The sequence below is a fragment of the Anarhichas minor genome, unplaced genomic scaffold, assembly GCF_050575085.1.
Source record: "Anarhichas minor isolate MPS153535 unplaced genomic scaffold, ASM5057508v1 ptg000027l, whole genome shotgun sequence".
In the NCBI taxonomy this organism is placed as follows: domain Eukaryota; kingdom Metazoa; phylum Chordata; class Actinopteri; order Perciformes; family Anarhichadidae; genus Anarhichas; species Anarhichas minor.
Window position 1 is genome coordinate 23,751,280 of NW_027466473.1, and position 71,140 is coordinate 23,822,419.

The 71,140-nt window shown below is 42.5% G+C and overlaps 5 protein-coding genes across 6 annotated transcripts; 2 read left to right on the forward strand and 3 right to left on the reverse strand.

Annotated features, from left to right (window-relative positions):
* Positions 1-7,358: 7,358 nt before the first annotated feature.
* On the reverse strand, positions 7,359-29,070 carry pof1b (POF1B actin binding protein). The gene is made up of 13 exons (XM_076101511.1): positions 28,315-29,070; positions 24,888-24,968; positions 14,075-14,340; positions 12,927-12,960; positions 12,520-12,600; positions 12,324-12,416; positions 11,375-11,488; positions 11,038-11,190; positions 10,391-10,510; positions 9,422-9,562; positions 9,116-9,189; positions 8,629-8,750; positions 7,359-7,418 (listed from the first exon to the last, which is right to left on the reverse strand). The coding sequence occupies exons 1-12, from the start codon at positions 28,924-28,926 to the stop codon at positions 8,633-8,635; spliced, it is 1,887 nt and encodes a 628-aa protein (XP_075957626.1). The 5' UTR covers positions 28,927-29,070; the 3' UTR covers positions 7,359-7,418; positions 8,629-8,632.
* Positions 29,071-29,768: 698 nt separating this feature from the next.
* Positions 29,769-37,667, forward strand: kiaa1191 (KIAA1191 ortholog). 2 transcript variants are annotated; one of them, XM_076101744.1, is made up of 9 exons: positions 29,769-29,948; positions 31,314-31,443; positions 31,532-31,592; positions 31,979-32,154; positions 33,920-34,034; positions 34,253-34,380; positions 34,518-34,621; positions 34,872-35,029; positions 35,420-37,667. In XM_076101744.1, exons 3-9 carry the CDS (start codon positions 31,568-31,570, stop codon positions 35,632-35,634), a joined length of 921 nt encoding a protein of 306 aa, XP_075957859.1. In that variant the 5' UTR covers positions 29,769-29,948; positions 31,314-31,443; positions 31,532-31,567; the 3' UTR covers positions 35,635-37,667. The 2 variants fall into 2 exon arrangements, with proteins under 2 accessions (XP_075957859.1, XP_075957860.1); XM_076101745.1 differs by having other exon boundaries at positions 35,423-37,667.
* A 1,920-nt stretch (positions 37,668-39,587) lies between these two features.
* Positions 39,588-46,674, reverse strand: LOC142960012 (rho GTPase-activating protein 24). The gene is made up of 9 exons (XM_076101580.1): positions 46,623-46,674; positions 46,035-46,148; positions 44,748-44,955; positions 44,528-44,660; positions 43,691-43,764; positions 43,239-43,360; positions 42,456-42,690; positions 39,956-40,906; positions 39,588-39,828 (listed from the first exon to the last, which is right to left on the reverse strand). Exons 1-9 carry the CDS (start codon positions 46,672-46,674, stop codon positions 39,588-39,590), a joined length of 2,130 nt encoding a protein of 709 aa, XP_075957695.1.
* An 11,664-nt stretch (positions 46,675-58,338) lies between these two features.
* On the forward strand, positions 58,339-62,447 carry LOC142959975 (dual specificity protein kinase CLK4-like). The gene is made up of 12 exons (XM_076101512.1): positions 58,339-58,375; positions 58,948-59,036; positions 59,791-59,965; positions 60,307-60,373; positions 60,525-60,638; positions 60,862-61,028; positions 61,227-61,321; positions 61,425-61,554; positions 61,676-61,758; positions 61,847-61,926; positions 62,117-62,207; positions 62,298-62,447. Exons 1-12 carry the CDS (start codon positions 58,339-58,341, stop codon positions 62,445-62,447), a joined length of 1,278 nt encoding a protein of 425 aa, XP_075957627.1.
* A 3,682-nt stretch (positions 62,448-66,129) lies between these two features.
* Positions 66,130-68,102, reverse strand: gpr119 (G protein-coupled receptor 119). The gene is made up of 2 exons (XM_076101460.1): positions 67,622-68,102; positions 66,130-66,812 (listed from the first exon to the last, which is right to left on the reverse strand). The coding sequence occupies exons 1-2, from the start codon at positions 68,082-68,084 to the stop codon at positions 66,130-66,132; spliced, it is 1,146 nt and encodes a 381-aa protein (XP_075957575.1). The 5' UTR covers positions 68,085-68,102.
* Between the last annotated feature and the right edge of the window lie 3,038 nt (positions 68,103-71,140).

Sequence of the window (71,140 nt, forward strand, 5' to 3'; positions counted from 1 at the left end):
GCTGGTATGACAAGTATTTATGAAACATATTTTTGGTTCAGAAAGAAATTGTACCTTTCTGATTGCAGAAAGGTACAATGCCAACCTTTCATTCTGTCGACTTGGTCGTCAAGTGAGAACTTGTAGAAACAGTGACTGCTGCCTCCTTTGAAAATGACACTACATTCATTTGGATGATGCTTTTATCCAGAGCAGCTAACCTGCCGTTGGGTTCGTGTCACAGTGAGCTGCAGCCCTTTCAGCTCCACAAACGCCCGGCTGTGCCCCAGTGTGGAGGTGGGGGGTTGGTGACACACGCACACTTCCCGACCCCACAGCGAGGCAGGGGGCTTCAGCGGGTTGCTGACCCCAGGCATGGGGCCTGGTTTCTGGGAGAGAGGGGTCGATAGGCCTGGCTGTGTGGGGCAGAGGGTGTCAATAAGGGCAAAAGGCAGAGAAAATGCAAATTTGTATTTGCTTTAGTGTTGTATTTAACCTACTTTTACTTACTTATCACAGTTTTATCATTGCATTCTTAGTGTGTAGTCTTATCAGTTTTAATGTTTTTTGTTAGTTTGTCATTCAGTTTGTTGCGACAATATCTACCATGTCTAAGAATAACTCAGATATGATCTTTCTCCAGGAGAAATCGGGTTTCTATAATCCCCGGCACCGTTTGCAGAAAGTGATTTTCTTGTTCACACAATGCTTCCTGTGCAGTGTGCACAGCACAAGGTATCTTAAGAACATGCAAATGCATGAGGGGGAATGTTTTCATACATGTAGTTTAAACATGTAAATACTTGTTTTTCTGATACCGATTCCAGTTTGAGAAATGCTTCTGATTCAGCCTAAAATGATGGATCGGGAATCGGCAAGTATATGATTCTGTGCACCGATCCAATATCACATTCTCATATCATTTATCAGCTCATTTACGCCACACAGGAACAACAACACGGTGTCACTCACTACCGGATCTGTACATCCTGACTGATCGCTGCTGAACAAGTGCAAATGAGAAAGAGGCGAGATGGCTCGATCGTTGGCTGCTTCCATCACGAGCACCTGAAATATTAATCGTATGACATCCATAGCTTAAGAAACGTAAGAAACGTACTTATCTTAAGCCAAAACATCATCTTTGTTCTAACCCTAACGCAGTAGTTTTGTTGCCTAAACCAATCGTTTCACAACGTTAACCACATGTTACAACGTTAACCACATGTTACAACGTTAACCACATGTTACAATGTTAACCACATGTTACAATGTTAACCACATGTTACAACGTTAACCACATGTTACAACGTTAACCACGTGACAACGTTAACCACATGTCACAACGTTAACCACATGTCACAACGTTAACCACATGTCACAACGTTAACCACATGTCACAACTTTAACCACATGTCACAACGTGAACCACATGTCACAACGTTAACCACATGTTACGTTAACCACATGTCACAACGTTAACCACATGTCACAACGTGAACCACATGTCACAACGTGAACCACATGTGACAACGTTAACCACATGTGACAACGTTAACCACATGTCACAACGTTAACATGTTACAATGTTAACCACATGTTACAACGTTAACCACATGTTACAACGTTAACCACATGTGACAACGTTAACCACATGTCACAACGTTAACCACATGTCACAACGTTAACCACATGTCACAACGTTAACCACATGTCACAACGTTAACCACATGTTACAACGTTAACCACATGTCACGTTAACCACAATAGTTTCACAACGTTAACCACATGTTACAACGTTAACCACAATAGTTTCACAACGTAAATACTTGTTACCACATTAATCGTGACAGTTTCAGACTTTTAACCACATGTTAAGACGTTAACCACAACCGTTTCATGAAGTTAACTGCAACAGTTTCACAATTTAACAACGCTGACTGTGACCGTTTCACAATGCTAACTGCGACAGTACAAGCTCTTTTGGCATTTTATATCATTTCATGCTTTGAGGCCTAATGCAAATAAATTAATACATATATCACGATGAACATATTAGTTGTATATTTTATCAGAATATATTGTTTGTTCAGATTTTTTTCCCTTTCAACTTTCAAAAAGTCTCAAAATAAATTCTAAACTACTGTTTCGATTCATTAACCAGCTTCTTTCTGTGTTGCCACCTATTGTTGATGAATTCCAATGTTTTTTGCCAATATTAATATCATACTTCCATTCATGCCAATAAAGCATATTGATCTGATTAGAGCGAGAGAGAGAAGCAGACTGGAGTGCGTAATGGGGAAGCATTGATTATGGCTGTTAACTCTGGCTCTTTGATGTGGATAATGCAGTCTCTCTCTTCCTGCCTCTGCACTGGCTTTACACTCTAAAACCCCCGGGCCTCAGAGGATATTGGGTTTACAGAGAGGGAGAGGATACGTCAGACTTGGTGCATAAGCTTGAATGTGACAGACAGAAGTTGTAGAGAGAGCATGTGGTTGTGTGAGAGATTAAATGTTCAAAAAGATACAAAAAAGGATGTGTACGTGCAAAATGAAAAGAGTTTATGTCTGTCAAAGAAAAAGGTTCATGAGAGAAAGTTGTTTCAACAAAATGCACACAGAAAAAATAGGATACTTGTCCATCGGGAGCAGAAGAGGAAGTATTTAGTGCAGAGCCAAAAGGTCTGCAGAGAGGTCAGGATGGATGTTGGACTTTGTCACAGATTGTTTCTGTTTGTGTCCTGTTTCTTACTGACACTCATCGTTGTTTTCTTCTAACCATGACCATAATTCTCCATCTTTGTTTTTTGCAACCAGTGAACAGGAAGTGACCATATCTGGGCTGAGGAGGAGTGACGTAGAGACGCCGTATACGTCTCTGGTAGAGACCTGTCAATCACCGTGTAGCCCCGCCCTAAAGCATCCCCTGCTTTATGGTCTGTTTGACTCTAAATGGACCATAATGTACTAAATGAACATCATGCTGTATTGAAGAAGACTTGAAACTAGAGATTGAGACCATAAACTCATGTTTACAATGTTTACTGAGGTAATAAATCAAGAGAGAAGTAGAGTCATTTTCTCATAGACTTCTATACAACCAGAGGAGTCGCCCCCTGGTGGACACTAGAGAGAATGCAGCTTTAACACACGAAGCATCGGCTTCACTAGTCAGAACCGGATGTTGCCGCTGGTTCCAGAGACACAACAGGCATCTGTTTCCATACATATAGTTCTGATGAATCCACTGTAACGAGCTGCCCAGCACCACACAGCAGATACTTTATATGTTGTTTACCCTTTCAAATAGTTTTCTGCAATCCTCAAAGGTCACCTTTTTGTTATCCTCTGCAAACAAGTAACAGAAATATCCTGTAGGGTTTTGGGGGGGGGGGGGCTCCCACTTTTGGATATTTCTCCAAAACATTAATCTCCCGTGACGTCTTTCAATCTCAAATCAGATGAGTTAGTTCGATCATGGCCACTAATTATTGATAGTCTGGTCACTACAGTGTCTCTGTGTGATCTGTTACTTCCTGGGTCTGGCTGCAGAGCCCAGTGATGGTTTGAGAACAGACACTGGAGTCAAAATGGTTGACGAGCAGCCAACTGAGCCGAGCCCTACAGAGCTGCCATGACCTCATTCTCCGTCTCGCTCTGCTCCATCAGCTCCGCTCGTCCAGCTGCTGAGGAGAGCCGGCTCCCTCTGCTGGACACTCTCACGATTACAACTTCATCCAGGGTCCCATGAACATCACAACTACTGAATGGGATGCACTCGCTTATCACCAGATGCATGCTGGGATTGACTACCGCGGCCGATGGACACTTGAAGGAAAAACATGAGGGGAGAAAAGTGCATGTGACTTCTGAAAGACCATGTTTTCTTTAAACAATTGCCAAAACTGGATGTGAAAAACCCTCATTATCGTCAGATTATCAGCTTTCCAACGGCCCATGAACACATCATGTGTGACAAAGGCTTCCATCAGAAAAAGCAACAATAACAAAGCTTAAAATTGTGATATTTCATCAAAAACATTGTTCTTCATGTCTCTTTTAAAATCTATCCCTGAAAAGAACCTTCGACTTTAACCAGATTCTGTAAAAAACATTAAATTCTGAGTTCCTCAGCGAAGCCATGATTGATTCATCTGAGATCAACAGTCTGTGAATCTTGGACTAACCTGCAGGCTGCTAAATTCATCCAGCAAATGGAAAGATGTGCTTCAAATCTCATTTTAACATAAATAGGAAATAAAGACAGAAAACAAGATCCATACATTAAGACAAGTGAAGGAGGACGAGTCCAAAACAAAGAGAGACAATGATGAGAAAATTGTGTGCTTATTTCTTTCTTAATTATTGTCTGCACCGTGTGTAATATATTATTTAAAATGCCCATCCAATAAACTCATATTTGTTTGTTTGTTTGTTTTTTTACTGTTCTGATATTGTAAAAACTGTCATAATTAAAAAAGTAAAGGAGGGAAGTTAAGTACGTTTTCTTTTTATAATTTGACATATTCTTTAACATGACCGTATTGACTGTGTGACTGTGTGATTGTGTGATTGTGCAGTTAACAGAACACAAAACAAGTGCACTTTTGCATAGAAACATTAGTGATTTTAATCACAATCTATCACAGCTGGACATTAGTCAGGACCGAGGCCCAGATCCTCTTCAACTGGAAAAATAAAACAGTTTGCATACAAAAATAGACACATCTATGAGCAGATTAGCTGCAGCCAAGTTAATTTAGCTCTGTGTACAAGTTATTCTCAGCCAGCAGGATTTGGTCTCCTCAGAGATTATACAGACAGCAAGCAAATTCTTTAGGCAACCGTTGCTGCCAAAACTGTTTGACAATGTTGATAGTTGCCAGATTTGGACCACCTGACCAGATGATGATGATGATATTCTGTCAAACAGTGACGCAGGCCCAACGTTAGCTTGCTAACAAGCTTATGCACTTGAGGTCCCGTGATAGTTGATACATTTTTACAGGCTTTCTACAGAAATTCAGCTCAGTGTCCACCGGGCAGCGCGTTTCTGTCGGCAGTGTCGGTCACATGTTTGGAGGGAAATGTTCAGTAAGTATTTTACTTACTGAACATTTCAGTAAGTTTCATTAAGTAAGTTTCATTTCAGTATTGTACTAACTGGTGCTGCAGTGCATGTGTAAAGACAATCTGCACGGCACCCGTTGTCTTTCTTTCTGAGCGGTTCTTACGTTTGGTGCAATAGAAATGCTGCGTGTGTTCGTGGCTTCACCAAACGTTGTCCCTGTTGTTTGTGTCAGTTACACGTGTTTGTCTCCGTCCTGGACATCTGCAGCTATTGTAAAACGAGGGTAAAGCTGGTTTGGGAGACGGATCACAGCCAGACGCTCGGGGGAGGTGTAAACATTGTTTTGGTGTTAGAGGAGCGATTCGTTTCAGAGTTGTGGTTTGTGCCGTCGAGCACCTTAAGGACGAGCACCCAGTGGACACAAAGCCGTCAACATGCTTCGTTTATGTAAAAAGCCTAAACAGAAAAAAACCTCAAAAAACAGTTAACAAAATATTATGCTTTACCATTTTCTTCCACCATCATCAAACCCCATAGAATCATGCTCCACGTCCACCCACCACGATGCACCAGCCCCATGAATGTCCTTCCCCTCTCAGGGATGTGAGACATCGCTCAGTCGTACACAAACACATCTACAGCTACGTGTGAACAGCAAATACCCATCCTACCAATACCTCCGAGCCGAAGACATACCAGCATCAAAATACAACAAAACCCAGTCGAGAGATAAAAAACTACCGTTTAGCACAAAACAAAACCCCAAACAAGAACATTGTTTCAAAATGTTCGTTAAAGCAGGAGGGCTGCTCTACAGTCACACAGGAGAAGACTGAGCGTGCCCATCTTACAATAGTTATATATATAAATATACATATTTACATGCAGGGTAAACTTCCTCACATTGTGGGCGAGCATGGCTGTGGTGCTTTAAGGAGGATCTCATGCTACTGAGGCGGCGTTCTTTTGGTAACTTGGACATCAGCACTTTGTCTTCATCTCAGGGAGCCCCGTAGAGAGGACATGTAAACGCAAGGATCAACTGATGATGAAACCAGACAACAAATGTTTCAGGTTTCTCTTCCTTCTGACCACAAGTTCTTCACAGTGAGGCATTGATCGGATAAGATCAGATAAAACAAGTGTTCTTAACTAACGCTAAGTCACGTAACAAGCATATTTATTTTAACTCAAATAACCGTGTTTTCCTAAACCTTACCACCAAGTTGTGTTGCTTAAACCTAAAGTACTTTTGTTGCCTAAACCTAACCAATTAGTTTGTTGCCTAAACTTAATAAGTTGTTTTGTTGCCTTAACCTCACGTTGTCTTGTTGTGTAACAAGTTGTTTAGTTGCCTAAACCTTAATAAGTAACTTTGATGCCTAAAGCTGAAGTTGTTTTGTTTGTTTCAACACAACGTTAAATTTGACTTGTGTTAGAGAAGCGTAAACTTGTATTTAAAAACAACCTTGTACACATTCTGTATTCTATTATTTCTCACATGATATTTAGTTTCTACTGCAGCCAATCAACAGCCAGTTTGGGACAAAAGACACTTGGTTATTTGTGATGTTCGTTGAGATGTTTTCAACCTCAAACCTTTAGTTAAAGGGCTGGTGTGTAGACTCTGGAGCCATCTAGTGGTGCGGTTGCTTATTGCAGCTAACTGAGACCTCTCCATTGTGCCAAGCGAATTCCGGTGGCCGATGTGAAAACATGAATGTCCCTCTTGAGAGGCTGTGTTTTGGTTTGTCCCTTCTGGGCTACTGTAGAAATGTTAGAGGACCCACTCACTTAAACTTTAAACTTAAAAACTTTAAATTAAAACACTTTTTATTTTTACTTAAAAGAATATCTCCATATGTAGATACAACCCGCTCACTCTAAGGTTACAAAAACACAACAGTTCTTATTTTCAGACTAAAATAAACTTACTTAATAACTTTATATTCCATTTCTGCCGATAGTTCCCTCTCAATGCGACACACTGGCCCTTTAGTCAAGCAGAGTCATGAAGGTGAGAAAGGAGAAGAGGTGTCCGCCCCTAAAGCATCTCAGCTCGGATTTCTGCACAAAACTTCTAAAATCTCGCCCAGTTCTCAGTTGTCATGATTGCTGCCACCTTAGTCCACTGCACAACCACCTGGCTCCAGCATTGATGAGGTCTTAACTATTTGTTTTCATGTCATAAAAAGCCCAAATAAAAAACAGTCACCAGCCCAATTTGGTCAAACCAAAAAGACAAATTTAAGGGGGGGGATTTTACCCACCACCAACCCTGGGAGCCCTGAGGATGAAGGGGGGGGGGGGGGGGGGGGGGAGGAGCCGGCTGACGTCTGGGTCTTCTCATCGTTCAATCGTTCCTGTCGGAGAGAAGCAGTGTGTCTTTAAAGGTTGTAATGACTTCCTGTTTCGAAAATAAACAAAACACAGGTACAGTTGTTACGTTTTTTTACACGTTTAGTTCAAACGTTTAAAAAGAACAGAATGAAGCTGTCTGGATGACAGACCAGTTTCCACCATTTGACCAAAAGAATCTACACGATACATAAAAGCAAGACAGAGAATTAACAAGAAAAGTGCCGAGAAAACAAAAACTTCTGTCCAAAAACTTTGACTGTTTTTTGTGTATTTTTCTCCTCGTTCTTCTTCTCTGAGTTTGTGTTATCTTTGAGCTCTTTACACAGACTCATAGATTGTATATTGTATATATATATATATATATGTATGTGTATACATATATATATATACATATATATATATATATATATATATGTATGTGTATATATATATATATATATACATATATATATATATATATATGTATATATGTATATATATATATATATATATATACATATATATATATATATATATATATGTATGTGTATATATATATATATATATACATATATATATATATATATATGTATGTATGTATGTTGTGGTTGAAGCCCTCTGGCTCTCTCCTTTCTTTATGTCGGTGTTGAATGTGGTGACGGTTGGTCTGTTGTATCAGTCAGCACGGACAGAATTTAGCACGATGCCTCGATGCCAGCAGCTTCCTCAGAATCAGTCTGCTCATCATCATCATCATCATCATCATCATCATCATCATCACAAACTGTTAATGCTTTCAGGATGATTTCTTTCTTTCTAAGAAGCTTTGAAAAGATTTAAAGTGATGTTCTAGTTTGATTCTTTCTGGAGAAACTCTGACAATTAAATCAACATATCAATTAGTCGACAAAATCCTACGAGTGTTTGTCGAAAAACTAATAATATCTTTTCTATTTTTGACGTGTTTAGTGAAGCGTGATCTGCAGACAGATGTTTAAATCACACGAATGTTCTGCTTTATATGCGTTTTGAACTTATTAACTGTATCCATAATGATTGATCACTACGGCGGGCGGCAAAATAAAATCAATTAGTAAATCGATTGTTTCTTCCCACGGAGCCGACATAAAGAAGTGTTTTGGTTCAGTAAATATCTGCTGTTTCACTTCAAACTTTATTAGTAAGGAGGAGTCGCCCTTGAGTCCAGAGATTTGAACAAAACTCTGTTTCTACCTGTTCATTTCCTGACCATCTCTGCAGTTCTCTTGATGACGATGGTGTTGGCTTTTTTGACGGGCGAGGTGTTGACGTAGTCGTCGCCCAGCAGACCAAGGAGCGGGTACCTGTTCCTGTAGCTGCACACACACACATACACACACACACACACACACACACACACACAGATGTGTTCAGGTATGGTTTGGTGGATGATTAGCATTAGCAAGAATTAATATGGTAATAAAGACAATTCAATCTAAATCTCTGTCCGTGTGTCCTTCACATATCTCGCGAAGCGTTGATCCGATCTACTTCACACTCGGTGGGCGCTTTGCTGGCGACCCCGTGGAGTGCCGTGTCGAATTTGACATGCGACGTGTTCAAAATGAATACGCTCTGACTAAAGAAGCGGACGGCGCTCTGTGTAGCAGCAGCGGGGTTTCTGTCGTTTCAGCTCTCTGGTGTCAATAAAGTTTTCGTATCGTTCTCGGAGGTGTCGTACCTGTTGCTGATGATGGTTTTGGTGACTTGGCTCTTGGAGCTTTCGGTCTTCGCCTGCATCAGCAGCCTGATCTCCTGAGGGCCACAAGAGGTCAGAGGTCAGCACATCGGTTTGTTTCTGACCGATCATCATTCATGAAGTTCACTAAAACAATATATCTGAATAAAAGTTTAACTTATCAGATCATTTTATTTTTTAATCAAATTGTAACAAATTTCAATCTTAGTTATTTTATTCTAAAGCAACAACTGATGAATCTGTTAAATGTGTCCACTCGGCTGGTTTGGTCTCATTTGAGCTACAGACCTCCTCCTGTTTGGTGATGGTCGTCTTCCGCTGCTCCAGCATCATGAGCAGCTCTGAGATTCTCAGCTGGAGACTGTTATCCGAGGACGACTTCTCGCTGGTGGAGGTGGTGACCTCCGTCTGGATCCTCGTTATCTGGCTCTGGAGGGAGGACGCACAGAGACAGACGAGTCAAAAGAGAGATCTTTGTATGTTCAGTGGAGTATATATATATATATATATATATATATATAAAATGTTATACGACTCTTGTCCAGTACGACATGCATAATCCACCAAACATTTTCAGCTATTTCAACACATAGACCAGTAAAAACACTGCAATAAAACAAGCTATACTACAATCTAACGTATTTAAGTGGCAGCCATGATTAGAGCTGGTCGAACTCTCTAAATGTTAAGAAAAGGTTCCTTGAATGTTTCCTTTCTTATCTCCTTTCACATATAAGGAGCACTGGACCAACCTTTACCAAAGGAGAGGAGATAAAGTCGTCCCACAATTCCTTGCACCAGTCGGCCTTCAATAAAATTGCCGTCAAACTTCAATTTGAAAACATCCTTCTAACACGAGTGGAATCATGAGGGAACGTTTTGGATTGTTTATATATATTTGTTCAGGTTTTTTCTTCCTGAAGTATTGAAGAAGACTTGAAACTAGAGATTGAGACCATAAACTCATGTTTACAATGTTTACTGAGGTAATAAATCAAGAGAGAAGTAGAGTCATTTTCTCATAGACTTCTATACAACCAGAGGAGTCGCCCCCTGGTGGACACTAGAGATAATGCAGCGTTAACACTTGAAGCTTTGGCTTCACTTTACAGAAGGTTACCTCCTGACTATTCGTCTAAAGCAGAGTGCGATGTTGTTGCAGTTCAAGTGTTGCACAAATAAAAACGTCCTCATGATGGCGCTGGATGAATTTCCAAATTGGACATGAACGTCTGGATGCAGTAGTTTGATTCTCACCCTCAGCCTCTGTATCTCCTGGTCCTTCTCATTTTTCATGGTGCTGAGCTGGTCTTTGTACTGACGGGACAGCTCCTCGGTCTTCAGGTGCAGCGTGGTGCTGCTGCCTTGGCCGGCCAGCTGCAGGACAGACGGACAAGGAGGGAAGGAAGGAAGGAAGGAGGGAAGGAGGGAAGGAGGGAAGGAGGGAAGTCATCAATGTTGCAGAGTAAACATTTTCTGCCTCGTTATTTGTTTTTTTAGCTCCTCACCAAGTGTCTCAAATGGTGTTTTTTATTGTCTAATTTCATATAATTATTATCATTATCACTATTATTAATAATAATACTTTCCCACCCCATTTACATTAATGAGAAAACACTTAATATTAGACTCAATACTCAATACTGAGACATTAAGTATTTCTTTGTTTTTAATATAAAGAAATACTTCAGCATCACGTTCAGATTCCAGCTACACATAGATATTAGAATATATTTAAATATCCGTCTAGTTGTGATGCCAAACAGGAGGAATCATCTCCATTAAAGAAACCACTTTGGAACATGGAATCAAGTGTCTCTGAACGCTGCGAGACAAGAGTCCCCGTCCACCAGTTACAGTTGCGACGCAATCATCAAATTGATCTGCTGTCGATAACTGATCACCTTCTGCCGGAGCATGTCGTTCTCCTTCTCCATCGCTCTCATCCTCCCCTCCATCTCTTTCAGCTTGAAGTCTCGGCTGGAGTCGTTGTTCTTGGAGCCCATGAGCTGGCTCTCCAGGGAGCGCTGAGTGGCGCTGGTTTCCTTCAGAGACGCCTGCAGAGGGACGACACACACACACACACACAGGAAGTCAGAAGCACACACACACACACACACATAATGTCGTCAGATCTTCTACTGACGAATTTTTGAAATTCACACAATTAACTCCAAAATGTATTATCCAACCAAGAGCTTTGTCTTTTTCTTTTTCCACTCAGCGCTTTGAGCACCGTACCTGCAGCTGTCGGTTGTTTTCTCGGACGGTTCCCAGCAGGAGGTCGTACTGCTGAGCCTGGTCAGCTTTGAAGCTCATATCTCTCTCCAGAGACTCCTTCTCGCTCTCCAGACGCTGAGACGACACACAGACACACACATGACGTCTATAAGCGGCTCAATCACATATCGCGTTTTCTGATTTCGTTTCTAATTTTGTCAATTTTAGTTTAAATTAGGCACCGGTGCCAGAATTACTTCTTATTGGCAAACCTATTTTGCTTATTACAAGCAAAAACAGCTTAAATTCATTGTTTTTTTCATAGTTTTTTGAGTGGCCTTGTGTATTATTTCCTCCTGGAAGTTGCATCCCTCAGATAAGATATCGCGTTCACGAGAATGGACCAGAAACTGCTGAAAACCAGCCAATTAATAAACTTCAGGCGGCCTCGACTCGTCGAGAAACAGTCGTGGCCGCTGGAGACGGAGACAGAGACGGAGATGGACGACGGAGACGGAGACGGACGCTCGGAGAAATCATCTGTGGTTGAAGCCGCGTTTGAAACAGAAACAAATTCAGTAAATAGCGATGCTGTATAGAGAGAAAAGGTCACTATAATAGTCACTATAATAGTTTTTCCACTGTAATTGTTCCTGTTGACGAATGCAAGCTCACAATGAAAGTGACTCCACCACTCTGCATTAGCCTGGCAGTAATAAGCCGTTATTATCTGCAGTGACGCCTGCATTTAAACCCATTTAATTCGTTTGCACGACTGTGACTCACATAATGCTCGAGCTGTAGGGACACGCTGTTCTCACGTCACGCAAACTGCTGCAACTAATCCATCATGTGCACGCTCTATTTATTCACTTCACCAACCGCCTGTCGCATGTCGACTTCAAGTCCAGGAGGATTTTTCCAAATTTGAGTTACGTTGACAAAACTAGAAAGTGGCTTTTGTTTTTACCCGCAGGTCCTCAGACATGTGGAGGAGCTCCTCTCTCAGACTGCTGAAGGTGGACAGCAGCAGACGCATGCTCTTATCTGCAGTGAGACGAGTCTGACACACACACAAACACACAAAGATCAATTATTATTGTCTTATTGTCAGTAATCAACTCGGGAAGTTTCATGGTCTTTTAAAAATGTCAACGCTCGCTCACCTGCAGCAGGTAGCGGATTTGTTGTTTGGTCAGTTCAGTGGCTCCTTTGGGCAGCAAAGCCTCCACCTCCTCTTTCTCCACCTGAACACACACGCACACACACACACACACACACACACACACACACACACACACACACATAGATACAATAGAAATAAATGAAAAACTTCAGCCGTTTGGAAAATAAAAAATTGACAAAATCCTCACTTTTATTTTGTTTCCACAAATGTAATTATACTTAATAAACGAACTTTTTTTTAAATATCTGATGTTTAAACTGAAGCTTGCTGAATGTTTTACATCGTCCTGTTAAATACAACCTCTGTTTTGTTTCGGGCTCTAAGTCGACAGATCTGAACTCTGGTCTGATTTATTTATCAGATGTGTGACGCAGGTTTGTTTCTCACCTTGTAGTCATTGGATGGATCCAGCTGGTGTTTCCTGTAACACAAAGAAGAGGAAAGACACACAATGAGGACGACAGCGTAACGATGTGTGTGTTCTTGTACAGCTATCTTTGTAAGGACCAGTTAAATATTAGACCTTCAGAGTGAGGACATCTTGGGAAAGTGAGGATATTTTGGTCGGTCCTCACTTTGGGACAGACCTTCAAAGGCTTGTCTGACGGTTCAAACCAATCGGCAACCTCTGGTGCTGGAAAACGTGCAGGGAGATAGAAAGACAGTGCAGAAACCTGCAGTTCCTCAAATGGCCACTAGAGGCTGGCTCCGAACGCGAGTGAATCCCCATAGACCTGTTCAGCAGCCTTTGTCATGTGAATGTTGGTCTCAGAGGAATCAATCATGGCTTCCTAGTTGAGCTAAAGACCTCAGAATTTTATTTTGTTATTTTGTTGTTTTTTACAGAATCTGTTTAAAGTAAAAAAAAGAATGAGGGAAGCGTTCGTCACACATGATGTGTTCAAGGACCATCGAAATCAATGTAGCTTTAATAAACGGTGTAGTTTTAGCAATTGTTTAAAGAAAACATGCTTTTCCATCCTGCAAGCAAAATCTATAATTTAATCTTAAACATTTTATGTCTAACAATGTAGCTCGATATCTACACCTCAGGTTTCAGTTTGGTAACATCCAAGCCGATTGTTGGTGCTTTAAAACCGCTTCTCACATGATCATTTGGAAAAATTACATACATATATATATATATACATATATATATATGTATATATATATACACACACAGTATATATATAGATACTGTATTGATTTATTGACTAGCTTTGCAGTCATCTTGATTTAGTTTATTTATTCTCAGAGCCGAAGAATGCTGCACAATAAAACGCTGTAATGTTAAACTTCCTCCGCTGGTGTCTGTGATTCAGAGTGATGCATTCATGTGCAGGCGCACAGAGTGGGGAAAAAAAGACCTCCCTCAGCAGAGGCCAGCTTTTAAATGTTGGATATCAGGATTTGTGGCGCAGTCGACCCTCCAAATAATCTGTTAATCTGTAAGAAAACCCTGCATGATGTCTATAAAAGTTACGTTACAATTTTAAAAAATGGCACCCCGCTGTGGACCGATGAGTCATACTTACTGTCCACGGATCTTGGACACGTGCTCGGAGATGCAGGAGTGGATGTCGCAGTTCTTCCTGTAGACCTCGGCCAGCAGCTCACCGAAGTAGCGCGTGTCCATCTTGGTCGGCTGTGGAGTCTCCCTCATCTCGGTCCTCAGCTCGGTCCTCACCTCCGACCTGGAGATCTTCTCGATCGCCGGCTGCTGCTTGTGCTGAATGACGTCGATAATCTCCACCGTCTCCTCATCTTCCTCATCTTCCTCATCTTCCTCCTCTTCTTCCTCCTGGAGGAACAGGTCAGAGACAGATATTTAGCCACCGTGTGTTTACGTCTGCTGTACGAGAAGAGTTAGTACTCTTTGCTGTCATGTTTTGATCCTTGTGAACTTCACCCAACAGTGTTGTGAAAGACGTAGAAGATCACCAGTGAGTGACGTATTTACAGATTAGGTCATACTGGTTATAACCTACTGTTACTGGTCGTAATGGTGCACAAGGCGTGAATGTGTTTGCTCTCAAATTTACAGATATCAGACGATCAAGGACTTATTATACAATGTGATGTTTCATCATTAGTATGCTGCTGTGCTGATTGGTCGACTAGTCAGGAGCGCAGCCTGTGATTGGTCGACTCGTCTACTCAGTCAAGTATAAAAATACTTTTTCAAGACACAAAGTGAGGTCATTTTTTGGTCTGCCTGATGTTTTGTGAGGTAAAATAATACAAAGAAGTTATAAGAACGTCACTGAAACAGACAAAACCTAAAAGAAATACTTCAAATACTCATTTGTTTATCGATTAAACTTCTGCATTAAAACAGAACCTTTTTGTTGTTGTTTTGTCTCAAACGCGGAGTGATACTGAAAGTGCAAATGAATTAAGACGTCGCAGCAGTGGTTTGTGGGTATTGTATCAGGGCTGTGAACCAATCAGATTGCAGATGTGAGATACCTGTTTTATAAAAGGTAATCTATTACAATATTTATTCCTGCCTGGTATGTTGTTGTTGGTCATTGTTGCTTTTTATAGTTATTTATAGTTATACGCCTACTTTATGCACAGTTAGGTGTATATTTATGAATATTTTTTTATCTTTGCTCAACTTTGTCCGTGTTCTTCGCTGTAAGTCTATTTTTATTGGAACTGTGTCACATTGAGAGCAACTTTAGTCAAATTCATTTTAAACATACTTCGCCAAAAAAGCTGATTCTGATAACATTGAAATGTTAGAACGAAGTATGTGGACACGCATGAGTGACAATTAAAGATAATTATTTCAAATGAATCTGCTGCTATAACAGCCTCCATTCTTCTGAGCAGACCAGATGTTGGAGCCCGATAGATTAACCCAATTAAATGATATGAATATTACTGGTTTGTGCAACTTTAAAGCTTGTACAGAAGCAATAAAGTCGGCCATAAATATGAGAAATGAGTTTACAGATAGTTACAAACCCTCCTCATCATTGTGGAGGTTGGTTCCGTTGGTTCGTGGCTTATTTCCGGTTACACCGACAGTCTGTGTTCGTATCTCTGAGTGACACTCGTTGTCTTTTTGATTTCCTCACAGTTCATTTTGTTTGAACGTCCTCTGGGGTTTGGGAGAGTAGAGTAGAAACTCCTCCCTGCATGCACAAGTATCAACGAAGCTTAATGTCGGGCCAATGAGAGGCCCGGCTCACAGCAGTGTCCACATACTTGTGGCCGTACGACATACGTTGATACGCTGCACACACACATGATCTCAAACACACCCATCACCTGCTTTCATCTACATGTGGCAACAGAGTGGAGTTGTATTTATCTAACGTGTGAACTCTCTCTCTCTCTGCAAACATTTGTCTGACACGCTCATGTACAATGTCTGCCTTGTCTTGTTTCCTTCTATCTGTAGTTCCTGTGAAGCCCTTTGGGACTCAACCGACTGTTAAAAAGCACTTTAAGAATAATGTCCTTCGGTCCTCAGTGGGATTAAATCTTAAGGATACAATTTAAATCCAACAGTGCAGCTGTTCTTCTTGCAACTGCTCCGATGGCTGCAGGTGTGCACGGGGCCCTCGTCCCTACCTGTCCTTCAAAATGCATTACATCATCTTTTTAACGAGCGTACATCTACAGCTGTGACAAAACCTCACACTTGAACTCCACGGCAGATTTCAGCCTCCTGCTCTTGTTAAAGGGTGAGCTTCTGACTGCAATGAGGCCTTTGTGGCGAATTATGAAAGAGGGCGGGGCTTCTGTATAGGGGGCGGGGCTAATCCACATTAATTAAATAGGAACTCTGTGCCGAGTGCAATGAGTCGACGCCTCACAATTCGTTTGGCCATGAATCTCTAGAAGTCATTCATCTTTTTGTTACGAGCCACTTTAAACAGCACGCCTTCACACACACCTTCACACACACCTTCACACACACACACACACACCTTCACACACACCTTCACACACACACACACACGCACACACACACACACACACACACACACACACCTTCACACACACCTTCACACACACCTTCACACACACACACACACACACACACACACCTTCACACACACACCTTCACACACACACACACACACACACACACACACACACACACACACACCTTCACACACACACCTTCACACACACACACACACGCACACACACACACCTTCACACACACCTTCACACACACACACACACACGCACGCACGCACGCACACACACACACACACACACACACGCACGCACGCACACACACACACACACACTTGACCTCCATGCCAAAACAAGACGTTACTGTAACAAGTCCTGCAGGCTCAGCGCTAAATTAAGAGATTAGCTGCCTGCAATATTATTAGAACATTCTTATTTTCATACAAACACTTTTATGGGAGTTAATTTTTGACATTCTAGATGTTTCTGACACTTCATGTATTTTATAACATCCCATAATGTCCTCTGCCTCTCGGAAAGCCAATAAGCTCAACAGCTGCTAATGGATTTAGCCGGTTAGCTCCTCACTCTGTTTGCAGCACTTTGACTTTCCAAAGTAAAAGCCTGTTTTATTTAGTTTCAGACTCTTGTTTTTGTCACGAGTACGTTCACAAAGTGAGGAACGGACATGTTTAAAATGTTTAGTGAACAACAACACAGAGGCTCCGTAGTCCTGCATTAGTGACACATTTCAGATGTTGCTCTACAAAAATCCTTTCTTCTTAATCTCCTCTTTCATCTTAGAATGAAAGAGGAGATTTATACTAAATAGATTAGTTACACTCATTTGGAAACATCAGGTAAGAAATCAATGGAGGGATTTGTACTATTTCTTTCTTTCACACGTCTTAACACTGTGAATATTTCGTCTGATGTCACTCCTTCTTGAATATCCAAACCGTGGCTTTGCAATGCGGTCCAGCCAGGTTCCACAGGAGCCCGGGGGACCGTTAAGACCCAGACAGGTAAAGTTATTGTGCCATTGGAGAGCCACCAAAACCTGCATGGAGCCTGCAGCGCTTCAATATCAGGTTCAGTTTCTGTTGACATGTTTGTTGGTTGTATTGGATCGTTTCTTAGCATGCAGGGGAGCAGAATATTAGAAACAACTCTCAAGGTATTTGGAAGCTTCTGATTTAGAGGATTCAGAGGAAAAGAAACAGTCCAGATGCTAAAGTTCTCCGTCTCTGTTGTTTTAAAGTGTGGCCCTTCCTGTAGACCACACCCAGCAGCAGAAACATAATAATAATGTTACCAGGAAACTCTACTATTGTTTCCATTAAAAAAATAAATAAAAAATCAAGAAATTACGCAGAAGGGAAGAACAACATAGGAAGTGAGGTGGAAAGATCGCAGGTTTGATTCCAACGCTGAACTCCGCTGAGTTACTGTGAAACCAGGAACCAGGACTCTGTCATGTGTTGTTCAGGCCAAACCGCAGCGCAAATATGTAGAACTGTTGTTTTATTGGACTTTGTGCCTTGAACGAAAAAGATTGTCAACAGTCACTCTTCCAAAAACCTGATTCAATGCGGCTCAAAGGCGGTGATGTTTGGACCCAATTCAACTAGAGAAGTGCAGCAGATCTCCTCCAGGGTTGAGAGTCCAATCACTTGCACTTTTCCATTTTCATGAAGTGCAAACTCTCTCTAGCGTAAAAACAAACGTAACCGTGACTAAATGTACAGTATATACGGTATGTCTCAATGAATCACACACCTGAGGAGTTATTCTCCTCGGAGCAGGTCTCCCGGTGTTTGAATCAGGGCGGGCCACGAAAGTTAAGTAACACATAACTCTGGAGTCCGACAGTGAGAGGTTGTAAATTCAAAAAACCCGCCTGACGGAGCTCAAAGCTCACCGCAGGACCAAAGGTTGGTACTTCTAGTCCTGTTACTACCCGTGCTTCTGCCGTTGGATTTTTAAATGCAAACAAGTGTGCTACGGGGAGGAGCGTGTCCGAATGTGATCACATGGAGGAGGGTGTGGCTGCTACGGCAACATGCCCGTCATTCCTGCAGAGATAAAGTAGAGCGAGGAGACGACAAAACAGAACAATCGGCTCGTTATCACCAGACAGGCTGGCAGATATCCGTCCTCACCGTGAGACGCTGCTCAGTTCACTGACTTTATCTTTTCTTAACTGTATTTGAAGCAGGAATGAGGGTAATCCTTTCTTTCTTTCCAATTTTTCTTGCCATAAAATTCTCTAATAACTCTTATTATCCTCCATGTTCCTGTGGACATAATGTGCGGTTGCTACTTCACCAGTCAATTAGTTGTTCAGGTAACAAAAGAAACCAACAACTTGGCAACACTACCTGGAGGTGTCTGCTGTTTACTCCACCAACACGAGACAGTGTTTCACCAGTAAAACCACACCCTTCATTCACACAGCGGAGGCTGAGTATTTGTCAGTTATTTAATTGGAAGCAGCAGGAATGTGGGAGAGTTCAAGTTTAGCCCGTGGGTGATACAACGATCCTCTCTTTAACTATCTACACAATATTCCTGGCAATCTGGCACGTACACCACTTTCCCAACACAATTAGTGTGTAAATGTGGGATTTTTTAAACACGAGAAAAGCTGCTACAAATAGACTCCATCTCATTGCCAGTAGACAACTCGTGCCTTTCTGCTTTTATTCTGGAGTTTGACATCACGAACGCACCGAAAAACAAAGTTTAGTAACGAGATAAAATGCTACAATATCTCCATCTTTTTTTTTCTCTCTTTCAAACTCGTTGCCGACTAATTTGGAACAATGTTCAAGCGCCGCTCGGACTGAGAGACGGACAAAAACGTGTGGCCGAGATGACAAAGAGTCGCAGAAGTTGTACCTACGGAAATCCTCAGATATCCCACTAAATGATTTTGTTTGTAATCAACGTAATCATGAACGAGGAAGTATGAGCACACACATTGGAGATGGATGGGTCCAACAAACACGCACATAAGTACTTCAGCACGGCACTTCTGTAGTTATTTCAACCCAAACAACCATCTTTTTCTGAACCTAACTAAGTTGTTTTGTTGCCTAAACTTAACCAAGTTGTTTTGTTGCCTAAACTTAACTAAGTTGTTTTGTTGCCTAAACTTAACTAAGTTGTTTTGTTGCCTAAACTTAACTAAGTTGTTTTGTTGCCTAAACTTAACTAAGTTGTTTTGTTGCCTAAACTTAACTAAGTTGTTTTGTTGCCTAAACCTAACTAAGTTGTTTTGTTGCCTAAACTTAACTAAGTTGTTTTGTTGCCTAAACTTAACTAAGTTGTTTTGTTGCCTAAACTTAACTAAGTTGTTTTGTTGCCTAAACTTAACTAAGTTGTTTTGTTGCCTAAACCTAACTAAGTTGTTTTGTTGCCTAAACTTAACTAAGTTGTTTTGTTGCCTAAACCTAACTAAGTTGTTTTGTTGCCTAAACTTAACTAAGTTGTTTTGTTGCCTAAACCTAACTAAGTTGTTTTGTTGCCTAAACTTCACTAAGTAGTTTCCTGTGAAGACGGAAGTTTATTCTGAAAAGACTGTATTCATGTAACGAGCAGAAATTGACACGTGTTGCTGGACTTTCGTAGGAAAAGGCACAAAGAAACGAGGCGAAACTTTGCGCATTGTACCAGGAAAGAGGTCAAATTTAGCGTCTCCATCCGGGTGTCATGTTTCCATCACTGCACATAAATTCCTTTGACTACTGCAGAGTCGCTGTAATGAATGCTGATCGTACCCTTTATCACTGGAGACAGAAGCCTGATGTTTGTGGTTTTTGTCCAGTATGAAAGAAATCTTTCTCTGGACCAAAAGTGAATGACACCCTGCCAAGAGTTATGTTCTATATTTTATAAACAAACATGTTTACATTTTTGTTGGTGCTGCTGTTCATGTTCAGGGATCAGTCAAATGTCTCAGGTCGACTCTGACAGAGTTTAATATGCAGCTAACCTGCAGACGCGACATTCCAGAGATCCACCGCAGACCTGAGCTCATACTGCGCTGCAGAATGTGTGGGAGGTAACAGCAACCTTGTGATGATGATCGGTCAATGTGTGTGTGTGTGTGTGTGTGTGTGTGTGTGTGTGTGTGTGTGTGTGGCAGACTGACCTAGAAACGTGTGAGAGCTGAATCAACACATTTCCATCTTATCAAGTCATTTCTGTCTAAATCAAGTCCTAAAACTGTGTTTTCTTACAAGCAGGGTTCTTAAACATCAAATTAAAATGACCTTTCAAGGACTTTCCAGGCCCAAATCCGTACAATTCAAGGACCCAACTCGACATAGTTTGATAGTTTAACAAGCGTCTTTGGTGACGACACAAGTCCTTAAAATTGACATTTTTTAGCGTCGCTTAAGGTTCGGTTGATGTTCGCTTGCTTGCCACTGTTAAATCTTTTGTCTTTTGGACTGTTGGTCGTCAGACAAAACAAAGTATTTGAGGAGGTAACTTTGGGTCCCCCCCTCCCCCCCCAGACATAAGTCTACTGCATCAAACGTCCTGTAGTTGTGATGAAACATCAGCTTTTCTTTCAGGTAAATTTGATCTAAAAAGCAGAATTTCTCTGTTACAAACAAAACAAAAAAATCACTCAAAGTCTCTTCAGGGTCACTGATCTGGTTTCACTTCTACAGGCTGTGAAAAGCAGCAGTAACCCAATAATCCCACTGTGTGTGTGTGTGTGTGTGTGTGTGTGTGTGTGTGTGTGTGTGTGTGTGTGTGTGTGTGTGTGTGTGTGTGTGTGTGTGTGTAACACTAGAGGTTGAGAATGAGAGACAAGTCCTTTTTACCACACGGGTTCAGAATGCTGCAGCCGTATTCTTTATGTAAAGATGCAAAGACTCGTTTACAGAAGGTGTTTCTTTATATTCTAGTAGTATTCTAACTCCGCTGGCAGATTTGATCCTATAATGAACTTCAGGATCGGCTTCACTCGTCAGGTCCAGAGGTCTCTGCCTGCTGTTCATGGTGTTGAGATGTGCGCTCTGTGTACACTTCAGGGTCCCAGTTTGAGGGTATGAACATATGGTCACCCTGGTGTTTGTCTCCCTGCAAGTCTCTTCTTCTCATCTATTTATGGTCAACAGTCAGAAACGACATCAGAAACCTGGACAGGTGCGTCTGCAACACCTGATCAAAGCAAAAGCCGACATCGAGCCTTTGCAAAGTTGTATGTAAACACACAGCGATGAGAACTCGCCGCTCAAAACCAGTTAAAACATGCAGCAGCAAATTATTCACTTTGTTTATGTGGAAACGCAGCACGCGAGCAACCAGATAGTTCAGATCAAGCTGTTCAGGTTTCTTTCTCCCTCTTTGAAGGAACGAACATCGTGTCAGATGTGAATCAGATCATTTAAAACTATTATTTACACACAGATTGAGTTCAACTCGCAATTATTATCGTTTTGATCAAGCTGTCGAGAGTCATAAAGGTTTCGCTTTTGTCTCGTTTAGTGAAGTGCTCTTTATGATCTGCTCATGGGAAACATTAAACCACATCGCCACTCCTTCACTGTCCTGTCATTAAGTGAGAACGCGTTTTATTCCTGTTTCAACGATGTAAAGCACTGTAATATAATAATAATCATTATAATGATTATTATTATTATTATTATTATTAATGATAATAATAATAATATCATCTGGTCGCAGCTTCTCTAATGTGAATATTTACTGGTTTGATTTTATTATATTATTGTAAAATTAATATCAGTGGATTTTTTTGTCTGCTGTCACCCGTCTGTCTGTCTTGATATTGACAGTCGATCCTCATCTCCATGTCTGTTATTGTGCCATGGGACTACAGATGAAAAACAGCCTCTTGGCTAACTCTGGAGCGTTTACAGGAATGTGTTATTAATGTGTACCGTCGTTGCACCTGAACACACCACAAACACTTGTTAAAATAATTGTTTTATAAACCGCCTTCCTGCAAATAAACAGATTCAGGACGACCAAGAGACGAAGTCAACAAACCAGACTGGGACTGTTTCATTTGCCAAAGAATTCATTCACAAAAGTGGATTTTAAAAAGCCAAATATAAACTGGTTCCAGCATCTCAAAGGTGACAATTTGCTGCTTTTTACTTTTGGGATCTGGACAGCTGATCGGGCAACAAAAAGAATATGATTTATGCATTCTAACATTTTATACACTCATCAATCAAACGTAAAGGTAAAGTCGATAGTAAAGAGAACTATTAGCCGCAGCCTGAAGCTGCCGACATGATCTCGGAGATCAAATTAAATGCTTAATTAAATGCTGAGCAGCAGATAAGACGGTCTCTCCTCCAACAGACGAACGAAAAACGAATTAACGATTAAACATGAAACTCAAGACCGTCTCAGGACAAACGGCATCAACGTGCCGCAGAAAGCCGCCATAAATCAAAGAACCATTCGTGTTCTGACAACAGCCATAAACATGACGCTGCAGGTTCAAACCAAAAGGAATGCAGCCCAGCAGCAAAGGCCTCTGGGAAAAAAGCGGCAAGCCGGACACACCCCAAGTTTAACACCCGGCCCGAGTGGTTTGTCAGTGTTGCCACAGTGTGACAGTGCTGTGATTAGGAGCAGAGAGAGGGAGAGAGAGAGAGAGAGAGAGAGAGAGAGAGAGAGAGGGAGAGAGAGAGAGGGAGGGAGAGAGAGGGAGGGAGAGAGAGAGAGAGAGGGAGAGAGAGAGGGAGAGAGAGAGAGGGAGGGAGAGAGAGGGAGAGAGAGAGAGGGAGAGAGAGAGAGGGAGAGAGAGAGAGGGAGGGAGAGAGAGGGAGAGAGAGAGAGAGAGAGAGAGAGAGGGAGAGAGAGAGAGGGAGGGAGAGAGAGGGAGAGAGAGAGAGAGAGAGAGGGAGAGAGAGAGGGAGGGAGAGAGAGAGAGGGAGAGAGAGAGAGAGAGAGAGAGAGAGAGAGAGAGGGAGGGAGAGAGGGAGAGGGAGAGAGAGAGGGAGAGAGAGACGCTGTCAGCTACATGAGAAGATGCTACTGTAGCTGTTCCCATGTTGAGGTTTCATGCTGACGGGGTGTGTCTCTGCTGAACCAACAGATTCAGGGACTCCACCCCTCTGCATTCTTTTTCCTTCTTTTAGTTTTCTCATCTTGAAGGAAACACTTTCATGTTCGACAGAAAGGCTGCACCTCAATCCGGCAATCATTTGGAGAGTTGGCACCAAACAAACTACAGCAAACCACAAAATCATGGTTCCATGATATGGTTCACAAAAAACAGATAAAGGAAGCTTGTTTTGTTGGTTCAGACTTGAACCTGAGCTCCCTTTGTTCCCTTTTCAGCCAACTGTTGTGAAGTCGTTTTCTACCTCTGGTACATGAAACACGCTGAAGCTTTCGTGGTCATACTCTGCGTGGTTTCATTGGACTGTCGGCACAAATTTAAATCAATCATCAATCAAAAAAGAGATTTCAACTCATCGTGGACTTCAGCACCAATGACTCTTTATTTCACTTGGTCTTGAGTCTACTTCTTTTTCGTAGGGTGTGGTTGTACATTTGACCTCCACACATGCTCTCATATTGAACTGAGTTGGTGGTGAGTTGGTTGTTGATCAATTCATTTCCTGAATCTGCTAATGTTGAGGCTATTTATTGCCAGCAAGTTGACGATCAATTCGCTAGATCCACTTTGTTAGAACCAATCAGACAAAATCCAAACAAGTTACAGGAGAGAACCATGAAGACCTAACTAGTTGGTGCCAGTTACTCTGTAGTTTAAATGGCACTGCATTTGGTGAGGGGAGCATTTTGACTTGTTTAGGACTCGAAACACAGTCAAGTTTAGGTCTTGGTTCTTGACTTGGGACTTGATTGAGGACTTGACTGTCTCTACTTAAGACTTGACTCGAAACTTGACTGTCTCTACTTGGGACTTGACTCTGGACTAACCTTTCTTGACTTGGGACTTGACTTAGAACTTGTCGGTCTTGAGTTGGGACTTGAGTGCAAACATTTGAGGCGTAAACCCCCCTCTCAGTTTCTCTCATCAACTCGATCAATGTTTTCAGAGAGCGGGATTATCTGCAGCTTGTGGTGGCAAGTTTGTGGTTTTAACTAAAGTCATCTACTTCAGCTGTAGGTCACAAGTTTTGTTTTTGTTGAGATTAGTTTTTTTTATGCGTATCCTTAACTTTATTTAGTTTGAGTATGTTTTGTATTTGGACGACAGAAAGCTGAACTAAACTAAACTAACAAGGCTAAAGTGGAGCACATACTTGTGTGGTTGCCAGGTTCTTCTGAGGGTTTCACCAACAAGAGGGCTTTCATGGGAAGAACTGTAGTGTGCGTGTGTGAGTGTGTGTGTGCGTGTGCGTGTGCGTGTGTTGTGTGTTGTGTGTGTGTGTGTGTCCTTGCCTCCTCCTCAGCGCTTAGCTCAGGGCTCTTCATCGGACTGGAGAACTGGCTGAACACGGACGAACACTTCCCGCTGGTGCTCTGAAATAAAAGACAAAAAGATGAGTCCGATTTAAACAGAAAACTTTAGACACAACGCATGACATTAGTTTGAGAAGATGAATAAAATAAACTATGCAAATAAATAAAAATGCTGATTCAGTCTCAACTAAACGTAAACGTCTTTAGTAAAATGAATGGAATGAATGAATATGCTTTTTGAATTTGAGAGTTTGCAAACTAAAAGTATAAGTGACGATGTTGGTCAACAACATCCAACTCCACAAAGGTAAATATTGTGCCAGGGATCATACTCACATACAAATGCATCATATGTCAAATAATTGAAATGTTTGATGTTGTATTATGTGTTTTTATTGTGTTAAAAGTCAAGTAACAATACCTGCATGTGTTGTCAACCCTGAGTGTAATATCACAGTCTGTGTTTATGAAGGATATAAAAAAACCTTTGGTGAAGACAAACTGTTTTAAACAGCTGACTGCAGTGTTTCATGTAGCATGGAGGTAGAAAGGTGAGCATGCACAGCAGAGGGAGTGACAATGTGAAGTCAAAAATATCTGTAAAAACATGTTTCACTGGTGAGGAATCAACATCAAATCAGAGTCATTTCAAAACACTGCATCATGAGCAGAATGAAAGTGACGTGAAGTCGACGGTGACACACAGACGGTTAACTGGAGAGTTCAGTTCACACCAACCAGGTCCCTCATTGTAAAAACGAAAACTGAATCAAAGCCAATAACATTTAGAAAGAAATGAGGGAAGCGCATCAGCGTACCGGCCAAATAAAAAGCTCCTAAAGCGGATAAACTCAGTAAATTGGCTCACATCCTAAAATACATCAGTCTTACAAAGATCAAATCTTATCTTTATTGTCAATCAATCTGTTGATTCGTGTTCTACTAATTTGATAAATAAAGTCAGAAAATAGTAAAAGTAAATGACCATCACAGGCTTCCATAGTCTTAACCAACAAACTATTTACAATGCAGGGCTCAACACTAACTTTTAAAAGTGGTTACCAGACAACCAGACATCAGCTTTTTGGTTTGCCGAAACTGACAATATGGTTTCCATTTTTAGTCACCTAATACTTTGAATTATAAAGATATGTTTGCAGTTATACGTCAGCTTAATAATGAAAATGTGACATGACAACATGACAAATCTCCTTTTCCATTCGTTTGTGATGTTGACGGGTTAGTTGAACTTTTGAGGTTCCACTTTTAAATATCGCTAATGCAACAAATATTCTAAATGTCTGTATTTTGGGGTGCACGTTTTGCTGTTTGCTGTCCCTATTTTTTATATACGTTAAAAAGTGATTGCACTGATGCAAACCAAAGTCCCAAGAATGCAACGTAGCAAACCCGACAGTTGTTCTGAAAATCCCAAAAATGAAAGGAGCGATATGCGACATTCAGAGCTTTAATATCTCATCAAACAACCATCTACATAAAGACACAGAGGAGTGATGTCTACCTGAGCGTGATCAGAGCTTCGTCTTGCTTTGTTGGGATAGCCGGCTGGCCGCATGCATGTTAGTGCACGTTAATGCATGTTAGTGCACGTTAATGCATGTTAGTGCACGTGAGCGTGCCCCACTGGTTAGCTCACGGCCAGCATATAACACCATGGAAGTGTAGCGCCCCCCCCCCCCCCCCCCCCCCCCCCTGCAGGTGAACATAAACAACAAAAAAATAGTTTGCACCGTTAGCTGCGAGCCGCTGTCTCAGGCGTCGCCATGTTGAGAGCTGTTGAGAGGCAATCGAAATACTCCAGATCTTGTATTTTGCACCTTTATGAAGCTGGAGTGTTTTTTGTATGAAGCAATTAAACAACCAATTGCTTCATCGTAACTGTTAATTTTGAGTTTCTCTTTTCAGCACTATTATTAAAAAACATCTCAGACGTCAAAATACTGCATGTAGGGACATTAAAGTAACACTAAAGTTGCTCTTAATCTACTGTTCTGTCGATTATACAAAAATAAGGGACACCCCTCCAGCCAATCAGAATGAAGCATTCTTACAGGGCGTGGCATCATTTTCAAAGGTAGATACTGAACAAAATAAAGCAGGGTAGTTTTGTGTCTCTCGAAGCTCCACACATCTTCCCAGACAATTAGAACCTGCTGTCTCACCTCAGATAATGACCATCTAACTCAGCAGGTGGGCCAATGTGTTTGTGAGGGTGTGCCACCTCAGCAGAGTCAGACCGGGCGTGGCATCGAACGCGCCACACGAGCACAAAGCTCCGACCGCAGTGACTCAAACAGCAGAACTCGTAGTAAATAATTATCAGGACAACAAGCAGAGGGAATCCTGACACATTCTGCTGGACTCAATACTAGAGAGAGATCAAATAACAACCACACAGACATGTTATTCAAAGATCCAAGAGGAAGAAGTGACAAACTCTGAGGCCTGCTCAGTTCCTGTTGATCGTACTACAGTACGAGCAGCAACGCCACATGTCTTGGCAGTGACTCAGCGTCTATTAATCAATAAGTCAACTGACAAAAAGACAGGAGTGGCAAGAGTTTCTAATTCCTTCAGTGAACGTTGACTTCACATTTAAATATAATAATCAGCACACAATGTAACAAAACTTTGAGCGCAGAACATAATAACAGTTCTTTACATAGTGTAATAACTTATTACATTAAGAGAATATTTTTTAATTATACACTAAAAAAACTATTTTCTTATATACAGAAAAAACAACATTCACTGATCTAAAGACGTCAGAGTTGTAATTATTTATGTGTTCTTGTATTTCTGTTTCTCTGTGTTGTGTTTCTGGTTGTAAAATGTTATTCTACACATAACAAAATAAACAATGGCTTCATAGTAAATATGTCTCTGGCATCATGTATTTATTTTTAAGTTAGATGGGCTCCCATTCAAAAAAATAAAATGCCTTAAGTTTTAAAAGAATCGCTAAATATTACACTATGCTCTATTATATATATATATATATAGATATATATATGTACTATTATTACAAATGTGTTTGCTTAGTTTATTATGTAACAATCTACTTATGATATAATAACTTGTGCACAAAAGTGTTATTACATTATGCGCTCATGGTTTTCTTACATTATGAATATTTATTACATTTAAATGATCACGTTGTGGCTTCAAACAACCTAATTACACCTGTAAAGGTCCGTTTGTTTCATATTTTCTCATGTTTATTTACAGTTTTTTTAACTTTTAGCTGCTGTAAACAGACATTTCTCACTGCATGTTGCTGCTTTTTCTTCACTAAACCACTTTATTAGTCACTGATGTTCGTCTCTCTGAGCTCTGACCTGCAGGATAAAGTGTTAAAAAGTGTCTCCACCGGGAGCAGACTCACCTCCACCGTGCCCGTGTGCTGGTACATCATGTCGGTGGAGTCCTGGCTGCTGACGCTCAGGCGGGGGATACTCTGCATGTACATCGGGGACACCATCTGCTGCATCATCGGCTGCTGGATCATCGGCTGCTGCATGACATAGAACTGCTGCTGCTGCTGCTGCTGCTGCTGCACCGGGATGTACGAGTACTGCTGCTGCTGCTGCTGCTGCTGCATCGGGACCAGGTACCGCACCGTCTCGTAGGAGCTGTTCAGCGCGAGAGGTTGCACCGAGGACACCGAGGACACCGACGCGATCGGGCACACCGGGCTGGTCACCATGGGCTCCTGGGAGGCCACGTTCAGGGTCCGGTAGGTCGTCATCGTGTTGGTCACGGGCTCCTGGGAGGCCACGTTCAGGGTCCGGTAGGTCGTCATCGTGTTGGTCACGGGCTCCTGGGAGGCCACGTTCAGGGTCCGGTAGGTCGTACTCGTCGTGTTGGACACGGGCTCCGGGGAGGCCACGTTCAGGGTCCGGTAGGTCGTACTCGTCGTGTTGGACACGGGCTCCTCGGAGGCCACGTTCATGGTCCGGTAGGTCGTCCTCGTCGTCCGGTTGGTTTGGATAGACATCTTTATGGATCACGCAGAGACACTCTAAAATTAAAAATTAAAAAGTTTCTCAAACAGAACCACGCAGGATCCTCAGGTTGTTGTCTTTTCAGCCCCGTGTAACTTCCTCCTCTGCTGGGCGCACTGGAGAGGAAAGTCCGGTTGGAGGAGTTCTTCCATGGAGGAGGAAGACCCGACCGGAGAGGGAGGCGCAAACACTGCAGAGGAGGTGGGAGGATCACAGCTGACAGGAAGTCACCTGGGTGTCACACAGGTGGATCAGACACTTTACGATGCACCAGCAGAAATAATAATAATAACTTTATTTATTCATACAGCACTTTTAAAAGTGTACAGAGTGCTTTAAATGACTTTACCTTTTGTTTACCATATTATAATGTACATTTTAATATTTTTTCTATTTTTAAATGATGTCTCATACTATTGCACTGTGTTTATTGTTATGCACTAATCACCTGGTCACATGGTCCTTGGATGTGTAACGTATTTAGCAATAAACAGTTCTGATTCTGACAAACAATAAAACCACAGAAAGCTCAACAGTGAGAGTTAAACTCTGATTAATGTATATTTTGGGGCCAATGATCAGTAAAATCTTAAAAGATCAATTCTAAAAACGATCCTGGAGCTGTTTGAGATATTAAATCAATATTTTGAAATGCTAAATCATTATTTAGAGATGTTAAACCATTATTATATACAACGTCATATTTTTAAATATTTTTTTAGTAAACAGTATGTTTTCATCACAGTGGTAGAGATGTGCTGCCATACATAACAGTTTGCGTGTGTCCATGTGTGTGTTTGTGTGCCTGTGAGCTTATCCTCAACTCTCGCGATAAGCAACGAGAACAGGCAAACGAGAAATCTACCATTCCATCAATCGAGGAAGCAGCTTTATTTCATCGGGCACAATAATAATGGCTGCTACCCAACAAATCCGTTTTCTTCGCCGTGAACCAGTCGACATTGGAGGCTCACCGATGTCTCGGTCGTCGGCCTGAAGCCGCCGTTACCTTCCGGTGAGATTAAATAACGCAGACTAACAACCGTTAGTCAGTCGCCCGGTTGACGGTTGATTGTGTTGCCCTGCAGCCAGCGCCAACCGGTTCCGCTATCTCGTGCCCTCGACGCTCCGAGCTGCCACCAAACTACACCCGAGATATGAGGGTTTTAACGATAAAACAACTCCCGGTCGACGATTAAAAAATGTTAAACATTGATTTTATACATTTTTGCGAATGTGTACACGCCATTCTTCAATTCGGAATGAGTAAAACAACACCAAGCAGTCTCTGTTGTAGTAAAAATGAGCTTTTTTAAACCAGCTTTTCTTCTGTTTCCTCACATCAGCGTGTGAGATTTGCTTGAAAATAAATGTTTTTAGGTGATTCAGATATTAGCTGAATTTACTATGATATCATGTGAATATAGAAGGAATAATCCGTAATATACCTGCAACCCTCATTGTACAACAATACCCTTAAAATGAGGAATATCTGAATGGAGTTTGGCGAGGCTGTGGCCTCATCGTGGATAATAGTGTCAGAATGAGTTTCATTTATCTGCGTTTATAATATTATAACGATGTGATGTAATAGGACATTGTTATTAGATGACACGTTCTTGTCCACAGAAGACATGGAGCTTCCAATAGTGTTCAGACCTGCAGTGATTAGTCGACAGAACCCTCAACTATATTAACAGTTAAATCATCTTTTAAGTAATATTCTCCTGTTAAATGTCATTAAATGATCTTTTCAGGCCCTCAAATACGGAGATCACCTGTTTCTCTCTGCTTTTCTGTCACATTAAAGTGAATATCTTTAACATTTTAAGACGTCCTCTTTGGCTTTGGGAAACTCTTATTGACATGTCTCACTATTTTCTGACATTTTTAGACAAACGATTAATTGTGAAAATAGCTGTCAGATTAATAAATAATGAAAATAATTGTTGGATGCAGCCTTAATTGGATGCATCATTTAATTGACAATAAGTCAGCTAATAGTAATAATACGTTCTGTTGTGTAATGCAGGACTTGATGAACCCCACAAGAGGAAATGTAAGCTTTTATTTTGAAGGGGTGATGCAGGCCTCTTGTTGCTGCAGTAGGAGTGATGTCATCATCCTCTGGGATGCTGTCATCATCGGCTCCATTTGTCAGACATGTCCACTATATCGTTACCTTTATTAATATTTATTAGCAGTATCCGTGTTGCAAAAAATATCCAAAAACATTTGGACACTAAATATGTTTAGTACCTTGTTTTTATTATATGTAGATTAAATACAATAATTGTTAGTGAGAAGTTAAGTTTAAAAGACAGAAGAGAGTCGCGCTCTGAATTAAACTGTTGACCTTCGACCTCTGCTGTCTCCGTAGTTGCTTCTCTCTTGGCGTGGCTGCTTACCCACAATGCACTGCCAGAGGGCCTTGTGTGTGTCTGACAGACCGATGTAACTGTTGTCTCCACGTCACCAGTCGGTCCGCATCACAAAAACACAGCCGGAAGGTATTTATATTTATTCATTTATTTATTTATTTTATTTATATATATATATTTATATATATATATGACACAGATCTCTCTTTATTTCCAGGTCCTGGTCGATCTTGTTCGTGGTCTCACTGACATCATGTCTAGCACAGGTGATCTACCAGGTGAGTGCCCAAACAAAGATCCATCAACGAGCAAAGTATTAATCAATTCATCTAAATAATGAAATAATTAGTAATTATAATTATTTATAAAAACGATGTAAAACCAATGATTGAATTTAAAAAACTACGGCTGTCACATTTCTCCAAATTTGAAGCCTGATTAAAAATATTGGTCTTAAATTTCCTTTTAAAGATGCAGAGAGAGAGTTCATTGTTCTTAAATCAGAAGGCTCTTTTATGGGACACGTGAGGAACATTTAAAACAAAAGGAGGACGTTAAAATGAAAAGATCTCTGACGTAGAGAGTCAGCCAAGTGTGTGACGTTAGTTTAAATCTGTTTGCTGCTTCTGCTCGTATTAAAAGCTGTTGTTGTTGTTGTTTGCAGCCATAGAGGATTCTGGGATGGGCGGGATGAGGCTCCCCATCGGGATGACCCGACGGGCCCTCAGCTACGACGACAACCTGGAGGCCCCCATGTCCACGCCCCCCCACGACATCAGCATCAACAACCTGTGGAGACGACCCGTCATACCGGAGAGGAAGTTCACTCGTCTGGCTGAGGTGAGAACTAACAAACACAGCTGCTGCCGAGGAAGACGCTGAGCGCAGATGATGAGGAAGATGCTGAGCGTAGATGATGAGGAAGACGCTGAGCGTAGATGATGAGGAAGACGCTGAGCGTAGATGATGAGGAAGACGCTGAGCGTAGATGATGAGGAAGACGCTGAGCGTAGATGATGAGGAAGACGCTGAGCGTAGATGATGAGGAAGACGCTGAGCGCAGATGATGAGGAAGACGCTGAGCGCAGATGATGAGGAAGACGCTGAGCGCAGATGATGAGGAAGACGCTGAGCGCAGATGATAATGAGGAAGACGCTGAGCGTAGATGATGATGAGGAAGACTGAGCGTAGATGATGATGAGGAAGACTGAGCGTAGATGATGATGAGGAAGACGCTGAGCGTAGATGACGAGGAAGACGCTGAGCGCAGATTGAGGAAGATGCTGAGCGTAGATGATGAGGAAGACGCTGAGCGCAGATGATGAGGAAGACGCTGAGCGTAGATGATGAGGAAGACGCTGAGCGCAGATGATGAGGAAGACGCTGAGCGTAGATGATGAGGAAGACGCTGAGCGTAGATGATGAGGAAGACGCTGAGCGCAGATGATGAGGAAGACGCTGAGCGCAGATGATGAGGAAGACGCTGAGCGCAGATGATGAGGAAGACGCTGAGCGTAGATGATGAGGAAGACGCTGAGCGCAGATGATGAGGAAGACGCTGAGCGTAGATGATGAGGAAGACGCTGAGCTTAGATGATGAGGAAGACGCTGAGCGCAGATGATGAGGAAGACGCTGAGCGTAGATGATGAGGAAGACGCTGAGCTTAGATGATGAGGAAGACGCTGAGCTTAGATGATGAGGAAGACGCTGAGCGTAGATGATGAGGAAGACGCTGAGCGTAGATGATGAGGAAGACGCTGAGCTTAGATGATGAGGAAGACGCTGAGCGTAGATGATGAGGAAGATGCTGAGCGTAGATGAGGAAGACGCTAAGCGTAGATGATGAGGAAGACGCTGAGCGTAGATGACGAGGAAGACGACGCTGAGCGTAGATGACGAGGAAGACGACGCTGAGCGTAGATGACGAGGAAGACGCTGAGCGTAGATGACGAGGAAGACGCTGAGCGTAGATGACGAGGAAGACGCTGAGCGTAGATGACGAGGAAGACGCTGAGCGTAGATGACGAGGAAGACGCTGAGCGTAGATGACGAGGAAGACGCTGAGCGTAGATGACGAGGAAGACGCTGAGCGTAGATGACGAGGAAGACGCTGAGCGTAGATGACGAGGAAGACGCTGAGCGTAGATGACGAGGAAGACGCTGAGCGTAGATGACGAGGAAGACGCTGAGCGTAGATGACGAGGAAGACGCTGAGCGTAGATGACGAGGAAGACGCTGAGCGTAGATGACGAGGAAGACGCTGAGCGTAGATGATGAGGAAGACTCTGAGCGTAGATGATGAGGAAGATGCTGAGCGTAGATGATGAGGAAGATGCTGAGCGTAGATGATGAGGAAGACTCTGAGCGTAGATGATGAGGAAGACTCTGAGCGTAGATGATGAGGAAGACTCTGAGCGTAGATGATGAGGAAGATGCTGAGCGTAGATGATGAGGAAGACGCTGAGCGTAGATGATGAGGAAGACTGAGCGTAGATGATGAGGAAGACGCTGAGCGTAGATGATGAGGAAGACTCTGAGCGTAGATGATGAGGAAGACGCTGAGCGTAGATGATGAGGATGATGTTTTATTTTTATCTCACCAGGAGGATGAGAGCGGTGCGGTGAGTCAGTCTACGGTGGCAGACAGCGCCCCCTCCAGGGCACCAGCTGTGGTGAAAGCCAAGGCCTCCTCCGTCATCATGAACTCTCTCATCACCAGTATGTGAGCTCTGTTGACTCCCAGATGTTCTGATCGTTATTCTCTCTGTGATATGAAGTTCTGCTCCTCTATAGAAACAGAACCATGGGGACCAGAAGTAGAGAACTAGAACATGTCTCATTCATAAGTCATTAACAACCATTTCATTCTTTTTAAATACACCTTTTGAATGTTTGATCTTTAAACATTGTCTCTTTATTTTAACTGTCTCTCTCAGAGCAGACTCAGGACAGCGTCTACAGGTTTGAGCAGAGGGCGGGGCTTACCGACACCAGCTACACCCCCCACAAAGGCCTCACCGCCGAGGAGACCAGGGTCCACCACCGCATGCCCGAGTCCCTCCAGGTGAATCATGGGAAACGTTAGAAACTTAAAGGCCAAGACGTAAAAGGCTTAAATCAGTAGTACACCTGTAGTACACCTGTAGCTGGTCGGCTGCTTGGTGATGTCATCACTAAAGACGGAATGTTGTTGTTGTTTAGAAACTGCAGATTCAGAGTTTGGAGGCCAGAGAAGATCGACAGAGCTCCTCAACTCAGTCCACTCCATCCAGCACTCCTCACAGCTCCCCAAAGCAGCACCGCAGGTACACACACACACACACACACACACACACACACACACACACACACACACACACACACACAATCCATCTTGATCAGAAACACTGAAAACCTTTAAGCTGTTTAACACTTTGTGTGTGTGTGTGTGTGTGTGTGTGTGTGTGTGTGTGTGTGTGTGTGTGTGTGTGTGTGTGTGTGTGTGTGTGTGTGTGTGTGTGTGTGTGTGTGTGTGTGTGTGTGTGTGTGTGTGTGTGTGTGTGTGTGTGTGTGTAGGGGCTGGTTCGGCAGCACCAGCTCAGAGGTGAGCTCCACTAACAGCAGTGTGGACCTCGGTGGCTCTGAGTCGGCGGTGGAGCGGTGGAGCGTGTTCGGACCGCGGCCGCTCGTCCACAAGTCGACCTCTGACCTGGGATCCGACCCCACGGCCTCAGGTAACCAGCACCGCCCCGCTGTGGGACTCTCAATCTGTACTCAGAGTTTAGAGACGTCCCCTCTCTTTGTTCTGGAAAAAACATAAAAAGGAAACGTCCAGAATTTTGGTTAATGGGTGAACACATGAACTTAGGACCGACGGTAAACACGGAGCTTTAAAAGCAAACTTTAGTGTCAGTTTGTTCGCTGAGAAACAACGTTCCTCTTCTCACACGAAGGACGATTCAGTCTGGAAACTATCAAAGTCTTTGTTACAACATGACTTTAGGTAAGTCATTTCAGACGGGACACGTCTTTCAGACTAGTGGAACGTTTATAATAACTAATAATAATTCTTGATGTCAGTAATACTATTTTCAATTATTTTCATTATCTTTTTTTTTTCCCAGCAGGCTTTGCGCTGCAGGCGTACCGCGGCGCCCATAAGCCGACGCCCATGGAGGTGATGAAGTCGTCGGCCACGCGGCTCGCCGACGGCACCGCCGCTCAGCAGGTGAACCCTCCCAAGATGGAGATCCCCACCGTGGAGGCTCGCCGGCAGGGAGCGCGACCTCACAAGCTGAAGCCCAGAGACATGAACGTCCTCACGCCCTCCGGATTCTGAGACAGCGCACGTCTCATCAAAGGTCCCATGAAATGTAATCACGTCGTCAACTCTGCTTTATTACAACTTGGGTCTCATTTTCGTAGTTTTGTACGTCCTTCCTGTTGGAGAATAATAACATTGTGCTCAACGAGGTAATCGCTCGCCGTGTTTCCATCGACGCGTTTTGAACATCGCGTTAGAAAAGAAACGTCTTTAACGTTCGCTCGAGGTGCTTTTTGAAACGTTTTTCACAAATAACTTGTGACGTCTCGAACGTTTAACTCACAATTACAACTCGACCGATTTGAAACAAATTCCTGAAGACTTTCTCTGATTGGTCGGCCAAGACGACTCAAAGCTCTACTTCTTCTTCTACTCTGTTTGCTGGCGGATTACAGATTAGTCGTCAACTATTAAATCAATCTGCAACTCTTTTGATCATCAATTCATTGGTTTGAGTATATTTTTTTAAAGAGAGTTAAATGTGGATGTTTTCTGGTTACTGAATGCCTTTTGAGTTGTGACATTTGAAGACGTCATCGTGGGCTTTGTTTCCTTTTATTCACCAAATAATCTTGAATTTCAGCCCTGCGGCCGAGTGTATTCGCTCCAGACCAGTTGATGGAAATGCGGTTTTGTTTCTCGTGACATTTCAAACGTTTTCTTGACTGAAATGGAAACTTGGCGACTGTTATCTGGGATGTTGGCGACGTTACCTAAAGGAAATCTGACAAAACAAGTTGTAAATAAACGTATTTAGCAGGAAAAAACTCAACAAAGTCCTCGTCCATTCTGCATGTTGCGCTGTCGTTACAACATGCTACGTTTTTAACAACTTCCCATCTCCATCTTTGAGGCGTTTACTGTGTTACTTGGCTGCAAAAAGAAGAATCCTACTTTCCCTTGACCCTCGGTCTTGTTACTGTTACAGCTGCAGCATGCTGGCAGTGGCTGATCCTCGTATGTAGTGAAGATGACGGTGGTCCTTGTTTAAAATGATCCTCTGTTTAAAAAAAAAAAAAGCACTTTATTCCTCCTAAACATGCTCGATTAGCCTCTCGTGTTACACATTCCTCCAGGATGCAAGTCAATGTGAGAAAAGCTACTGTGTTGATAGTCTGTCTTCTTAAAGGGACATTTCAATAAGCAGGCTGGAATAAAACACATTCCTAAAGTGTAGTTTAACAAATCAAACCAAGAGAACAAAGAAAAGATTGTCTCAGGAAATCCTGCTCACTGAAACGTTCCACTTATTGTTTTGTGTTACAGATGTTTTAATTTATAGGTTGTTTGTTTTTTACATTCCGCTGTAGTAACAGATTTAGTTTGTTTTGTGATTGCTGGTTTCAATCGAAGGAGACAAGAACTCAAAAGAAGAAGAAGGTTTAAAGACTGTTTTCAGTGTGTGAGCGCCGTCAACGTGTGGCCTCTGTTTTCTACCGGTCTGACGGTCAATGATGAAGGGCTCCACATGGGTTTGGGTGCAAATCGACTGAAGAGATAAAACGGTGCTGCATCCTGCAGAAGCCTTGTGTCACAAAGTGAAAGAGTATTTTTTTCTCTGTGCAAAGGAAACGTTGAGAACACAGACATTTCTGCAGCGCTAGCTGAATGCTAACGAGGGTTCTGCGAGATGACGTGAATCTTCGTAGCGCTCAATGATTTCCACCCGTCAAAGTAAATGAAGCACCCGGCTGATTGTTGTTGTTTCACTCTGATTTGATTATTTGCTCAATATGACTGAGCAGTTTGAAGTAAACCTCTGCTGACAGATGTTGAACATTCCTGAACCCTCAGCAGCTGTAAATATTAAAATATGACTGTTTCCTCTCAGTTAAAGTTTATGTTCGCTGTGTTTAAAGTGTGACACTCCCCTTTAAATCTCTCCCTGACTGGAGAATCACATCTGAATCTGTACGGTTGTGACGTTTTCTGTTCGTCTGGTCAATATTTTTCCAGTTGATGGCAAAGAGACCTTGTCCTTGGTTTATACAGTCTCTGTACACTTTGAAATTTCACAATAAATGTTACGTTGTCATCAGAAAAACAAAGAGTCGGTGTTTTATTTCAACCTGTTTTGCACAATATCTCCACTCGGAACTGTTTATTTCCATTTAAATATTCACTGTGGATCTGTAGACATTTATTTCAGCCTCAGTTCACCAGTGAATACAGAAACAAACAGGTTCAACACATGAGGAACTGTTTGTGTGTAACTGAGTTTATTTTCCTTGTAAAGTGTCAGAAGTGTTTCATGCAGAGTGAACCGCACTCAAACTGTAAAAACTAAAACCTCTCCATCATCTGCTGCAGTGCAGTCAGTCGAGTTCCTGAAGACAAGTCATTTAGAAACAGCATCCCGTCGTTTCATTATTATTATAGTGAATAACAGTGTGTAGACGGTTGATTCACAGATCTGCGTCTTTAAGTAGACCAGATCGCTCCAGCGTATATTAGCGGACCACTTAGGAGATAACACTTGGATCACTTGCAGGAAATGAAAAGTTTGTATTTTAAATACGTTAAAAAGACAAGTGTCTACTTTTAATTTAGTGTTGGTTCTGTTGGTCCCTGTGGACTAAAGTGGTAGTGTCTCCGGGCACCAGAGTCCCTTTAGAAAACCTCATTTTACTGCAGCAGGGTCTGACAGTCTGCTCCTCTCAGTCCTGGTTCTGGTTCTCCCGTGCCTTCCTTCCCTCCAGCGGGTCCAGCAATAAGTCCTGGGTCTCCAGCAGCGTGGTGTTGGTGTTGACTCCCAGAGAGGAGAAGCTCTACTCCTGGAGGAGGAGGAGGAGGAGGCGCTGCTGCTGCCGGGAGCTGAGCTCTCCTCCCTCCGGATCTGGGTCTGTCCACGGTGGACCGGTCTCTGCTGGAGTCTGAGCTGAAGGAGTTTCTGGTGAACCTGCATGAGTTCATCTGGTTTCACCAGAATCCGACCCGGTGGCCCCGATGACGAGCATCAAGAATAACTCTATAGAAACAGACCATCTTCTCTCTGATGGTCTCTGTACTGATGGAGGTCTGATAGAGGATCAGGACTAAACGGAGACTGGTTCAGGACCAGATAAAAGTTCCTCACAGTAACTTTAAGTTCTCTAAAGCCTATCGCTGACAACACAACTTCAGAGACTGAAACCCTTGTGTCTGAACGCTATCCCTGCTTTTTTCCGTCACAACAGATTGTCTAGTTTAAGCTTCTTGACCTCGTCAACTGTCCAAGACGATACCAACGTCAATGTTTGGTTAAGTATGTTGGAGACGAGTCTGAGAGAGTCTGAGCGTTACCAAATAAGATTGTCAAAAAAACTGGAGTGGGGAAGGTGAGAGGCAGCGAATTCTCCTGAACAACGAAACTGACGGCAAAGACCCGCATTAGTGCTCCCTGTGTTATGTGCACACAAAGGACGGAATGATGGACTCTGAGCTTGAATTCTGGCATCATGCACTCCAGTTGCAGCAACTGACAGTAAACCTCATCTGAGATCAGATGTTAAGTACAGCAGTTCTGACATCTTGAAAAGTCTGGACAAGGCCTTTGTTTTCCTTCCTCTTCCAGATCTCGGTTGTTCAGGAACAGTTTAGAATTAGGTTTGTTTTCTCAAAGGTTACGGTTTATGTTGAATAATACCTCAACTTGCAAGAAGACACTCAGAGGGTCCATCAGTTGCTCCAGCAAACCAATCCGACATACGTCCACACCGGCTCTTCAAATTCAAACCATCTGAAAAACCCGTGAACTGAACCTCTTCGGCCCGAGGCTACCTGATTGAAATGACAAACAACCGTCTTATTTCTTCAGATTGTCTTCTGGATCGGACAACAACTCCTTTAATTCCTTACCCTCACTTAGTCTTTTCCTTCTGGGTTTGATGCCTCCACGATCTGCCTTCATGATCGATTTCCAATCATCCTCTTTCACACTGTGTTATCCGACCGATCCACACACTTCGAAAGAATCTTTCCATCCGTCTTCAGAGACTCCCTCCTCCTCTTCCTCCTTCATTCCCTCCTCTTCTCTTGGCCTCTCCATACATCTGGAAGAAGAGCTCCATCTCCCTCTGCAGCGTGTCGTTTCGGAGGTCGGCGTCCTCTTTGGCCCGCTCCATGTTGCGGATCTTGATCTCAGCGATGCTTCGGCTGCGCTTCTGCCGCTCCAGACTGACCCGCAGTACCGCAACCTGCCGCTCCAGGACGTCGTTGCAGCGCTCCAACCTGCCGTAAACACACATATACCAAATAGTACATACATTTTTGCAACAAACACTAGAGACATGTAGCATTTGTGAAAGTATTTATATATAAATTATATATTATATTCCTCCTTGTGCTGGTGTCTCACCTCTGTATCCTGGTCTGGTGCTCGGCCTTATGCCGGGCCATCTGATGCCGCAGCTTGGCCAGGAGTGAGTGAGCGTCCCCAGGCTGTGACTCTGGCTCGGGCCCCTGGAGGTCTGGAGGTACGGAGGGGAGGAACACCTCTGAGCTGCCCGTACTGAGAGGGCTGTCACTGGGCGCGGAACAGGATGCTGGGGAGTTAGGGTGGTGGACGTCGTCATCAGCGCCGTCATAATTGTCTTCATCGTTATCATCATTGTCGTTGCCATCTTCGTGATCGTCATTATCGCTGTTTTCTTCTTCTGCCACCTGACTTGAAGTTATCAGTGTCTTTAGTGATACGTCAGGACTAACCGTGGCCAAAGCCTCACCGCCCTCGTCCAATGGTAGAACCTCACAGGAAGACCATGAAGACAAGGAGTCCCTTGTATGCCCGGCCTCCTCCAGCTCCTCCTGCTCTCCAAAAGGTCCGATATGGCCTCCTGGATCGTTGCTTTCAAAATGCTCGCCATCCTCCATCCTGTGACGTAGAGACACTCTGTCCAGGTTGTCGTAGGCAGAAAGGTTGCTGTCCTCTTGAGCCTCACTGCTTCCCCCGCTGGCAGTTCCTGGCACCACACCATCTTCACCAGAGCTCCAGAAACCAGTGCCTGCCTCTCCTGTGCCAGGCCAAGCCTTTGCCCAGCTCATGGGAGTCGGTCTGGGCTTGGAGCTGTCTGGTGGTGGGTCTTGTAGGCTGTTTGAAGAGGCTTGAACATTTGCAGTGGATGGTCCTTGCCCAGCATGGCGCTGGTGATAATCTATGTTGTGTAGGTTAGAGTCGTGCTGAAGGGGCTGACTGGAGGGAGGCAGGGGGTAGAAGCAGTTCTCTGGGTGGGAGGAGGTGTACCGATGGCCGAGAAATCTCTTCTGACCAGAGGACAAGTCGGATTTGGCAGCGACAGAGAAGACGTAGCTAAAGAAAGCAAAGGAAACTAAGGTTAGACTTTCAAGATGATCCACTGAGGGGCCGATCACAACGAGACGCGTCGCAACAAGCGTGGCCGCTTCAAAAACACCCCTTGGCAAAGCGAGTCGGGCAAATCAAATGTAAATAACAGGGGAAATGATTGGTTGCAGGCATCGAGGTCTTGCTGTTGAATGAGGAGGAGGGGGAAATTATATAGTTCATCGTAATTAACTATCGTTAAAATCAATGTCCGTTCTTACCACATCTACAGGCATAAAAACAGGAAGTCAGTGGTAAAGTAGTAAAGATCTCGGTGTGATCAGCTCCTAAGAGATTTGTTTTAGAACTAATCATTTCACGAGCAAGGACCAACATCACAACAAGATGTGATAAAAGGTTTTATTATGCACGGTAGAATTATATATTGAGGATTGATGGATGTGATAAAAAAGAATCGTATATGAAGAAAAGGTTGTTGGTTCGGCATGTCAAGGACACAAGTGTAGAGGTCTAGAAAAAAGAGGAGACTCAATAATGGGGATCCATTTCTTGACTCCGTTCTCACTTCCAACTCATGGTCAGTGGCCCTTGGCATCTGATACCAACGGCACCCTTTAGAGTCTGTATAAGACCAGGCGGCAACCTCCGGGTCTGAAAAGTGAAGCCAACGCAGAAGTGCCTAAAACTTGCATTCTTTCTAACGGCCATCAGGGGGCGGCTCCTCTGGTTGCAAAAAGAAGTGGCTCAACCCTTCGTTTTGCTTCTGGTTGCAAGAAGAAGAAAAATGCTGAAGCTGTAGGCTTCATAACGTCAGAGCATCCAACATATTATAAAAGGCATGGAGATCTGTGTCAATGGATGACAAACACAGGACTTGCACCAAGGAGACCACTGTTCATGTCCCATGTAAAACCAAGTCACAGTAAACTTATTTTACCATAGTTTTGTTATGAACTAACATACTTAACTAACACCACGTAACAAACGTACTTATTTGAACCCAAACCACAATGGTTAGGCGACGGTAGCTCAGTGGTAGAACGGGTCGTCCATGGTGTCCTTGTCCTTGGACCCCAAATTGCTCCCGAATGGGTAGATAGTCATAAAGGACAGGTAGCACTTGCATGGTAGCCATCAGTGTATGAAATGGTGAATGACATTTAGTGTTTAAGCGCTTTAAGTGGTCGGAAGACTAGAAAAGCGCAACACAAGTCTGTTTACCTAAACCTAAACCTAACCAAGTTAACCTAAAAACAAACTATTTTTTCTAAATAAATCTATGTTGGAAGTTTATTTTGAAAGACACTTTTCGTGTGACAAGCAGAAACTGACACGACATCCCCGAATCGTCCAAAACTGACGCTAGAGCGCTGTAGTTTGAAGCGTAGGGCCACTGTCCAAGCGACGCATTTGACGCGCTTGGAGTGAGAATGTGTTGGTCTCTTCTATCTATGCGTCCTTGAGTTTTTCCAGTTGGGCTCAATTTTGAAAGGACCAGAACGTTTGCTAGCTGCCACATCACCCAGACAGACCATGTGAGTGCATGAGATGTTACCTGGGGTTCTGTTGGTCTGCGGCGGGCTGCCCCGGCTCTCTGGAGCGCTCCATGATGAGAGGCATCGACAGCTGGCGGAGGCAGGGCGACGGGTGGAGATGAGGCTGCCTCAGAGCACTCGGTGAATGATGCAAACCTCGTGGTGGACGGGTGGAGAGTGTCGGGGGGATTTTGGCAAACAGAGACTCGTGCTCTCTCATCAGCTCCAGCATCAGCACCTGGACCAGCGCTGCACCTAGGAAACAGAGAGAAAGATTCAGATGTTCTTCAAAGAACCCTACTGGTTCTCTCAGGTGGCAAACACCACGACAATGGTTGTTTCAAATCTCACTTATCACTTTCGAGAGCTAATTGGTAAGCACACTTAATATCGTTCTAATGAGACTTTTTATTTGAGTACAAAATCTTTCAAATTAATCTGATGAAATTAGTTATTTTCTTTAAAAAAAAAAAAGTAGATCCATGTTCCTTGCCAACATAAAATACTACTTTTTTTCAACCCTGTCTCTTAAAAAATGACATTTCCAAACAGATTACAGTCACAGTTTGAAACGTTGTAAAGTGGGTGAACTGACAAAAACATCTAACAAAACTACTTGTTTAGATTTTGGAAAAAACATGATGGTTTGACTTAACATTACTACGAAATTGAAACAAAACAAAACAAAAACATATCAAAAGTACAACTTAGTTATATGTAGGCATCACAAGTACTTGGTCATGTTTAGGTAACAAAACGTGGTTTCAAAAATAATAATTCATCATTCTTATGGTTCTGTCTACCTCCCATGAGGCTTTGTGGGTCTTCAGCTTTGGCTCGGAGGATGTTTGGTCCGAATACAGTGGCCAAGTTCTGTCCGCTCATCTTGTTACTACTGGAGTAACTCTGGACCTCATTTAAAAACCTACACACACACACACACACACACACACACACACACACACACACACAAAAGATAATTAATACTATTTCAAGTTTATGACAATTACACCCAATAATTCACAACTTCGTCAATAATGTTCTTCTTGTTGAGGTTAGAAAGCCTCAGAAACATTTGCAGTACTTTACTGTAATTAAGAAGAAAAACTTTATTTTAATTATGATAAATTCTGATGAGTTTTTTTATATACAGAATTCTATTAAATAGAAATATGCAAATGCATTTAAACAAACCAAGTAAGTTTAAACAAGAAATGTGGCTACAAACTGTCCATCTATAGTAAAGTCTTCTTACTGGCAGATAAAGTTGAGTAGGTTGAAGTTTGCAACTGGCAACTCGTGAATAAGATTCCTCACTTCTGCCAAAACCTGAGTGAGGAAGAAGATGGGAGTCAATACATCACCGCGAACAGGTTTCTAGGTGGTGATAAGCTGCTCTTTAAAGTCACTGTGAGGAACTTTTATTTTGTGTTAATTTTGGCATCCTTTTGGAAAACCTCTCATTTTACTGCAGCTGTCTGACAGTCTGCTCCTCTCAGTCCTGGTTCTGGTTCTCCTGTGACTCTCTTCCCTCCAGTGGGTCCAGCAATACGTCCTGGGTCTCCTGCAGCGTGGTGTCGGTGTTGGCGACTGCAGGTCCAAGGCTGCAGGTGAAGTCGGACCTGGGTCTGTCCACGGTGGACCGGTCTCTGCTGGAGGATCTGGGTCTGTCCACGGTGGACCGGTCTCTGCTGGAGGATCTGGGTCTGTTCACGGTGGACCGGTCTCTGCTGGAGGATCTGGGTCTGTCCACGGTGGACTGGTCTCTTCTGGAGGATCTGGGTCTGTCCACGGTGGACCGGTCTCTGCTGGAGGATCTGGGTCTGTCCACGGTGGACCGGTCTCTGCTGGAGTCTGAGCTGAAGGAGTTTCTGGTGAACCTGCATGATTTCATCTGGTTTCACCAGAATCTGACCCGGTGGCTCCGATGACTAGCATCAAGAATAACTCTATAGAAACAGACCATCTTCTCTCTGATGGTCTCTTTACTGATGGAGGTCTGATAGAGGATCAGGACTAAACTGAGACTGGTTCAGGACCAGCTGAAAGTTCCTCACAGTAACTTTAACCAATGAACTGTTGTGTTGGTTACCAGTGTGCGATCACTCGACAGCTTCTGACCACAGAGCAGGAAGTCCTGGTAGCGTCTGTAAGGAACCAGAGGCTCCGGCAGCTGTCTGAGGTAGAGCTTCAGCAGTGACGCCACCGTGTGGACGTCTGTGCTACTGCAGGAAGAAAACACACAGCAAGTTCACTTCTTTCACCCTTTGAAGGAACAAGTGGTCACAAAACAAAAAGAGGATGCATTGTACCTGTCGAAGGACGGCCTCTCTCCTGCATCAAAGGCCTCCTGCAGCTCTTTGACCAGACTGGCCTGTCCCGGCTGGCGGAACAAGCACACTTCGTGCAGCCCGCGCTCCCGGATGAAGTTCACGCACTGCTCCACCACCAGAGGAACCAAGCGCACCCCGTAACGTCGCTCGTACAGCACCGTCTCCTCCAGACGCTGACCAAAGACTCCTGCAAGGGAGGAAGGATTCAGTGGGATTCCTCTCTGGAGCCGTCACATCCAATCAGAAACAAGGTGACTGGGCAGGTAAGGTGAAGGAGGAGGTGTAATGTGCTGTCCAGTACACTGGAGCAAACGTATTTAAGGCAACAAACTTCATTAGAAGACTAACATTTTGACACCAAGTGCTTCTTTATCAGATAAATAAATCACGTTCCTTTAAAGAATAACTAAACCTCCCAAACCAGTTTATTGTCAGCTGAAAACCAATGTGTTGTTGATGGATTAGGTCCTTCGTCCCCATCAGGTTCTCCGGTTCTGCTGAGTGAAGTCAAAGCTTCATGTTTTAAAGCTGCATTCTCTCTAGTGTCCACCAGGGGGCGACTCCTCTGGTTGTATAGAAGTCTATGAGAAAATGACTCTACTTCTCTCTTGATTTATTACCTCAGTAAACATTGTAAACATGAGTTTATGGTCTCAATCTCTAGTTTCAAGTCTTCTTCAATACAGCATGATGTTCATTTAGTACATTATGGTCCATTTAGAGTCAAACAGACCATAAAGCAGGGGATGCTTTAGGGCGGGGCTACACAGTGATTGACAGGTCTCTAGCACTGTGTTCCAGTCTCAGAGTTGTTTGCGTTTTTGTTTGTTTTTGTCTTACAACTTTAACTCTTTCACAGTGTGTTGTCAGTTCATGAAAGTTAACTGTAGCATTTTGGTCGCCTAAAGAACGTCTTATTCAGCGTTTCGGTGCTTAGCTCCGCCCTCTCGTGTCACTTCTGGTTCCAAAAAAAACAAGATCGCGACGGGCAAAATGTTGAACTTGAGGCTAGAAAACTGTAGTCCACAAACTAATGGGTGACATCACGGTGACTATGTCCACTTCCTATATACAGTCCCAAAATCTTGGAGTAACATGCTAGACTTTCAAAATAAGAGCCCAAGAAAGAGTGTTGTTTCTCTCTGCTCTTGTGTAGCGTAAGTTGTCTGAACACATTTCCTGTTCTTATTCTGCTGCAGACAACGTGAGAGTGGTTGCATTTGTGTGTGTGTGTGTGTGTGTGTGTGTGCGTGCTTGCATGCACACCTGTGAAAGGGATCCAGACTCCCTTGTTGAGGCTCTTCAGCCACTCGTCACCTTGCCCGGCGCTGTTAGAGAGGAAGAAGTAGGATCCTGGGCTGGCCAACACGTCTCTGTTTCCTGTTCGCACACACCGAGTCTTTAGAGGTTATTCAAAATGCAAACTAATGTATTAGTGAAGTTATTTCAACGTGTTTGACCAGTTTGCATATAAGTGTTTCCTGCTTTGGTTCGAATCAGAGAAACCAGAAGCAAGTAGACAAACGTAGTCCAATAAATCTTTACATTAGTCAGAAAGAAGATGTGATGTGGAAGCACCCCCCCCCCCCCCCCCCCCCCCATCACATGTCCCATCATGCTCCACTGTCTGTCCTCCTCAAAGTCATATCAAACACACACACACACACATGCATGTACAGTATGTATGAAGAAAACCCTGAGTCAGCATTTAACAGATGTCACTGAAGGACAACACACACAGGGCTGGAGTTCTGAAAGGGATTAACAAATAACGTGTGTGTGTGTGTGTGTGTGTGTGTGTGTGTGTGTGTGTGTGTGTGTGTGTGTGTGTGTGTGTGTGTGTGTGTGTGTCACCTTTGTGGCCTGTGCTGTCATGTTTCCAGGACTTGAAGCAGCTGAGTCCCATGCTGTAGATGCTCGGCGCGAAAAATTACACACGACGACGATGTGAACGATGTTTTTTTAGTTTTCTTTTTGTTTTTGCAGACTTGAGAAAGTTTAGCAGCGGTGCATAAAAAAAGGCGTCACTTATGATTTTCTTTCTGTCGCCACCATGAAGAGTAGAAGCACTTAGTGTTGGTTTCTAACATCCTGGGAGGTGTGAAGAGTCGTTCCTTGGAAGAAAAATCCTTAAAACAAATGGTGGATTTAGATAATTAACTGCAGGTTCCACCTTAAAAGATGGATTCAAGTAGAGATGATGTCTTTTTGCAGAGAGGTCCTCTATAGATGTTTGACTTCCTGCCAAATATTGTATTAGAGGAAGTTAAAAAAGAGGTTATTTGTGGATTTAGTGCCTTTATAAGAGATTCTAGTTGAATAATCAGCATTTAAGATATTTTAGAGGCTGAAAACCTTTTTTTAAAAAGGTGAGAGGAGAGTGAATATTTAAAGCTTAACGAGAGGTTCCAGGTTTTTAACTGCAAAAATACAGGAACACAAAGGCCTTAAAAAGAGATTTAAACATTATTTATTATTTTGCAGATGTTGAAACTTGCAGAGATGTTCCTGCATGCTAACCTCAAGTTAGCCTTGAGAGGATGGTGCAGGTTTTTAGAAGGTCTCCCATCATTAGAAAGAGCACACAGGATATGATGTATAGGTGTTCACGAGAGCTTTTAAAAGGAGATCTTTGATTGCAGGGTCACACCTTTTCAGGAGGAGAAGTTCTTCAAAAGAGGAGTTTCGTGATGTGAAGAGAACTTCCTGTTTTTTTTATATGGAGAGAAAAGTCCCAGGATGTTGCAACCTTTCCCCAACTCTTCTTGAAGTATTCTTAAGATGTAGTTTCCTCCTCCTCTCCTTGATCACATCCATCGGCCCCGGATGGACTTCATGAAACTGTCTCCGGGTTTCCCTAAAGCACCGGGAGTGAGATCTCTGACATTTGCTTCCTATCTTTGGAGAACATCATGCTGGCTGTCTCCCTGCACGAAGACACTTAATCAGCATTATTCTCTATATTTTTATATTTCTATATTATAAAACAAAAAGTGAAATCATCCTGATGTCTCGTCCATCGTCTCGTGAGGACGGAGACGTCTTCCCTGCTCCCTCGTCTCCCTCTCTGTCCTCTGCTTCATTAGCTCCATCTGAAATGTCCTCGTCTTCGTCATCCCCCCGGTCCCTCTTCTTCTTCTTCTTCCTCTCCTCCGTCCCTTTTTTCTCCCCCGTCTCTCCCACCGTTGTCCCTCTCTCTTTGTCCCCGTCTAGCTCGTCCTTCTGTCTTGTTCCCACTATCCTCACCCCTCTCTCTCTCTGTCTCTCTCTCCCTCTCGCTGTTTCCCAGCAGCGTGTGTGCCCCCTTGTTGCCCCCCTCCCCATTTACCTCATCAATAACCATGCTGTGTGTGTGTGTGTGTGTGTGTGTGTGTGTGTGTGTGTGTGTGTGTGTGTGTGTGTGTGTGTGTGTGTGTGTGTGTGTGTGTGTGTGTCTGAAGGCTGTGCATTAGGAAAATTGGTTCTCTGCGACGCAGCGCTGTTTTACCAAAGTAATCACAGCTGATGGTGAGAGAGAGAGAGAGAGAGAGACACAGAGAGAGACAGAGAGACAGAGAGAGACATAGAGAGAGAGAGAGACAGAGAGACAGAGAGAGAGACATAGAGAGAGAGAGAGAGACAGACAGACAGACAGACAGACAGACAGAGAGAGAGAGATGATCTGGCTCAAAATCTGCTGCTGTTGAAGTAAGGTCTGCTGCAGCACACACACACACACACACACACACACACACACACACACACACACACACACACACACACACACACACACACACACATACACACACACACACACACACACTGTCGCCATGATTCAAGTGGACATAAAAGCGAGAAAGGCTGGTCAACTTTTGAACTCAATTAAAGTATGAGGAACCTCTCTCTCTCTCTCTCTCTGTGTCTCTCTGTGTCTCTCTCTCTCTCTCCCTCTCTCTCTCTCTGTGTCTCTCTGTGTCTCTCTGTGTCTCTCTCTCTCTCTCCCTCTCTCTCTCTCTGTGTGTGTGTCTCTCTCTTTCTCTCTTTCTCTTTCTCTTTCTCTCTCTCTCTCTCTCTCCAGTTCGATAAACCTCATCGGCCTAAAGTACAGTATACAGTATATTACTAAAGTAATCAATACCAGCAATCAAATATTAGAGGTAAACATCACCGTGAAACCTCCTCAGTTGATTATTTACATTAAGACTATTGTTTTTGATATCTTTAAATATGCAAAATGATGCATTATCTTATGTGCTAATTTGCAGACATTTCCAGAACAGAAATTTGAAGAATTCTTGTTTCATTTTGCAAACCCCTCTGTGTGAACCTTCAGCACACAGAGAGGAATGAACGAGTGAAGTTTGGTGAATGTAAGAGCTGCTGAAGTGGAGATTTATCATCAGAGTCTGAGAACAAACTCATTGAGAGGAAACGTCCTTTAGAGACGTTTAGTTACATTACAGACATTTAGAGACTCTACAGGTGAACACATGAACTCATAGATATCACCATGAAACTTCACCACTTCATCACTCACATTAAGATCATTATTTATTGTGTTACAAGTTTTTGAAATGTTGAGTTTAAATATGCAAATGAGACATTTGTGGTAATTTTCATACATTTCCAGAACAGAAATCTAAACTTTGGATAAAGCCGGGTTTAAAGTTCTTGTTTTATTTTGTTGACACATTAGAGTCAAAGGTTTTTAGAGTGAATTTAGGATATCTCTTTGTATCACTCCATAAATCAGAAAACACTGTCTAAAGACATAAAGTAATAAAATGTATAAATCAGACTCGAGGAGTATCGCGGTTAAAATAAACTAATGTTGATATTAAACTTGTGTTCTTGTGTCTTTACGATGCATCTTAAGTGAGACGGACTCACAGCACAATAAATATGAACGCTGCATGTTCGCCTGTTTCTGCGTCTGACGGACTGGATTCTAATCACAGCTGAGAGCTTTCACATCTCTGTCAATACAAACCGGCATTGGACGGTATGCTCTTCATTACAAAGTGCTGTGAGTGTGTGTGTGTGTGTGTGTGTGTGTGTGTGTGTGTGTGTGTGTGTGTGTGTGTGTGTGTGTGTGTGTGTGTGTGTGTGTGTGTGTGTGCTCTCCGCTAAATTAAATGTGTCACCTCCTCTCTTCTTCACTTCGACCGCACGCCTGTAATGAATCACATGAATGGGAATATTGCTAACCAGGAGCAGTTAGAATCTGTCACTGTCGACAACAAATCGACCGTTTAAAGGAAAAGTCCAACATCAGCGCCCCCAAGTGATCACGCACAATAACTACAACTAGCACCACGTGACTAGTGACGGAGTCCAAAGGGTCCAGTAATAAACTGAGGTTCATAACTCTGAGCAGACTCTTCAATTGTTGGTAAAGCTATTAAACTGATAATATTGTACATGTTAATAATTCAGCACAAACAGTAAAAGGTCCAATGAGAACCTAAAATAAAAAAACAACGTGAAACACACTGGACTTTCACCCAGGAGACCACGGTTCACGTCCCGTATGAAACAAGCAGTCAGCGTTGACTTATTAGTTGCAAAACGTACGTTTTTAAGTAACGTCACTTCTGTAGTAATTTGAACCCAAACCATAATCTATTCTTAAACTTTCCTGTTACCTTTGTTGCATAAACACTGCAGGGTCTTGCCCACTAGTCGCTCGTGTTGCTGTACATTCGTATGAAAACACAATAAAACAAAAACAAACTAACTTTTCTTAAATCATATATGAAGAGTTGTTTGAGGATATGTTGATTTTATTTACACCAAATTTGAAATTAACTAATTAAATATGATATGTAAAGAGACATAAACCGCCCTGACCCATTCTCTATAACTGCTTCATGTAGATCACATTTACACATAAATAATCATCTTAATATATAAAACAACATCAACAGTGTGCATCACAATCCTGAGAGACATGCATCCTCCTTTTATGCATTTTATCAAAAGGATTTATCTTTGTACTTTGCTTAATTTCTTCATGTAAATCAGATAAAAATACAAAAATACATTCAAACTTTTTTTAAAGCCTTTGAACTTAAAATATTAAATATAGATGAATGAGCACCTTTTGAGAGGAGGAGTGCTCTTTAGCATTTGATGGGGTCAGCATTTAGTTTCAGTATTTGAACTCTGCTTGTTGTTAAGTGTGAGGATATTTTTATTTTTTATGTTTAGGACAGAAATAACAAGCATGTCGAATTCCACGCGTCACCTCTCACCAAACACCTGGTGTCATAGACCATGACGCAACACCTCGACGGTACATATACGCATTAATATTGATGCTTTTTTATAAACTGTTTGCTAAATGTATAGAAAGATCCTATAAAGACCATAAAAAGCCAGAGTTAAGCTTCCTGTTCCTCACTTTGCAAACTGCCATCTTTGCTGGCAATTATTTGCAGTTGACGTCGTGTTAAAACATGAATATTTGAAATGACGTATACTGAGAGACTAAATCTGATTATCTTTAAATAATAGTAAAACCTGTCAAGTTAACAAGACTGGATTTAATATGTGAAGTTGACTTATTACTTATTGAAATGTTAAAAAAACACACATTAGGTCTCTAGTGTCCACCAGGGGGCGACTCCTCTGGTTGTATAGAAGTCTATGAGAAAATGACTCTACTTCCCTCTTGATTTATTACCTCAGTAAACATTGTAAACATGAGTTTATGGTCTCAATCTCTAGTTTCAAGTCTTCTTCAATACAGCATGATGTTCATTTAGTACATTATGGTCCATTTAGAGTCACACAGACCATAAAGCAGGGGATAATTTAGGGCGGGGCTACACGGTGATTGACAGGTCTCTACCAGAGACGTATACGGCGTCTCTACGTCACTCCTCCTCAGTCCAGATATGGTCACTTCCTGTTCACTGGTTGCAAAAAACAACAACATGGCGACGGCCATTATCCAAGATGGCGACGGCAAAATCGCCAAACTCGAGGCTTCAAAACATCAGTCCAAAAACCAATGAGTGACGTCACCATGACTACGTCCACTTCTTATCAACAGTCTGTGGGTTCCAGAGCTTCAGTGGTTTAATACAGGAAACTCAAAAAGCATCTCAGATTAAAGAGCTGAACGCACTTATTATCATCCACAGGTTTTTATCGTCTTAATGGGGTCAATGGACCAAAAATTATTTATTTATTAATACAATCATGCATTTTAATTTGACGTTTTGTATATTTTTACATTCTTGAGTAACTTTAGATATAAAATAACTGGCTTTCATCACCACAGTTATCGGATCGATGTGGTACAATGGAACAGGGCCGGGGTTTTGTGGACCAGAAGGTTTAATTTCTCATTAATTGTCAAACTTTAAGTGATGAACCGAATGAGACTGTTGCTTTTTTCTTTTCTAGCTGGTCTGAATAGAAAAAACCTCCAACCATCCTTTACAGTTACAGTCATTTTTAGCAGATGCTTTTATCCAAAGCGACTTACAATTCAGAGTCTATCACATTTCTACACCGTAGGCACAGCTACAGGAGCAATTTTGGGGTTAAGTGTCTTGCTCAAGGACACATCAACATGCGACTAGCAGAGCCGGAGCCGGGGATCGAACCGCCGACCCTCTGATTGAAAGACGGCCCTGTTATCCACTTAGCCACAATCGCCCCATCCTTTTTTTCTATGTTTCTTAAATTTAAAACCTGTATTTTCTTGCGTTGGACAAACAATTTGTGGACGTGAAAGATGATGTTTTTCTCTTATGAAAATAAGATTAAATTATCTTTTATTATTCCCACAGCGGGGACATTTGCAGGATTACAGCAGCAGAGTGGACAAACCAACAAGAGACATGAGTAAGAAACGACTAAATCAAAACAAGTATAATATATCAGTAATCACACAGTAAAGGTATAATAAATAAGTAAAAAACACGTAAAATCCAAGAGATACGAGTTCACTTCACCACTGGTAGAATGCTCTCTGACCTAAGTAAAAATAAGAGAACATAGGTGGAACCCATAAATCATTGGGTACTAACAAAATGAAACACATCATGATATATCATCCAGCATGTGATAAACACATAAAACTTGTTCCTTGCGGTCGGGTGGCTCATATTGGATGTGCAGCACATACTGTGACAGTCGCTCATCACCTGCAGCTGCTGCCCGGTTGGCCTCTTTCCATTTAAAGAATGAATCTGTTGCACCTCTGGCCACACCCATCTCTGATGTCACCGCAGGAACTTACAGCTGATGGAAAACATTACGAAATATTTTCGTTTTGTGGGACTTAAACCCAACGGCAGGACTTAAACCCAACGGCAGGACTTAAACCCAACTGCAGGACTTAAACCCAACTGCAGGACTTAAACCCAACTGCAGGACTTAAACCCAACTGCAGGACTTAAACCCAACGGCAGGACTTTGTGGTGTATTTGTTGTGATGGACGCAGGGTACACGACTTGGACTTACGTTGAAGTTCAATGTTTGCTTGAAGAGAATATTACAGAACATGCTAAATAAATTCCACAGAATTAGTAACGTTTATAAAGTCGTTCTAGATGAACTGATGGAGAAGGAAATTTGGTCAAATTGAAGAAAAAAAAGATTTATTTCATTTTTTGAGGGTTTTGAAATAGAAAACAAACCAGAGGTATTACATTTCTGAGCATGTGCAGTGATGGCAAGTCAATTAGAACCCCTTTGTCGTGGTGGACACACATTAAACGCGTCCCTGTGACAATGCAACGGTCAACAAAGACCACTGATGGTGGCCGCACTGGAAGGTGGATGGGTCCAACAAATACGGGACTTTATACCACGGGACCGGTGTTTGACATAGCGTCGTGGTTTTGTTACTTAAAACACAACTTTCCTTTTTTTCCGACCCCAAAAAATTGTGTCCCTGTACACAAAACTAAACTAGTTGCATTTTGTGATGGTTTTTTTGTGTTTTTTTACGGACTGCCATGAGAGTGTGTTTGGCAGTGTGGGCCCCCCCCCCACCCATGAACTGAGGCTGAGCCCTCACCACAGGGGCCCGTGTTGGAGTCCGACCCGCGGCCCTGTCCTCTCTCATAAAAGGCAAAGAAATAATAACCTTAAAATAAACCAAAACAGTGACATGAGACATGGCACTGTCATCCACATGTCCTAATAATCTAGTATGCAATACTAGATTATTACCAGAGACAGAACACTATGTTTTCTCCTGCGGGACGAAAGAGGAGCCCCTGCTGGTTCAGGCCCAGGGGGTCGAGGCTGGAGCAGATCCCCGTGTCCCTTTTCACTGCAGCTGGCTGAGGATTTTACGGCCTAGAAGTGCGCAGGAATGTTCACGTCTTGGTTTTCTGTGGGACATAATGTTTTATTGGACCGCGGATGCCAGTTCCTGTCTCTCCTTGTTTGGCAGCTACAAGTATTTTGGTTACTCCCCTGGGGGAGACTGGGGCGGGAGGAAGCTGAAGAAAAGAGGAGAGAAAGTGACTCCAACAGACCAACAGGAGACCAAACGAGCAAAGAGTCAGCAGCAGAAGACGTCACAGCTTCAGTAACAAAGACAGGTAAGCAAAAAAAAACATACACAGAGATACAAGTCCAGCAAGAGCTGGAATCTCTCTGGGTCAACAGTATTTAAAGTTACATAAGGATTAGTACCTCAAAATAATAACTTAGTATCTCAAAATAATGACTATATATTTCATTTGAAGAGAAAGCTGCATTAGATGAATTACTAGATTACATGAAATAAGATAATTCATGAGTAAAAATACGACATCGCAACAACATTGTCATTCATGTTTTGTTTTGCCTTCTTATACTGATAAGCGTTATTAAAATAATAACATGGTGTTGCAAAATAATGAGAGAAATTCTCAAGATAATGACTTAATATCTCAAAAGTCAAATTATTTCAAGGAAGTTTCTATACTGAGTCATTGTTTTGAGATACTAAGTCCTTATTGTTGACTAAGTTTCTACTTATTTTTGAAATGTTTAGTAATTATTTCAAGAAAGTTTGTCATTTTAATGACTTTCAGGATCTTTTTTTTTTAATTACAATGTTTTCATCTTATTTTTTTCCAGCGTTATTTTTTTTTGTTCCAAAAATTAATAAAATAGATAAACAAGTGTTTCAAAGCCTCTTTCACTCAGGATGTAAAAAGACGAAATTCCTTCTGTGATTCAGTGTAATTGGCCTGCTCCATGACTCTAATGACACTAATGTGCAGTGTGGTTAACAGGCATAGTGCTCATTGTCAGAGCTTTGTGGGCTGTTGTTGGATTTCATCTAAGTGTATTTTAAGCCGTATCAGATGAACTGTTAAACTAAAACTGATAGGGCCGGATAATCCCCTTCAATGAAAGGTGTCAGTCACCTATCTCAACCATCTGGAGTGAATTAGATCATATCCCATTCAAGGAAGAAAACGAATGGCGCCAAAGCGTCAACAATCAGCAGGGTAATTCCAGACAGTCAGTGAGTTCTTCCTACGCGTTGGTGCAGAGAAAAACAGTCTGTCCTTTTAGTCAATTCTGGTCTATTTAAAGTCAATTAGACCATAAAGCAGGGTTTGCTTTAGGGCGGGGCTACCTTGTGATTGACACAGCGTTGTCCGGTCTGGGGGTTGTCCGTGTTTTCATCCAACAGCTTTAACCCTTTCACAGTGTGTTTTCACTTCATGAAAGTTAATTATAACATTTTGGTCGCCTAAAAACCTCTCTCGTGTCACTTGTGATTAAAAAAACGAGATGGCAAGCGTCAAATACGAGGATGAAGACGGCCAAAGACCAAGATGTTGAAGGCCAAAGACCAAGATGGCGACGACTAAAGACCAAGATGGCGACGATCAAAAAACAAAGATGGCGACGGTCAAAATGCCGAACTGGAGGCTTCTAAACTGTAGTCCACAAACCAATGGGTGTTGTCACGGTGAATACGTCCACTTCTTATCAACAGTCTATGGTACTAACACACTCCAGACACATCAGGTCTTGGTGGCTGCCTATCAAGCTGCATGCAGAGAGAAACCTCCTGACAGTTGGTGAGTAGTGAGTGCTGCAGGATCTTACGTGAGTCACAACAGTCCTACATGTTGTCAGCAGGAGTGAGTCGTCCTCAGAGCTGATTTACAGTCAATCGGAGACAGCTGAGCCGGGACGCTCGGATCCATTCCTGCCCTGGAAGCTCTAACACTCCTTCACACTGTTGGCTATAAAAAGCAAAGCCCCTCAGCTTTTACAGGCCAGTCAACCACAGCATGTACATGTTTCAATGTACATTTGAGAAAAACAAAAAAATATATTTTTAGTGTTTTTCTAAAGGAAAATTCTTAACTTTGTCCTACTTGGATAAATGTGGACGAATGAGAATATTCAAATGTGTCAACTTCTGCAGGTTTTAACATCTGCTGCAAAGGTAGAAATGACATAGCAACAGACGCAGGAGTGGAGGAGGAGGTGATGAAACGATGAATAACGTGAAGGGAGAAACCCCAACTGTCAATGGCATGTCTGCTATTTGTGGAAGAGGGACAGGGAGAGGTTCTCATTGCATGAGGACAGAGGAGAAGCTAACTGTAAGCTTGTGGACATGTTGTCAAGATGTCAATCACCCTCTGGAAACCTGATGTACTGGAATTAAAAGACAGTGCATAAGATATGGCTGACGGTATTCTATGTATTTCTTATTGTCAGAGCAAAACCAAACAATGTGATTTTACAAACACGTTTGTCTGTTTATACCACAGACTGTTAGTTTATGGAGTGTGCTTTTGAAGCCTCCAGTTTGGCATTTTGGCTGTCGCCATCTTGGTTTTTTATTAACCAGTGAACAGGAAGTGACCACATTTGGACAGCAGAGGAGTTACGTAGCCCCGCCCTAAAGCATCCCCTGCTTTATGGTCTGTTTGACTCTAAATGGACCATAATGTACTAAATGAACATCATGCTGTATTGAAGAAGACTTGAAACTAGAGATTGAGACCATAAACTCATGTTTACAATGTTTACTGAGGTAATAAATCAAGAGAGAAGTAGAGTCATTTTCTCATAGACTTCTATACAACCAGAGGAGTCGCCCCCTGGTGGACACTAGAGAGAATGCAGCTTTAACACATGAAGCATCGGCTTCACTTTTCAAAAATGGGAATTTCCGCCTGGGTAATCCTGACGTATTCTCTCCCTCACGACCACAGAGCTCCATTACAAACACATCAGTGAACCATGACACTGGTTGTCCTTAATAGCCATGAACATTGTCACGCTAGTTTATTTTGAGTCGATCCCACATACGCTGTCCTGCTGCCGGATGAAAACTAACTAGATCACAATGTGCAGAAAATATTACCCCTAAAATCTGCAGCATTCACTCCACAACTCCCAGCTGAACAAGAAATGGCTCTGCCCTTTAATAAGGAACGAAACTATGAATTAGAGTTTTTAACTGAGTGCCACAGTTGTTACACATTTTAATGAAATTTCAAAATAAAACAATCAAATCAACTTGTATCAATAAAGCAAACAAACAAAATGTATTTTTTCAAGCTTAATCCATGTATGTTCTCCTGATATAATACTCCAAACATATATTTTCACTGTAGCTTATCCAATGAAAACCTAATCCGTCCCAAAGGAATCATTATAGTTTCATGTTCTTCTCTCTGGAAGCCGACCTGCTGTCTCGGGACTCGTGACGAAGCCCTTTTTCCAAAGGCCAGGCAACGATAGAGACAGTTGTAGGTTGGAGTGATGTCACACTATGTGCTTTGGAAAACAGAGAACAGGACATTAGGGGAGGGGGGGGATCTTTGTCCCGGTGGAGATCAAGGGCTGTGGAGGACGGAGGGTTTAAATACCAGGCAGAGCACAGAGGTGCTGTGAGCTCTGCAGAGACATTTAAATGGATTCTGGATCCAAATGAAACATTTCCAGCTTTACAAAGCAGAAAGAAGAGTTTTTGACTTTTACTCTCAGGAACCGTTGTTCTTCATTCAGGTGCAGCGGCAGATCTTGAGTAAGTGTTAATGCTCCTGTCAGCTATTTCTAGAGGCATCAGTATGGAACAGCATGACAATAATCTAGTTGTAAGTTTAGATATTCATATGCATTTAGTTTTTTTGTCTTGTTAGCTACATGTTTGGCAATAAAGATCCGTCAGTCCAATTGAATCCAGAATTAAGTATCTCAATGACTACTGGGTGGATGTCTGTGACATTTTGGTGCCGAGAGGATGAATCCCAACGACACCCTGACTTTTGATTTAGTTTCAAAATATCCACGAAGCTACTGCATCAAAAAATCCTGTTGCATGCTAGCGCTAAAGTTAATATTTGCAAACAGTTACCATCAGCATTGATGATTTTTTCTTTTAAAGCGAGCTGACAGCTATAATACGTGGACGTCCATCAGTCTGACAATTGTTTTTATTATCTCTGCTTGTGTTTCTTCTTGTTTCTTCTTCTTCTTCTTTCTCTTCTTCTTCTTCTTCTTCTTCTTCTTCTTCTTTCTCTTCTTCTTCAGCTATCAGCAGACCACCAGAGGGGTCACATTGGGGTTTCAGAGCCCAGTGTGTGCAGCAGTGCTATGGGCAAGAAGGACAACGAATATGGGTCTTTGAGAGGTAACCTTCTGTTTCCACTTGTGTTTTGGTCATGGGTGACTTTGGTATTCCTCAAACTGTCCCATGTTGTTGTTTTCTTTTTGTCAAAGTGATGAATGGGAACAATTTGGTTCGGTACTGATTTTCGTCCATAATATAATAATAACAATCTGTCAGTGGCACTTTTAGTGGACAAACATTGACGGTTTAAAACACCGTTTATACACAAAAACATAACACCAAACTTACCCTTTAACGATAAATCCATGTTTAGTGCGGCTCACACTAGCAGGAGCATAAAGAACCTTCCGACGACGGCATGAGCAGAAAAGAAGTGTTTTCCTTCCAGAAGTGAGTGATTTATTGGAAATAATCCACTGTTTCTGTGCATGAACTGTTACTCAAACCTGCTCATAATTATTCATCACAGAGACAACTGGGTTGATTTCAGTGTTTTTCTTGATCATTTAAGTTTCTTTAAAATGTGTCTGAATCTGAACCATACACTTGTGATGCCGGTGCTCGTCGCTTCAGATCAAAGTGTTTGTTACATTAACAGTAGATCGTCTTCCTGTCATTTGGTCCACTTGTAGACGCTGATGACCCAACAACAGACGACCAGACGACAGGCGACAGAAAGACTGGAAGCTTCGAGCTCTGCGGCTCCTTAGAAACTAACTCGGTGAGATTCTCTTCCTCGTGTTTAAAAAATAAAAGATTTAACATTTCCCATTTAATCTGTAAATACGTGTTGTTTAGACACACTAAATATGGGACAAATTGCTTTAATTATTTCAATTTCAGTTGAGATTTCTATGCAGGAACGAGTTTGTTAACGACGTAAGTGTTAAGCACTGAGTTGGTCAACGTAGTGCGATAGCTGTGGGACGACATTAACCACCGAAGACGGAGAATGAAACCTTAACGAAGTGACTTTTCAGATCTGTGTTCTATTAGTGAGTAGAACACATTAACAAGAGGACCAATGTTTACTCACCAGATATAAACATGTATTTGGTGGAGAAACCAGACTGTAACGTCACACCAGAGAGAAAGTCACTGTGATCCAACAACAAAATCTATTTATATTTACATACTCCTGAACCTCACTAAGTGTTTCACCATCTTTGTTGCTAACTTCGTAGAAAGATGCATGAAAAATGAGGATATGGTACAAACCGTTGTATGATCCGGTTACTCAGATGGATCCTGCTGTTCAAGGGTCGTGTTGTTGACACTCGTACGGTTTGATCTTCAGGACAGAACTTTCATCACTATTCTTCTATTTCTTGGTGGTTTTGTGTGATTTAAGTTCAAACTTAAGTGATTTTGTGACAAAGAAACAGAATTTATTTTTTAAATTGTCTTTCTCTTGTCTGTTTGCCTTCATCGCTTCGTCTTCCTCCGTTTGCCTCGTTTGTCAACACTAAACTCAGCCTGACGACATCTCGCTCCAGCTTCAATCGGCTTTTCTTGGCGACAGTGCTGTCAATGCCGCTGAAGATGATGATGATGATGATGGAGGGAAGAAGAGTCAGAAGGGAGAGAGCTGTGATGAGGATGAAGAGGGTCACCTGGTCTATCACGTCGGCCTCCTGATGAAAGGAAGATGTACAGTCTTTGTTTTATTAAAGATGTTGATATTCAAACACTGGTTTTCTTGCAGTTTAACTGGTTGAAAACTATTTCACGAGAACAGAATCCGACGCCGTAAACAGGCAAAAAAACAAAACACAATTGAGACTCATCCTCCTAATGACGCTGCAAAAAAAGCTCCTAAAACAAGAATAATATCAACACATCCCACATCAGAGAATGCTACATTCACAATGAAGAATAATTCTGAATGTCTGTTTCCACGACCCGTACTTAGAATAAGAGCAGAATAATATCCTGCAGGTTGCTGCTCACACTGGTGGCCTAAATAAATGTCTCGCTGTCCTTTCTTCCAGATGAGGTGGTACTTACTTTGGGAGCAGGAGCCTTTGGAAAAGTGGTGGAGTGCATCGACAGAGACAAGTAAGCTTCTGAAGAGATTCTCACATCCAAACCTGTCCGATCGTAGAGCTTCTCTGGTCTCCATCCATCATGAAAACATCCTGATTTATTTTATTTAACAGTTTAATCGTCCCGTAAACTGAAAGACGTGAATGTGCTTTGTGTTCATCAGAGACCAACGCGTCGCCGTGAAGATCGTGAGAAACATCGAGTGTTTCCGTGAAGTGGCGAAGTCTGAGATCTCCGTGCTGGAGGAGATCAACACGCTGGATGACGACAACAGATTGTGAGTGGATTCTTTAACTATTCATTTATTATTTTACTACTTTGTCTGTTTGCGTCTGTAGATTTCTACCAAATTCACCAGAAGTTACTATTAGATAACGCCTCATTTGCATATTTAAACACAACAATTCTGAAAACTTGTAATACAAAAAATATTTGTCTTAAAACAGAGGAAGTTTCATAGTGATATCTGTGATCTTTGAGATCTGTGCTATCACCCCCAGTGCCTGTGTGAGGATGCTGGACTGGTTCGACCACGAGGGTCACACGTGCATCGTGTTCGAGCTGCTCGGCCTCAGCACCTTCGACTTCCTGCGCCTGAACGACTTCCTGCCGTTCGGCGTGGAGCAGATCCGACACATGGCCTTCCAGCTCTTCAGAGCCGTCTGCTGTGAGTCCAATGTGTGTGTGTGTGTGTGTGTGTGTGTGTGTGTGTGTGTGTGTGTGAACACACAGTTACAATGTGTGTGTGTGTGTGTGTGTGTGTGTGTGTGTGTGTGTGAACACACAGTTACAATGTGTGTGTGTGTGTGTGTGTGTGTGTGTGTGTGTGTGTGTGTGTGTGTGTGTGTGTGTGTGTGTTCCACAGTCCTGCATCGTAACCAGCTGACCCACACAGACCTGAAGCCGGAGAACATCCTGTTCGTCTGCTCCGACTACGACCTGGAGTTCAACCACGAGACGGTAAACGCTTTGTATTAACAGCAAAAAATAAATACAAATATGTTCACCAAGTAGTGAGGGATGTTCAGCAGTGTGTGTGTGTGTGTGTGTGTGTGTGTGTTAGAAGTGTGAGGAGAGGAAGCTGAGGAGTCTGGATGTGAAGGTGGTGGATTTTGGCACCGCCACATTCGACCACAAACACCACGAATCCCTGGTGTCAACACGCCACTACCGAGCTCCAGAAGTCATACTGGGTACACACACGCACACACGCACACACACACACACACACACACACACACACACACACACACACACACACACACATATTGACTAAATGGTCCGTGCTTCTGGTTGTAACTGAGTGTGTTTCAGATCTGGGCTGGAACCAGTCGTGTGACGTTTGGAGTTTGGGCTGCGTTCTCATGGAGTTTTACCTGGGACACACACTCTTCCAGGTACACACACACACACACACACACACACACACACACACACACACACAGGAACAGCTGTGACTTTTTTCTATCCTGTGTGTTGTTTCAGACCCACGACAGTAAAGAACATCTGGCCATGATGGAGAGAATCCTAGGACCGATTCCCCTCCACCTGCTGAAACAGACCAGGTAACGTCCCCCTTGGACCCCCAAGTCCTCCAGTTAGGCCAGTTAGGGTCTTGATCTGGTTCAGTCTCAGGGGGGCATCAAAGTACACGTGAGGAGGTCGGGGTGGATTTATGGTTTGGGTCAAACATGAGACTTTCACCATGCTGGTCTCATCCAGCATGTAAATATGTATTTCACCATCTTTTCCTAGAAAGCAGCATTACGTGCACAACGAGCGTCTCAATCGGGACGATCAGAGCTCCTCCGACGATTACGTCAGGAAACACTGTCAACCTCTCAAGGTACACAAACCACAATCAGCCAATCAGCTGCAGCCGTGAGGAAAGCAGCAGCGAACCAAAGAGTAACTTGTCTCGTTCGTCTCGCAGCAGCTCATGCAGAGGACGAGCGAGGAGGAGAGGCAGCTGTTCGACCTGCTCGGCTGCATGTTGGAGTACGACGTCTACAGACGCATCACGCTGGAGGAGGCGCTGTGGCACCCGTTCTTCAGCCCGATGAGGCTGAAGAAGCAGCACAGCTAGCACACACACACACTGTGAGTGACTGTGAGGAACGTTTATCTGGTCCTGAACCAGTCTCAGTTCAGTCCTGATCCTCTATATGAACCAGTCTCAGTTCAGTCCTGATCCTCTATATGACCTCCATCAGTAAAGAGACCATCAGAGAGAAGATGGTCTATTTCTATGTAGTTATTCTTAATGCTCGTCATCGGAGCAACCGGGTTGGATTCTGAAATCAGATGAGACCCAGATCCTCCAGCAGAGACTAGTCCACCGTGGACAGACCCAGATCCTCCAGCAGAGACTAGTCCACCGTGGACAGACCCAGATCTGGCTTCACCTGCAGCCTTGGACCTGCAGTCAGAGCTCCGGAGGGAGGAGGAGAGCTCAGCTCCCGGCAGCAGCAGCAGCAGTCTCCTCCTCCTCCTCCTCCTCCTCCTCCTCCTCCTCCTCCTGCTCCTCCTCCTCCTCCTCCTCCTCCTCCTCCTCCTCCTGCTCCTCCTCCTCCTCCAGGAGCAGAGCTTCTCCTCTCTGGGAGTCAACACTGACACCACGCTGCTGGAGACCCAGGACCTATTGCTGGACCCGCTGGAGGGAAGGGAGGCACGGGAGAACCAGAACCAGGACTGAGAGGAGCAGAATGTCAGACCCTGCTGCAGTAAGATGAGAGGTTCTCTAAAGGGAGTCTGGTGCTCAGAGACACTACAGCTTTAGTCCACAGGGACCAACAGAAACAACACATAATGAAAGTTCCTCGTAGCTTCAAGCGCTACAAAATACAAAACTGTGTTGGAATTGATGCGTTTGATTATCTTCATTTTCATTTACAGTCAAAAGAGTTTGAGAGAGCATTCCTGTCTACTTGAAGTCATTTTTAAAAATCCCATCATGATCCAACAGTCCGCATGTTGTTGTGTAAACGTTGATAAGAATATTTCTGTGATCTCCTTCATTGATTCATTATTGTCAGCAAATATTCTGCATTTTGATGTCTTGATTCTGTTGTTCCACTCTTTACTCGAGCTCATGGTGAGTAGAGCAGACAAACCTTTGATTAAATAAAAGTGTTCTTACCCTGACATGAAGTCATTTTAAGAACTTTCTTTTAATAACTCAAAAATTGTTCATATTTCTGTTGTTTGTGATAACATTGTTCTCACTGCATGGCACACATATTGCATGATAAAAACAGCATCTTATAAAGATAGACTGCGTACAAGACGAGAAGATCCTCCACGTCTTGTACGTACTGTGGCAGCAGGACACACAGACTTTGTGATGCTTTTGCCGCTTTTTTGTTGTCGTTTTGCGTCATTTAACTTTTTTGTCTCTCTGTAATCATTCTGTGTCTCTTGTCTCTGTGGGGGGTTTTCTAGAGTTTGTATTATTTTGGTCTTTTTGTATTTCCTTGTGATCACTTTGTGTCTCTTTGTAATAATTTTGTGTCTCTTTGTTGTCGTTTAGTAGTAATCCATCCATGTATCTATGGAACTGGGATTTGTACTGAGTTGATAGAGGCTCTTTTTAGGTGAATGCACAAAGACCACATGATCCTGCTGAAACCACATATACATATATACGTATATATATACATATATATATATACATACATATATACGTATATATATATATATACATATATATATATACGTATATATGTATATATATACATACGTATATATATATATATATATATACATACGTATATATATATATATATACATATATACGTATATATATACATATATATATATACATACATATATACGTATATATATATATATACATATATATATATACGTATATATGTATATATATATATATATATATATACGTATGTATATATATATATATATATATACGTATGTATATATATATATATATACGTATATATGTATATATATATATATATATACGTATGTATATATATATATATATATATATACGTATGTATATATATATATATATATACGTATATATATATATATATATATGTATGTATATATATATATATATATATATATATATATACGTATATATATATATGTATATATATATATATACGTATATATGTATATATATATACATACGTATATATATATATATATATACGTATGTATATATATATATATATATATATATGTATGTATATATATATATATATATATATATATATATACGTATATATATATATGTATATATATATATATACGTATATATGTATATATATATACATACGTATATATATATATATATATACATACGTATATATATATATATATATATATATGTATATATATATATATACATATATATATATACATACATATATATATATATACATATATATATATATACATATATATATATATATGACACCCTACCTTCATGCAGACACTGCAGTCTGCCGGTCTAAAGTAAACATGTGTAACTGCTTTGTTGAAACAGGCTGACATTTATCAAGATTCAAGCAGCCGAGGAAGTTTCCATGACCAAATATTTATCCAGCTATGAAACAGTCTCGTCTGTTATCTGACAACCATCAGTTTAAAGCTCCTAAATCACACGGATGTAATAAAACAGTATAAAACAAAGCATGTCTGAGGGGCGAGGCATTCAGTTTACGCATCATTTTGTGGGTTCCAGTCTGTCTCGTGACCTTTGCTGCTTCAATTTACTACACAGAGGAGATAACAAACATTTAACGCCAAAATACAACGATTTATAAAGGAAATACGGGACTCGAATGCTTTAGTGTCTTTTTCTCTGGTGGTTAATGTGGACATTTTTAACTGTCCTGTTAGTTTTGGTATCTTTGAACCATAGGTTTTATGGTGACGCTTCTGGAGATTGTCTCATTTCGTAACTTAGTGTTTTAGCGGAGCTGCTAAATTGGATGTATTTAATTGTAGATTTTACTTTTTAAATACGGAACCGTACAAAAAGCAGCCCAATCATAGCCTCAAACGTCATAAAAGTATCCTAGTATTTAATCTTCATGCTCCCTGGAGAACACTAACAGCACCGTCATTTTCCCTCATATTCTTTACCAAAACAAAGTACACACACCACACCACACACCAAGGAGGTACTGATTCTGAAGCAAACTTTTAATTAAGACTTTATTTTTTATTTTTTCCATCCTTGTTTTATAACATCACAGCCAACGTTTTTGTTGGGTTTTCCCTCGGCCGCACAGTGTCCTCTGCAAATCTCTGCATTCTCTCTACTGTCCATCAAGGGGCTACGCTATATGGTATATAGACCATAAACCATACACCCTGCTTTATGGTCTGTGTGACTCTAAATGGACCATAATGTACTAAATGAACATCATGCTGTATTGAAGAAGACTTGAAACTAGAGATTGAGACCATAAACTCATGTTTACAATGTTTACTGAGGTAATAAATCAAGAGAGAAGTAGAGTCATTTTCTCATAGACTTCTATACAACCAGAGGAGTCGCCCCCTGGTGGACATTAGACAGAATGCAGCTCTAAGACACTTCAGCATTGATTTCACTCTTCAGAACCGGAAGTATGCCGCCTGATTACTTCTGAATTCATGGTGATAGATGGTCCGAAAATTGGAGTTGACTTTTTTAGTTGTCGGATTGGGCTCAGGCCTCAAGGAATGGGTTTGAATCAGGTCAGACAACTACTAATACCATCTTTTTGTTCCCACTGTTTCTCTGGTTTCCTTCACAAGCTGCTGGTGGCAGATAGTGACACAGTGTGTGCCTTGTGGTTGCCGATAATCGGCCTCAACAGCGACGGGTTGAGGGTTTCTCCACCAGAAGCACCGACTTGAGTCAGCACGGGTGCCTGCGGGTCACACCTCCCTGGGACACCTGGTGGTCCGGCGGCCAGCGTCCCGCCCTTAAAGCAGGAAAACATGGCCGCCAACTGCAGCCGCACCTCCTTTTGCCAGAAGGCGTACACCAGAGGGTTAATGAGGGAGTTGGACAGCCCCAACAGCCACAGATGATTCTCCAACACGCTGGTGAGTTTGCAGCTTTCACACAAAACGTGCACTATGCACACCACAAAGAAGGGGCACCACAGGGCCAAGAAGCAGCCCACCAGCACCCCCACCGTCCTCAGGGCCTTGACATGGCTCCAGTAATGGCTCCTCAGCTGCTGGTGCTGGTGGTGATGCTCGTAGTGTTGATGGTTTTCCGTCCTGGAACCAGCTTGCCTATCTTGGCAGATCTGCTTCTGGTGGCTGCAGGCGATCTTCAGGATGTCCAGGTAGATGTAAAGGAACACGGAGAGCACGGGGAAGAAGCAGGCGCTGAATAGCACGATCATGCCCACCTTGTGGATGACGGAGAAGAAGGCACAGAAACCGTCGTACCCGTCCGCCTGCAGCTGCCGAACCATGACTGAGGAACAGAGGGCATTGGTTATTTGGGATATGACACTCTAGAAAACCATCCTCAAAGTCCATCAACATGCTGATAAACCTCCAAACTCATGGATGTATTCCTCAAACTTGACCTTTTTTTTTTACATCAGTTGCAACACACTGTGCTATTTTCGGTCTTAACGCCAGCTTCCTTTACCGTAACACACCATTAATTAATTAAGAAGTTGTATGTCTTTCGTACAACTGCGAATGAAGTTACTAATTTTTCATATTTTTTCCGATGAAAGTCCAACAACACGTGTACATTTTTAGGTTGCGACATGCATACAGTCTTTTCAAAATAAAGTTCCGTCTTTGCAGTAAACAACTAAGTTAAGTTTAGGAAAAAAAACGTGACATACTTAGTTAGGTTTAGTAATAGAGCGTGGAATGCCTTGTCACGTTCAAGCAACTAAACAACTTGGTTAGGTTTAGGAAAAGATCGTGAAATACTTTGTTAGGTTTAGGAAACAAAACTTCTCAGTTAGGCTTTGGAAAAGATCGTAAAATACTTAGTTAGGTTTTGGAAAAGATCGTGGAATGCTTTGTTAGGTTTAGGCAACATAACTACTTAGTTAGCGTTAGTTAAAGATTGTGGTTTGGGTTAAAATAACTAAGGAAGTGGCTTAACTGAAGTACGCAACTTACATGGCAGATAAATTAACGTTGACTTCTTGTTTCACACACCCGCCCTGTGTGGGGTTTTGTAGTCTTTACACGCATCATTTTTCGCAGGTATAGCTACGAACGCTGTATGAGAACCGCATTATGTTTTTTCATTCTCACCTGGCAAGAATCCCATCGTGAGGGAGCTGATCCACAGAGCCAGCATGGACCCGACAGCCGTCCCCTTTCCAGACAGCTGGGAGTACCGCAGCGGCATCTTGATGGCCGCGTAGCGGTCGAGCGAGATCAGGAACATGGACATGATGGACGCCGTGCAGGGCGACGTCACAAAGGCCATCCGCATCAAACACCGGGCCTTGCCCTGAGCGGGCGGCGTGGCGTTGGTGGGCGGATCGGCGGCCCCGACGAGGCTCCGCTGGTTCTGAGCGGCGTCGTTGCCGTTGAAGTCCTCCGTGGCCAGGCCCGTGATGGCCACGCCCACCAGGGCGTCGGCCAGCGCCAAGTTGAGGACGAAGCACCAGCTCTGGCTTCTCTTTCTCAGGAGCAGCTTCAGCAGAGCGGCCGCCACCAGCAGGTTGGTGGAGATGATGAGGCAGGAGGCGATGCTCAGGATCACGCCCATCACCCGCCGCCTCACGTCGCTCTGCACCGCCGACCCGTCGGGAATCATGCTAGCAGCGGGCTCGGCACTCAAATATGACCTAAACAAAGGATTTTAAGGGGAAATCCACAGAGCTGACATTGCCTTTACAGCAGTTGTTGGCTCAAAAACGAAAATGTCAAAGAACTCCAAGAGGCTCCGACATGTGACAGCACTTCATTGGCTGAGTGCCACGCCGGTGTGTGCGGTCACCGCGACATTGAAGAGTCCCGTTTTGTGTGACGTTTCCACGGTGACTCACATCAAAAGTTTAAGGAAGGTAATCTGTTGCTCCAACATCCATTCGATCCAACCGGTCTCACCTGAGTCCTTAGAATCCCGTTTAACAAATGCAGAAGGACAGAAACACTCACAGCATTATCAGCAGGTCTCGCCTGTCCCCTCCCCTCTACCACACACACTCACACTGTCTATAGACACACACACTCACACTGTCTATAGACACACACACACACACACACACACACACACACACACACACACACACACACACACTGTCTATAGACACGTACACACACACATGCAAACCCTTCCGCTGCTCATCAGTTGCTGCTGGATTGACCCTTGTCCCAGCTCCCAGCAGGAAAATCTCTATTTTTAAACATCTACTTATAATTTTTAACCAAGAATAAACTTTTTTTTAAACAAAATCTTGGTTGGTGCTCATGCGCCGTGAAGTACCAAACCTGACATAACTGAACATAACTTTATTTAACATGTTTCCATGAACACAAATAAATTAAAGACAGATAGGACGAGAAATTAATTAATAGCAAATTTTCTAAATATGCAAATGATGCATTATTTGATCAATATGTGTGAGAAATTTAGCATAAATCTCCAGACCAGAAATGTGAATATTGAATAAATCCAGGTTCAAAATGATTGTTTCATTTTGTTGACATATTCCAGTCAAAGGTTTTTACTAAAGGAATTTATGATATCTATTTGTGTCACTCCATGAATCAGAAAATACAAAAAAATACATGTTTCTCCATGTTTTTATTAATAAATGTGTATAAATGAGTGTGTGAGTGATGAGTGAACAAACCCCTCTGTGTGAACCTTCAGCACACAGAGAGGAATGAACGAGTGAAGTTTGGTGAATGTAAGAGCTGCTGAAGTGGAGATTTATCATCAGAGTCTGAGAACAAACTCATTGAGAGGAAACGTCCTTTAAAGAGACGTTTAGTTACATTACAGACATTTAGAGACTCTACAGGTGAACACATGAACTCATAGATATCACCATGAAACTTCACCACTTCATCACTCACATTAAGAGACTCTACAGGTGAATAGAGTCACAACATGAACTCATAGATATCACCATGAAACTTCACCACTTCATCACTGACGCAAACAGACAAAGTAGTAAAATAAATCTTTCCACTAGTCTGGAGGAAGATGTGATGAAAGCAAATTTTATCTGTGGATGAAAAATGTTGTTTTAGTGTCACATCTTAATGTTTATTAGCACTCCTATATGTGCTGTATTGATTAGAGATGGTGTTAATAAAATACTACGAAGTTTACTAAAAATCCATTCACTGACATGAAACACAAACAGTGTGTGTGTGTGTGTGTGAGAGTGTGTGTGTGTGTGTGTGTGTGCGTGTGTGTGTGTGTGTGTGCGTGTGTGTGTGTGTGCGTGCGTGCATGTGTGTATGCGTGTGCGTCCGCGTCCGCGCGTGTGTGTGTTTAGTTAAACTCTAACCCGGCTGGCTGCCGTCCTGCTCTGGCCCCACAGCCCTCAGGAGAGACATCTGGCCTGATGGGACCATTTTCCACTAAGATTCACACACAAATAGATGTGGTTAATGATGCTTTCTCATTAGCTGCAAACACTCAGAGCATCACCTGGCATCACAGCTGCTTCAGTGAGTAGCAGCTACAGTCAGTAAGATGGACAGACCCAGATCCTCCAGCAGAGACCGGTCCACCATGGACAGACCCGGATCCGGAGCTCCGGAGGGAGGAGGAGAGCTCAGCTCCCGGCATGCAGCGTCTCCTCCTCCTCCTCCTCCAGGAGCAGAGCTTCTCTTCTCTGGGAGCCAACACCAACACCATGCTGCTGGAGGCCCAGGACGTATTGCTGGACCCGCTGGAGGGAAGGGAGGCACGGGAGAACCAGAACCAGGACTGAGAGGAGCAGACTGTCAGACCCTGCTGCAGTAAAATGAGAGGTTTTCTAAAGGGACTCTGGTGCTCAGAGACACTACAGCTTTAGTCCACAGGGACCAACAGAACCAACACTCAATTAAAGTTCCTTGTATTAACTTTAATGATGTCAAATCCTCAGACTTTTCATCCCTTTTCATCTAAAGCCCATCATCAGATCACAATTTCAATTCCTCCAATACTTTTGTTTAGTGCTAATTAGCATGCTAACATGCTAAATATGCTGAACCTGGGAAACAGTATCATTGTCTGCAGGTCAGACTTGTCACTTGATTTATCACCTCAGTAAACATTGTAAAGATGAGTTTGTGCCGTCCATCTCTAGTTTGACTTCTCGTTTCACACGGGGAACAACCAGCGGCCTCCTGGATGAAAGATCTGTGTTTTTTTCCCCAGTCTTTATACTTCCTGGTTTCATGGTTCAGTGGATTTCAAACAAATTGATTTCTTGGGATATCTACAAATTACAGTGCATTCATTTTCATAGATATAGCTGTGAATGATGTTTTGTAGCCAGGCAAAGGTATCGTCATACTTCACTCATTTATTTTGGGATGCATTGATAGTTGTTTCACGAAAAATAAATGAATAAAGCTCCCCTATGTGTTGTTTTGAAATTGCATCTTCTGCAACGGTTGTTATATTAACAGAAAATATTTTTTCTTTGCTCTCCGCAAAATAAAACTGTTGTAAAATCCAAGCAATCCATTCTTTGTGGGTCTTGTCATTAAATCAGACGCTGATTCTACGATTCGAGAGTTAAACCGGACCCACCTCAAACCTCGACACAACAGTCTCAGCCAGCAACGTGAGTCCAGAGGAAAGATTCTCTTTTT

Coding starts and splice junctions, on each gene's coding strand:
- kiaa1191 (XM_076101744.1), top strand. CDS start 31,568: ATGTCTAGCACAGGTGATCTACCAG. Junction 34,381..34,517: donor GCATGCCCGAGTCCCTCCAG/GTGAATCATGGG, acceptor GTTGTTGTTTAG/AAACTGCAGATTCAGAGTTT. Junction 35,030..35,419: donor ATCCGACCCCACGGCCTCAG/GTAACCAGCACC, acceptor TTTTTTTCCCAG/CAGGCTTTGCGCTGCAGGCG.
- pof1b (XM_076101511.1), bottom strand. CDS start 28,926: ATGTCTATCCAAACCAACCGGACGACGAGGACGACCTACCGGACCATG. Junction 24,969..28,314: donor AGCACACGGGCACGGTGGAG/GTGAGTCTGCTC, acceptor CTTTTATTTCAG/AGCACCAGCGGGAAGTGTTC. Junction 11,489..12,323: donor ACATGTCTGAGGACCTGCGG/GTAAAAACAAAA, acceptor GTGTCGTCTCAG/CGTCTGGAGAGCGAGAAGGA.
- LOC142959975 (XM_076101512.1), top strand. CDS start 58,339: ATGGGCAAGAAGGACAACGAATATGGGTCTTTGAGAG. Junction 58,376..58,947: donor CGAATATGGGTCTTTGAGAG/GTAACCTTCTGT, acceptor GTCCACTTGTAG/ACGCTGATGACCCAACAACA. Junction 62,208..62,297: donor AACACTGTCAACCTCTCAAG/GTACACAAACCA, acceptor GTCTCGCAGCAG/CTCATGCAGAGGACGAGCGA.
- gpr119 (XM_076101460.1), bottom strand. CDS start 68,084: ATGGGCGTGATCCTGAGCATCGCCTCCTGCCTCATCATCTCCACCAAC. Junction 66,813..67,621: donor CACGATGGGATTCTTGCCAG/GTGAGAATGAAA, acceptor TCTGTTCCTCAG/TCATGGTTCGGCAGCTGCAG.
- LOC142960012 (XM_076101580.1), bottom strand. CDS start 46,674: ATGGGACTCAGCTGCTTCAAGTCCTGGAAACATGACAGCACAGGCCAC. Junction 44,956..46,034: donor AGTCTGGATCCCTTTCACAG/GTGTGCATGCAA, acceptor CCTCCCTTGCAG/GAGTCTTTGGTCAGCGTCTG. Junction 40,907..42,455: donor GCAGACCAACAGAACCCCAG/GTAACATCTCAT, acceptor TGCTTTCTTTAG/CTACGTCTTCTCTGTCGCTG.